Raw genomic sequence first — 72089 nt, forward strand, 5'->3', positions numbered from 1 at the left:
CTTCATTAAACATTTAAGGGACTAGAAATCCATATTTAAAACAAAGAGAAATTTGTGGTATGATTTCTTTAGTAAAATTGTGATGCTAAATTTTTAATGCCTTCTGGTCTAGAAGTGTTAAATACAATTACATCCAAGAGGTATTTGAAAATGAGTTCTTTAGAAAGGGAGGTTTCCTGAGAAATTTTCCAACTAAATTAATAATCAGGCTGAGTTTTGACTATGTGTGTTAGGGATCCAGAAATTGGGTAGGGTTTGGAAAATGTTTACCAGATAACCTATTGTCTGCATTGACTGACATTGACTGATTACTTAATTTTATTAAATTGACTGGACACTTACTAAAATACACTGAATTGGTTTCCTGAACCAATGTTATTTAAATTTAATTGAATATATGAAAGAAGATGCTGCTAACTAACAAGAATCATTGAGTGACTCATGTCAGATATCTATACCCCTACATAGGTCTACATACAACACAAGACCTCTAAGATTTTGTTATGCAATAGGGTTCTTTATTGTGTGATGTAATTTTCAGAAAGACAGTATTGGGGGCAATGGGTTTTTCAAATTTCCATAGCCTCTAGCCAACTGAGGATTTATTTATAATTTATTTATTTTTTATTCATTCATTTATTTATTTCATGACCAAAATTAGTGAGGATAAAATCAAACTGATTAAGCAAAATCTGCCTTCATTGATGGTTACAACTATTAAGTCCCTTGTAAATACTTGCGTATTTTAGAATCAAATATCTAGTATAATTCTTTATGAGAGTAAACATTCAGTGTTATTTTATTAATGATCCATACCATGTTTTTGTTGTTCTTGCTAAAGCATTGATTCACTAAGTAATATCATTCCGTATATAAGGCTTTAATGACACATAGATACCAGAGTCCATAAGAATATCATATAATACCTTATATACTAATATCATTCAGTATATAAGGCTTTAATGACACATAGATACCAGAGTCCGTAAGACATAAGTGTTGTGTCTGTATCAACTTCAAGAGACTGAAATTCATAGAAATACCTAGGGAGAGTCCTACATGGCTCATCCGTTGGTATGAAATATTTAAATCAACTAATGTTCTCTTTTAACTTGTAAAGTAGCACACGATCCTGAATGAATGATTTAGTGTTGTGTCCATTCTAAAATGCTTTTGAATATACAGTGCTTAGTGAAAAGAGCCTAGTAGAAATTTCATGGTTAGAGACAGTATGGATATTGGAGCTCGTAAGTTGAGAATGTATGAATTAATCATCAGATTTCCCAAAACACACCAAAAAAGTCATATCTCTGAATATTTCAGTACTTATTGACAGGGCACTAGATAAAAGTTTAAGTCTACAATAGAATTTTAGGGGGTTGTATCTCAGATCTGTTCGTAAATATCTGGGTTGTCATGAGAAAAATCATGAAACATCTCTGAGACTCAGTTTCCTCGTCTATAAAATAAGTCAGTAATATCATCTCCTAAGCAGTGATGATAGGTTGCTTATTATTTTTTTATCACAGTTACGTGATGAATACAAAGGACTAATAGAAGCCCTAGCTATTTTATCATAATTATGATAAATTTTTTTCATTGTTATTGAATACCTACAGTGTTTGAACTTTTATGCTAGGAATTAAGAGAGACAAAGATGAATAAGGCAGCATCATTGACCTCAAACCATTTAATTTAGTAGGGCAGACAGCTGTGCATATAAACAATTGAATAAATGAGAGACTGAGTAACAGCTGAGTATGAAATAATCTAACATCTGTATAATGGGTTCAAATAATTGTGTTACCTGTTTTTACTTCTATCCACGTAGGCAATGTTAATAATATCTGGGAGTCCAACATGGTCATGCACCTTAGGTCATGTCAACCTGTAACTACAAGTAGAATATTTGCAGATACTTCAACCTGGCTTCTGGTTCTCAATCAGGTGCCACTGAGATTTCCGTAAACCAGAACGTAGAGCAAAAGGGGCAATAATCGAACTGATACAACAGGTAAAAAATATGAAATCAGAATCTATAGTTACCTTAATCAGAGCCCATCCTTTGGGAGTAATGAAACTGACTTTCAATCAAGTTTCTGCCCATTTTCTAGCTTAACCCTAATTCCTATTTCCAGATTTCTCCTGCCCTTTGGATTTGGGCTTTGTGTTTGGTCAGCCTAAATTCTGTCTGAAAGGACTTGCCTTTCCTAATTCCTTTGCCTCTTGAGGCACCATATTCTTTCTTCAGGAAGACACTGATCCCCAGCACCATCATGCTTAACCAGTGAGACCTGCCAAGTCCACAGCACTATCCCATAAAGGACCATTTGGATATCAGATTTAAGGCTAAGGACATGGCCCAGTGAAAGCCTCTAATTCACTAAGAGTAAGAAGTTAGTTCACTTAAGCATACAAAAATTTGATGATAACTATTTTTGTGTCAAGACCAAGTATCAAATTTTGGCTATTACCTATAGGTAAATATTATTCTTCTTCACAGATCTGTCCCAATTGATACTTTTTATAAATAAAAATAGTACTTACATTATTTTTAAAAATCCCCTTAGTACCTGAAATATTTACATTTAGCTGCCATCTGTTTCTAATGTTGTCCTGAGTATTCAACAAAAATGGCTTAATTTGATGCATACAATGATATAGTAAACAGAGAAAGACAAAGGGCTTTGATCTTAACTCTCATTTATTTCTATGTGACTTCAAGCAAAATGTCTACACATCTCTGAGCATCAGTTTTCAACTAAGACATAAAGATGGTGATAACTATCCACTAGTATCTTTGTTGGTATAAATGCTAGAAAATTTGAGTTTTATCCCCTTCCCTCCTTTTGCCGTTTCTATTATTTTTTGACTAGCTGTTTCTGTCTTATCTATCTGCGGAGAGGAATACACACAGTAGGAAGTTTATACATGTGCCTAATAAATGTTTAGATTATGTGTTTCTCCCCCAACACTTATGGATCAGTGACAGCTTTCTCTACACATTGTCTTTAAAAAAAAAAAAAAAAAAAGATTGGCATAATTGGGGAGGAAAAAAAGGTCAGTCATTGGTCTAGCTCAGCTTTCAGTTCTAGGAGAGTATTTTCCTTTTACAGGGTAAACACACACACAAAAAGGAGTCTTGAAATTCATCCTTTTCAGTCATAAGTATCAGGAATTTGAGAGAAACTTTTCTATATTCCAAAAATAAAATATCAAAATCATCTTTGATACTAAGAACCAAAGTCTGTTCTACTAAGAATATCGAGCTTGTGAGAATTAAGCATATAGTATTAAGAAAGCAGGACAAGACAAGAGAGCAGTTCTTTTTTTTTTTTTTTTTTTAACCTCCTAGAATGAGGTAAGAATTAGAGAAGATGTTAAGAGGGAAAGTTAGGACAACATCAGGATCAGACAGAGCTTAGGACCTTTGAGAGATCTCTACTATACCTTTCCTTATAATTGACATCCTAGCAGGCAGTAGGACAGGGGGTGATTTGAGGAAAAGGGGTTTTGAACCTCTGAGGCAGAAAGAGCTCAAGGTCTGCTTCCTGACTGTAACCCTTTGAGGACCCAAAATTATTTGGCTCTCAGCAGCACTATGGAAGTGTTCAGAAGAAGGTCAATGGACTCCAGAGCAAAGAGCTTAGATGACCACTAAGTTTTTGTTTCAGCACAGTTAAGAGGAAATAAGAAAAAACTACCTATGGTTATTAGGGAAGAAGAAGAAATCTCTAGCTGGTCACCAGTATCTGAAGACTGCCAGAGCAGTCTATGAAAATGTGGCAAACATGGTTGAGTCTCAGATGATCAGCAGTGCAGGTAAGAACTGATGGGGGAGCCTGTTACTACGTGTAATCTGTATTACAAGGTTCCAGAGGGAGAGGAACTAAAGGCAGAGGCATAAGTTGCGTCCCTCCAGCACAAGGAAGGTCAGGACAGCTTGAATCCTGAACCCGTCCTCCACTACTCGTGTTACCTTCAGCTCTGTGTAACTGAACTCCTAGTACGTTCTCCAACTCTGTCTGCTACTACCCTCCTGAGTCTACACTAGCCCTGTAGTTTTCTTACTCTTCTTCAAACATGGGAAGGTTATTCCTACCCACATTTTGGCAGGGTTTTCTTTCTGCTGAAAACATTCTTCATTTAGATCTTCACAACTTTATTCTTTCATTCAGATCTCGAATCTTAATTCAGATTTTTCTTCAGAGCTCAAAGGTTCTAGTCTTAAAGACTTTACCCAAATTGTTCTTCCAAAAATAGCCTCCTCTTCCTTCCTTGCTGTCCCTTTATCCTGCTTTATTTTCTTTAGAGTGCTTATGACAATCTAAAGTTACATTATATATTTATGTGCATATTGTGTGTGTGTGTGTGTGTGTGTGTATCAACTAGAATGTAAGACTATGAGGGCAAGAGTGACACAGGTCTCCTTCATGTTTATATCTCTTGTATCTAGCACATAATGGGTTTCAATTGATATTACTTGAATGGCTCTATGAATGAATAGATGAATTCCTCTTGCACAAAGATATGTCCTAGAAGAAAGGAAGCAGAATGAGTAGAAATCATGATAGGCTGGTTATTTACCAAGAGAATCAAATGATGGAGTAAAGCTAAAGTGACCAGGTTGCTTTTAGCCGGTGAGATTAATAGTTCACCCACACTCTGATGTGCAAACAGACTTCTGCCTTCACTCCACAGACCAGAAGTTGGGGCTCACATGCAAGTTAAATTTTATCAAAATAAAGTTGCTTTTGGGACACCTACATGGTACAGTTGGTTGAATATCTGACTCTTGGTTTCAGCTCAGTTTATGATCTTGGGGTTGTGAGATCCAGCCCTGTGTGGGGCTCAGTGCTCAGTGTGAAGTCTGCTTGAGGTTCTCTGTCCCTCTTCCTCTGCCCCTCCCCACCACGCATGCTCTCTCTCTTTCTCAAATAAATTTAAAAAATAAAGTTGCTTTCCTTCCTGTCTGAATTGTGACTACGTATTTTAAGTATATCCACATATTTATTGTCAAAGCTGATAAGATACTAATTTGAACTAAGCTCTTCTGTTTCCATCTGTATCTTATCAAAGAATTGTAGTTTAATATAGAAATTTTTTGAAAGTATTTGTTAGTGGGGAAGAGAACAATAATCCTAGATATTTTAGCTAGATCATGATCACACACCCACACCATGTAAAGTACTCTGCTATTCAATAGAGTGTGTAAAGGCATTTGACCAGACACATTATGTTTGGAGCTATATATGATTTTGAATCCTCTAGTTTTTCTCTCCCAATTCATAACGTCTTCCTAGACAGCCAGTTTGTCAGGACTATGCATTTAACTCCATTATTACTTCCAAATTCCTGCAAATGGCAAGTAACAAAAGAATACGTTCTCTTCCGTACTGGACTTTATTTTCCAGGGCCATCAGTGGGCCAGGCTCATTAAGCAAATGAGATCACAATGATAAGGAAATTATAGCTGAAAGTATCTTCAGAAGAAGACTATAAGAGAGATCAGGAACAGATCAAGGAAAAAAGAATAAATACAAGGAGCAAAAGCTGCCTCTAGAACATTTGTCAGAACAACCATTTAAATGTCTTAAAGGTATTGAGAACACCATGCCCATTCCTATCTCCAATCCTACACTGAATATTTGACTTCAGGTTGAAATTTGAGAGCCACACATTTCACAGTGTGACTTTCCTCACTGGCAAGAATGCCTAGTATTAGCATTAGATTCTACCAGAGAAGCCAGAGCAGTTTAAGGTAACTCAGGACCATCAATGAAGACTTGAAGTTGGAAAAACAAATAAACAAAAACCAGGAACTTCCTTTGAAAAGCAAAAGACTCAATTTCCTCAGTGTCAGAGGCAATCTCTCTGTATTTTGGCAGCTAGTGAGGAGAAAGATTCCTTGCTACTGGCCCCTCGACTGTACAGTGAATGTTAACAATCAGTTAGTCAAACCACATTGAACACACGTACTGCTATCCTGATCGTAGTAGAGGCATGCTGAGGGAATAAAACTTAAACAGTTTGCAGAGAAAATCTACACCAGCTATTATACGAATTAGCCTCAAACATATTTCATGTATATAAATGTACTACCACGGTATTTGAGGAAAATCAACAGCATGGAATCAAAACAGCAGATAGACAATGAGATCAAATTAGGTTGGAGCAAACCAACAAAATTTAAGAACAAAAAACTGAACATTCTAATAAGTAAACTCGTAAAAATTCAAGAGGATGGGCCATTTAAAAACAGGGACAGGAATTTGCAAGACAAAAAAAAAGAATATATTTGTTGAAAAACAAACATAAGAATACAAATACGATTCAACAGAAGGGTTGAATAAAATATTTGATATTACTGAAGACTTCTGTTAGTAATGCGGAAGACGAAGTCCAGGAAATCTCCCAAGGTATAGCAAGAAGAGAAAATGATGGAAGCCGTGAGGGCCGGAATCCTTGTTAGAGTAGTTTTAAAAGGATACAACAGTAATTGAAGAAGAGACATAATCAAACATAAAAATAAAAGGAAAATTTTCAAAGTTAAAAAAAAAACAACGTCCCAAGTTTTCACTTAAAAGGGCCTGCTGGGTGGTTTAGCAAAATCTGTAAAAGAAAAAAAAAAAAATCAAACATATCCTAGAACTTTACAGAACTCTGCCAATAAATAAAAAATCCTAAATGCTTTCATAAAAAGGAGAGACGGAAATTAAGTTTACTCACAAAGAAACATAAATCAGCATGAATATCAAATACTTTTTATATAATACCATATATAACAAATAATGGGGGATATCCTACAATAAGTTCAAGAAAGGTGTTTTTGTTTATTTCTGTTCTAATCTGTATTGTTTGCTCCCTTCTAGTTTTGTGTTTAGTTTTTGCTTTTTAGATTTGTGTTTAGATTCTCCCCCACCATGTATTTAACTTGTAAAATTAGGTTGTTAACTGGAGAGCTTCTTTTTTAATATAGGCATTGAGAGCTATGAATTTCCCTCCTAGCACTGCTTTCATAGCATCCTGCAAATTTTGGTATGTTGTATTTACGTTTTCATTTGTCCCAAAATATTTTGTAATTTTACTTGAAATTTCTTCTTTGGCCCTTTGGTTGTTTAAGAATGTGTTGTTTAATTTTCACATATTTGTGGATCTTGTAGTTTTCCTACTATTGATTTCTGGTTTACTTTTATTATGAAAAGATACTTAATATGACCTAAATCTTTTTTAATTTATTAAGACTTGTTTTGTGGCCTGACATAGGTGATATAGCCTGGAGAATGTTCCATGTGAACTTAAGAAAAATGTATATTCAGCTGTTGATGGGTATAATGTTCTGTTTATGTCTGTTGGGTCCAATTAGTTTATAGTGCTACGTCCTTTATTTCCATATTAATCTTCTGTCTGGTTTCCTTTCCTTTATTGAAAGTGGAGGTTCACTTTCAATGGAGGTGAATGGAGTGAAGTATCCCACTATTACTGTATATCTTTTTATTTCTTTCTTGGACTCTATTGATATTTGCTTTATGTATTTAGAGGCACTTATGTTTGGGGCATCTTTGTTTATAATTGCTATATCTTGGTGAATTGAACCTCTTATCATTACAGAATGTCCTTCTCTGTGTTTTCTAACAAATTTTTTCCTTAAAGCCTATTTTATCTGTTATGAGGATAATTATTGCATGTTTTCTTTTGGTCACTATTTGCTTGGAATATCTTTTTTATCCTTTTACTTTCAAGCTATGCATGTCCTTAGATCTGAAGTGATTTTCTTATACCCAGTCTTTGGTTGAATTATGTTTTTTTTTAATTCATTCAGTCAATATATGTCTTTTGATTAAAGGGGGAAGGTATTCCATTTACATTTACTGTAATTACTGACAGGGAAGGATATACTATTTCCATTTTGAAAAGTTTTTCCTTTGTTTCTTATAGCCTTTTTGAACTTCATTTCCTCTCTTACTGCCTTCCTTTGTGTTTAGCTGATTTTTTGTGTTGATACTCTTTAATTCCCTTCTCATTTCCTTTTGTGTATATTCTTATATTCTATAGATACTTTCTTTGTGTTTACCATGAATATCACATATAGTATCTTAGAATTATAATCATCTATTTTAAACTGATAATGAATTTAACATCAATCTCATGTCAAAACTCTTTTACCTTAGCCCTTCTTTATATTATCATTGCAAATTACCTCTTTACATATTATGTATCTATGAACATTGATTTAAATGATTTTTACACTTTCATCTTTTAAATCCTGTAAAGAGTTAGAAATGGAGTTATTAGCTAAAATGACAATACTGTCAGATTGTATATTTGTCCATACTTTGTACTTTTATTAGAGAAATTTGTATTTTCACATGGCTTAAAATTACTTTTTGGTATTGGCTTTCTTTTGCCACTTTCAAGATTTGCTCTTTGTCCTTGACTTTCAACAGTTTGATTATAATGTGTCTCAGTGTAGGTTACTTTGTATTTGTTCAACTTGGAATTCACTCAACTTCTTGTATTTGTATATCCATTTGTCCCCCTCAAGTCTATGAAGTTTTTAGCCATTATTTCTTCCAATAAGCTTTCTGCCCTTTTTTCGCTCACTTCCTCCAGAACTCCCAAAATACTATCTTGGTGTACTTTCTGGAATCCCATAAGTCCCTTATGCATTGCCCCCCCCCCCCTTTTTAAAAATAATTTTATGGGTTTTTTACTTCTCAGATTCAGTGATTTCCAATGACCTGTCTTCATGTTCAGTGACTCTTCTGACTGATTAAGTCTACTCTTGAACCTCTCTAGTGAATTTTTTGTTTCAATAGTTGTATTTTTCAGCTCTGGAAATTCTGTAATTATAATACACACATATACATTTAGCTTTTATTGATATTTTCCTTTTTTCATAAACAATTTTTCTGATTTTACATAAATTGTTTTTTTTTATTCTCTTTTAGCTCTCTGAACATATTTAAAACATTTGTTTTAAGTTTTTGTCTAGTCAAAGTTTCTGTTTCTTTAGTTTTGTTTTCAGAGATTTATTTTGTTCCTTTTAATTGGCCACTTTTCCTTCTTTATTTGCAGACTGGCTATGTGTGGGGAAGGGGAGGGGGGTGGGAATCCTCACTTATCAGCCCAGCATGAAGACTTAAGGTCTTCTCAGACCTTTTCTAAGCATGCATCTCCTCTGGGCCTCTTCCAGTAATTCTATACAAATTCTGTTTTCAAGTGTGTTAATTTCTGTAAATGTCTTATTCCTTCTTCTTTTTGGGGACTTAGATGTTAGAATGTCTTTCTCTGTTCATAATTTCATGCCCCCACACATCTACATGTCTTTATTCTCCCTGAAGTTTTCATGTGTCACAGTGCCTGCCACAGGTGTTCCCTGACTTTCAGCCTGACATCCAACATATGCTGCCATTCCTCTCTGAGCTCTGAGTCAAGCAATATAGATATCATTCCTTCATATAGCCTGCAGAAAGACCACAATGTTGCACACAAAGTCCTCTTTTTCCCTTCCATCCCAAAGGAGGAAACTTGTAAATGGGCAGTTTCCCCCTGACTATGTCATGCCACTTTAAGGACAGAGTGTAGTAAGGGCAGGCAGAAACACTGTGAAATTTCCTACCATTTTGAGTGTGGCTTTTTCATGAGTGGCTGTTTGTAGGTTGCTACAGATTTTTAACTGATTTTTAGACCTCCTACAAAGCTATTTTAGTTAGGCTCTAGTTGTTTGCTTGATGTTTCCAGTGAGTGATGAGAACCCGGAGCTTCCTAGTCTGCCATCTTGTTATCATCACCCCAAGAAAGGTATTTTAACTTTATACTTTGTATATAGTATAAAAAACATTTTTTTGTGAGATTAAAATGAAGTCTCTTTTTGGCATCCAAAGACTAAATAAGTTTACCAATCATAATTTCTTCCTAAAAAAAAAAAAAAATCTGAAACATTGCAACAAAATTTTAAATTTTAATACTAATTTTAAATATTATTAATACAATTGTTCAGGGAATAGAAGTCAAAGAATAGTGGTAAATTAATAAAACAGAAAAATATGACTCATATAATTCTGTTTTAAAAATACTGATAAGTAATGAAAAACATAATAATTTAGGCTAAAAATCCAAGATAACTCTAGTGGTTGATTGCAAAGAAGACAGGCGCAACAGAAAAAAGTGATGGCTTGTCATATTCTTTTGTTGTTCAGGATGGCGAATACAATTTATTGTAGGTTTTGATAATAAAAGCTTCTATGTCTGGCAGAGATTATATGGCTGGGATTATATAACTAACTTTACAAGCATGGATTCCAAGTAAAGTCCTATAAATCACAACCAGCAGAATATTAAAACAAATGATAATATTCAGTGTTAGGGATGGTATAGTGAAACCAATGACCTTGTATATTATTAGTGGAAATGTATTGCTAAAGTCTTTCTGGAGAACAGTTTTGAAGTATATATCTAATTTTAAAATGTGTAAATTTTTGCCTAGCAATCTACTTTTGTAAAAAGTACCTGATATTTTATCTAAAAAGACATGTATAAATATTTTATTAAAGTATTTTTTTCTAAAGTGAAAAATAAAAGGAGACTTGTATGTCCATTACATGAATTGTTTTGGATTTTAGTGAATGCATATCATGAAATACTGTTTAGCAGCTTAGCAGAATAAGATCAATTCACATAGAAACTGCTCCAGAATACATTATTAACTCAAAAAAAAAAAAACAAAAAAACCCAAGTACTGAAGAGGTATAAATTATGATTGAATTATATAAGTAACAAGACAATATCACATATTTGTATATGGGTTTGTAAATGCATGGGAAAATCTAAACTATACTAATAGTTAATGATGGAAATGCAATTGGGATGGTCTTAGTTAATGATGGAAATGCAATTGGGATGGTCTTAGTGAACTGAGAGACCAACTTTTAGTATATGTGCTTCTTTTTTAATGTGCTGCCATATTTTTTAGTGTAAAATAAATAAAAGCGTGTTTAATCAAACAGCCAGTTTGGAATAATCTGACCACCTAGCCATATAGGTAATTTACTTTTGTCATTAACACGGCTAAAAGGACCTGACTACCATTTTTTAAATCTAAACATGTTTTTTTTCTTAGAGATATTGGCGCAAACACCAAGTAATTTGCTAATTGAAGATTAGCAAATAAGCAGAGATAAATTTGTCTCTGTTATAGGAGAAGAAAGAATGTGAACTAAGTGCAAGGTAGAATCAGCAAATAGAGATGGGTACACAATTAAAATTTTTAAATCAGCAAATTCAAAAAATAAGGCTAATTAAAAAATATATTATGCCAAGACCATCTACTGATACGTTAATTAGCTTTCCCAGCTACTTATTTAACTGTTTGACTTTGATAGTGTTATTTTTAATTGTTCCTATTATGTGTTTTGTTAAATAATTGCAATATAAGACATTCCATCCAATCAGATTACCTGATTATATACAGTCTTTTGGTGGATGGAAGGGACAGAGTTCTGACATTCTAGCCTTCTCTGCTTTGAACATTCCTTCCTCCATTTTTTTTTTTTTTTTTTTTTTTTTTAAAGCAGTCAGCAGTATAGTCTGACACAGGGGAAATGCCTGCCAAGGAACTTTAGAAGGAGGCAGTTTTTAATTAACAGGGGCCAGAGAAGGTGATAACCCCAAGGGGTAGTGAAGAGAAATTAACATGGAAAAGCAGTTCCACGCTTATGTGGGTCCCAAAAGGCCAGCCGTATTAGTGGTGTCTGTTCTGATTGAACTTTTGCTGTGTCTTTTTATTGATTCACTTGTCAGAATCTGACAAAAGGACCGCTGCCCGTCAGTTGTTTGCTCAGAGTGGTGGGTTATGGCTAGAAAATGCTTCCTTGTACGGCTGACTGCAGAGCGAGAGCTGTCGTTTTGGTTATCATTTTACAGACATGATTAATGTTGTTGGGTTTTACGCAAGAATTAAGCCTATGTACACACACACACACATACACACACACACACACACACACACACACACAGAGCCTGACAGCCTTATTTACCTGGGATTTTTGAGCCTTTTTTTTTTCTTAGTTCTTTCTTGGTTTTGCAGAAAACTCTTTTACTTATTAAAATATTTAGAAATGCAGTTTCAGGGATAATAATTACACTGATTGTTGCAGACACTTTCTTTCTGCCATTTACCAGCTCCTTGCCTTATGAAATATTTTTAAAGAATTATGTCTTATGAATCAATATTTCAAGTTTCTCTCCCAAGGATGAAAATGAATAGTAAATAAAGCATGTAAAGATCTTGTGAAATCAGCTCATGTAGTAAAGGGAGGAGAAGGTGGAGGGATTTTCTTTTTTTTTTTTTTAACTGCCAAAGATGGTACGTTGAGCTGCCAAGCTTAGGGTGGGCCCCAGGAGAGCTTTTGTGCTTTTGGCACAGTGAGAATGGAAACGTTCTTTAAAATATTTTAAGAACATTTTAAACACTGTGTGGGTCTTTTTGCCTCTGTGAGAACCACGCTTACTACAGAATTCTGTGTAGGTTTATCAGTTTCAAAATATGTTTTTTCTTAAAGCAAGGGCAGGCTTCCCACACTTAAAAAATATGTGATTACTTTTTCTAAACTCAAATAGTATTGTCCTTACTATTGCTACTGGAAACACAGTATTTATTAAAGTCACTTAGTAAGAAAACAGTAAGATCATCAGGATCCTGGTCTTCATACATTTCCCAGAGCTTTTTTTTTTCCTCTCTCCATTTTGTGAGGTTTGGGATCCATTTATAAAAAGTGATTCAGCCAGAGTTACAGATCACTCACATCCAAAGTTAATGAGTATCTACATCTATGCATCTAAATCAGTGGCCATTAACTAACTACATCTAGCAATTGAGCACTTCAAAGGTAGTCAGTCTAAATTGAGATGTGCTGGAAATGTGAAATACACACTGGATTTTTAATAGATGTATTATGAAAAATGGAATATAAAATATCTCAATAATAACTTTTAATATTGCTTATGTTTTTGTATAATTAGTATACTTAATATATTGGGTTAAATATACTATTAAAAATAATCCTATAACATTAGAAAATTTTTAATGTAGCTACTAGAAAATTAAAAATTACATATGCATCTCACATTATCTTTCTATTCGAAGTATTATTTAAGGTGCTAGCAAAATTTCCTATTTATTAAGAATTGGCTGCATGGCATGTGCTATGACCAGACACATGCTATGTATTATCTCCTGTAATCTAATAATCTCATTGAGATATAAATTATTGTTACCTCTCTATAGACAAGGAAGTTTAGAAAGACTATGCAACTATGTAAAAATATATTTCACTCTTCTTCAATAATTCAAAAACAGTTATTTTTACTGTCTGCATACTACTGTGTGTAAGACGGTGCTATGCTATTAATGCTATGCTATGCTATTAATTACTCTGTGATATGTATAGTGCAACTTAGGTGATTTGGAAGGATTAAAGATTGCCAAATTAATTTTTGCAAATTCTGTTTAATTAGGTGAATTAGGTTTGAGTAGATAAAGTATTGAAGTACTTCTGGAAATTCCTTATGTTCCATGGTAGGAAATAATTTAAATGCATGTATATTTGTGAGATGTGTGAAGAGGTGACTTTATATGAAAGAGATTGACAAGTAGTACTGAATTTGGCATGAACTCTGACTTCAAATGTAAGGTTTAAATTCTGTTTGTCTTTGGTATAGGAGAGAATCAGGCAGTAGTGGTAGACCTAGAGAACTCCTGCATTTTCCACAGAACTGGAAGTGTTTTGTCGAGTACAGTACACTTCTTCTCATGTCAAGTTAAATGTAAATCAGAATCAGGAAAAGAAAGAGGGAGAGAGAAAGAGAGAGATGACATGAGGGCAGGAGAGAGAGGTAAATGAAAACTCATTGTTAACTACCTGCTTATACCACCTGTGGGAACCGACAGCTCCACAGTAATAGTAGAAAAGACTGTTTACCAATGGCCACATAGGTTTCTTGGCCAAAGTAGTAAAAATAGAAGAGGTATAGGAATAGAGGGAAAATATTTTTCTCTTTTTAATTGATATTCTGCAAACTGTAAGGCATGAACAAAAAATAAAGAAGTTAACCTAAGAAACTATTTTGAGATAGCGGAACATTCTTGAATTTTAAGGCCTGGTTATTTCTGTAAGATTTCATGAGTATCTGAACAATAGAACAATAGATCTTTCATTGAGGGGGGCAAGATGTATGGAACAACTGGACTCATTTCACATCTTGTAAAAAATTTCACATGCAGGAGGATGCTTCCATTTTTCAACTTTATTCTGTTGAAAATAACTGCTGTGAAACTGTTTATTTTGTGTGCATTTGTATTTATTTTTGGTTCACATTTATATAGTTCATTCATGAAAGTATTAGTTAGCAAGTCAGAATCATCCTCTTTAAAATAAGTTGTGATATTTGCAGGATTTTAAAATTGCATAATTTTTTAAAGGTTGCATTCAATACCTTACTTTTTAAATTGGGGAATTTAAAAATACTGAGAGTATTAGTACTATTTATTTAACTTCTACTTCTAATACAGGGAAGCCATGTGACTAGTGATGTCACTTGGTTTTCACCATAACAATTTCAGAAATCATTCTCCCCCTTTTTAAAAAATATTTTAAAAAATTTATTTATTTGCCAGACAGAGATCACAAGCAGGCAGAGAGGGGTGGAAGCAGGCTCCCTGCTCAGCAGGGAGCCTGATGTGGGGCTCCATCCCAGTATCCTGGGTGGCTTTGACCCTCTGAGCCACCCAGGCACCCCATGACCCCCTTTTAAAATTGCTGAAGGATGGGTGCCTGGGTGGCTCAGTGGGTTAAGCCGCTGCCTTCGGCTCAGGTCATGATCTCAGGATCCTGGGATCGAGTCCCGCGTCGGGCTCTCTGCTCAGCAGGGAGCCTGCTTCCCTCTCTCTCTCTCTGCCTGCCTCTCCATCTACTTGTCATTTCTCTCTGTCAAATAAATAAATAAAATCTTTAAAAAAATAAAAAATAAAAAAAAAATAAAATAAAATTGCTGAAGGAATGAAGTTCAGTTATGTTAAGTAATATTCCCTAGATTTAAAGGCCTGTAAGAGGTGAGCAGGAATTTAAAGCAAAATTTAAATGAAACTTTCTTCATTCAGTGCTAATCAATAAGCATTGTAAGAACCCTAAACTGTATTAGTCTTGAAATGTGTTGTGTCCTCTCCAAATCTACAGAAGGCCTTAATATTTAACCACACTCCCAAAGAAAAAACTTCAACATTATTTTTAGTTCCTTGCTCTTTCACCTTCTAATTTACTTTTTTTCATACCCCTAGTTTTGCTTTCCCCTCTCTTACTTACTGCTCTTATTTAAATTCAAATTCTTTAGAAATTTTTATAGTCTCCAACATAGTTCCCTTTTCCAGAATCTTCACTCTATAATTGATCATCCATATTGCCACAATGATTATTTTTTAAAATATGCATTCGATTATGTCATTTACATACTTTAAAGTCTTAGGAGGATCTGCTTAGCCTCCTTAGACTTTGAGTTTAGACTAGTTAGAAAGGCAGTCACTGCCTTCATGTAGCTTTCCAGCCTAAATTCCTGCCTTTCTCTGCTGCTACCACACATTTTCCAGTCATACTGAAACTATGCGACGGCGTCTCTATGAGCAATTGGGAAATAAATGTCTGAATCCTGCCAGTAGAGTACGACTTCACCACATGTGTGTGGTCACAGCCGGAGAGGAATTCATACCAGATCCCTGAAGCCTGAAGGCTTTGTACACTCTGGTTGTTATTTGATGATTCAGATTCATGCTGCCAGACCTTTGTCAGCCCTGAGTTTTACCTGATAGATTCCAGAAAAAAGCCTTAAGGAACTTTGGCCTTTTCCATTTCCAAGTAAAATCTGAAACCACTTCCTGCTGGAAAATGTGAACCTGGTCCTGATGGTTTTTATTTCTCCATGTCATTATTTAGGTTAAGACAAAAGATGCTGTGAAAACATTTATTATTCCTGAAATTAAATCCTAGAAAAAAGTATTGACAGATGATATTTTAATTGGTTTGGCCTCTCAAGTGATTAAATAATCATGAAATCTCTTCTGTTTAAGGACGGCTTGAGGTCCTTTGTATTCTTGCCTCGAAGTGGAGCAGTTTCTAGCTGGTAACACTGTGATTGATTTTTCCATATCAAATACAATGTTACGGTCTATTGTTTCCACAGCAAACATATAGCATCTGTCTTCGAATTCAGACTGTGATCTTGTGCTAGCCAGTATTACTTTATATGACCACATCCTTCCATTACAAGAATGAGTGGATTAATATTGATTTTTTTCCCTTCTTGTCCAAGACTGAAGGTCTGTCTTCACAGAATAATTTACACAGCTGGCATATAAGGATATGCTTACTCCTCCTTACTTCATGGTAAAGATTATTGCTTCATTTGAAAATCAGGATTCTGCTATTTTTAATCCATATATAGGTTGAAAAGGGTAACATGCTTTGTAGCTTTGTAGCTCCAGCCATTTATGTTGCCATATGTTTCCAATAACCTCTTGGAGCTTTTAGAAAACTTTGACCTTTTATGCTGTTCAAAACTTTAGAAGAACCACAAGAAGCTGGCAAAAACACATATCACCATGACTTGAATACAGTATGATTTAGCTAAACAACAAGAATTCTAAAGTGTGTGTTACCTATTTTATAATTTTAAATTGTTACCCTGAGGCCAAAAATTTATGACAGAATCTCTCTGATTCATCCAATTATAATTTACAGAACTTCTGCCCACCGAAGCCCCAAATACACCAATCCCAATCTCTCCCCTGTTGCTTTAGAAGATCTCCTTGCCTAGAATGCCCTCACTTTGCTCTGTTGCTACACTAAAGTTACCCATACTTCACAACTCAAATCAAATTTAGTTACTCCCCGGAGCTCAGTGAAACTCTTTCCAGCCCTTGATGATTTTTCCTTTTATATTCTTCTAATGGTAAAGTAAGCACCATAAACATTAACTTTTAATTACGTTATCTCTTATGTTTACCTAATCTCATCCTGGATACCACCCAGGATATAGTGATCTTCTAGATCAAATGCATGTGAAAGAGTCAAACTACAGAACATGGCAGACATTTGTTATATTTGAATTTGTACTGTTCTCTTTCTTTAGTATCTTACCCCATACCGCGTGAGACTAGTGTTCATTGGTAGCTGCAAATTCTAACTGGGTGGAGTTCCTTGTGCCATCGCTAGCGAAGTGGGAAGAGGGTTGAATTAAGAATTAAAGAATCTGAACTTCAGACCTGTTTTCATGACTATCAAATTGTATTACCTTGAGCAAGTTAATTACCATTTTCTGATTCAGATTCTTTGTTTAAAATTGATGTCATTGTGCCTGCTTAGACCAGAAGGAGCTGCTTTTTCTTCTATACTCTTAGTCCAAAAATCCATGTTAGGGACTTGGCACTGAACTGTGTACCATGACCCTGCCTCCCATTTTCATGGGTGATGGAAGAACGTTCCTACTTAAGCTGAGCCAGTCAGATTCTTGCTTTGGAGAAGGGGATTTTCTTAGTTTGTATAGTAATTTTGTTGAAGTATATTTTTCTGTAACTTCTGACAAAGAGTTCTTGGTATGCTTAAATGCTTCTTTGTTCTACCTTCACACTTGATTGAAAGTTTGATATGGCTTAGAATTGTAGGATAAAAGGAATTTTCTCACAAAATTTTGAAAGCACAGCTCTACTATTTCCTAGCTTTTGTGATGCTGTTCAAAATCTGATTCATATTTCTTTGTGTGGTTTTTATTTTTGCTTTTATTTTTTTATTAATGCAATTTTCTTCCGACTCTGGGGATATTTATTATAGCTTAAAAAAAAAATAAAGTTTGTTGAGCTTCTTGGATTTAGGCAAGGTATTTATATTCATGTCGTCATCACATATGGGAAAATTTTGACTATTATTTCTTTGAGTAATTTCTCTGACCATGTCTCTCTCTCTCATCTCCTTCTGTGCTTCTACAGTGCATATGTTGGTCTTCTTGATAGTGTACTTACTACAGGTCCCTTACACTATTCATTTTTTCTTAAATCTTCTTCCTTTTTGTTCCTCACACTCAATAATTTCAGTTGTCATAATTTCAAATTCACTGATATTTTTTCTTCTGACTGCTTAAAGCTGCCTTTAAATCCCTCTAGTAAAATTTTTATGTTATTGTACTTTTAAGTTCCAGAATTTCTTTCTTTTTAAGTTTTCTCTCTATTGATATTTCAGTTTTGTTCATACATCGTTTACTTTTTCCACATCTCTCTTTAGTTCTTTGAAGATCTTTACAGTAGATATTTTAAACTCTATGTGCAGTAGGTCCTCTATCTGGTTTTTCTTGCAGATGGTTTCCATTGTTGGTGTATTCCACCCCAACCCCCACACCCCCAACTTTGGATGGGACATACTTTCTCATTTCTTTGTATACCTTTTGTTTATTTGTTCATTTTTATTTTGCTTTTCAGTCAGTAACTGATCATTTGCATCTAATAACTGGGTAGCTCTGGTAATCAGACTCTCCCCTTCCCTAGGGCTTCCTGCTTTTTGTTTCTGTTTTGATTTAGTTGTTGTGGGCTAGCTGCATTCTAAGGATTAGTCTGAGGTGTGAATTTAAGATATTCTTGGTTTTTTTTTTTCTGAAACTGTGCCTTTCCCAGAGCATGCACAATGACCTGCTAATTTCCTCTGTATATGCAATTGCTTTTGAATGTCCTAGTCATTAATATCTGATTCTAAAAGAAGGAAAAATAAAGGTGGGGGCTGGGGGGTAGGGAAAGGTGCCACCCACTTAAATCCCCTCAAAGGTGCTTTAGCCAAGAGCATGGGGTGGGGGAAAGGAGGAGTGCATCTTATACCAAGTTTTCCTGCCATGGTCTGTTGGAGGATAGGCAGTCAGTGCTGAGCTGAGACTGAAATGAACTGCAGTTTATCCCCAAGCTTCCCCTTGGAAGTTACAAGGCTTCTATAGACTCCAGAGTTCTAATATAGTTGCATTAGGTTGATCCTGCTAGTGCACTTGTTGTCTAGGTGGGGGGACATACTTCTCATGTTTCCTGCTCTACCATCTTCTCAGAATTCTCTGTATAAAATAATACATACACATTTATTTAATCGTTATTTTCAGCCACATGCCAAAACCTCTTTGTAAGGTACATGATGTTCGTGAATCTCAAACTTCTTCTTTCCCATTCTCAAATCTCAAACACCAAACCCAAGGGGACATGTGGAATTAGGAGGAAAAATCTTAGTTATCTATCTTTGTGCAAATGGAATAGATTTATTCAACTACTTTTAATGTAGGCTTTCCAGTATTCTCTATTTTCAGCTCAATCTAATGGTCAAAGTGCTAAACTTCTCAGGCAGTTTTAAGTGAAAATTGGGTCATTTACGGCCACTGTTCCTCTTCTCCTGGCACTAAAATTTAAGTTCTTCGACTGTGCTAAGAGAGTTATCACTTCAGCATTTGCTTCCCATCTTCTGAAAACTGTTCAAAATAAATTCATCTTCCAATTTTCCTCTCAATTGTTTTCCTGTCCTTGTTGACTTATAATGTAACAATGCCATTTATTATTATTATACTACTTCTTTATTAGGTTTTGTGGGGGAAGAAAAAAATGGGATTCCTTTGATATCTCTGATGCCTTTACAACAGTTGATCCCTTTGGAACATTAAACAGGAAGTGGAACTCCAGAATATGGATAATTTAATACGCATCCTAAGTGGTTCCGTTTCACATTTGTTTGAAATAATTCCTTCAGAGGGGACACAGACATGAATTGGGAAATACCGGTTCGAGAAAAAAGGTAGACATGAAACTGAAAATTTTATTTCCTGAAGTAAGTGCTTTCATAGAGTTGTGTAGGTTGCTATGGGAGCAAATGACAGTGGGGGAAACCATCTAAGATTTGGGAATGGATCTTTCCTTAGGTGGTAGGGTTTCAAGGGCAAGTGCAATTCAGCCAAGGAAGAAGTCCAGCAAGTAGACTGAAGAGAGGAAGTAGTAGATGACAAGTTGGAGATACACAGTCATTTCAGAAATGTAACAATGTTTGGTATGGATGCAGGGCAGATGGGGTTGGCATTGAAGAGGCTATAATGACAGTAGTGGTAACAGATGAGGCCAAAATGAAAAATTTTAAGCACATAAGGACAGTTACTAGCTACAGTATATAACTAGATGATGGAAAGAGCAAGGAGAAAGAAAAATGTGAACCTGGACCTAGGGAAGATCAATTAAAAGCCTCTTGCTGTCACCATCGTACAGGTTGATAATGTCATAAGTTAAGACGGTGAATGGGACACCTGGGTGGCTCAGTTGGTTAAGCAGCTGCCTTCAGCTCAGGTCGTGATCCCAGCGTCCTGGGATCGAGTCCCACATCGGGCTCCTTGCTCGGTGGGGAGCCTGCTTCTCCCTCTGCCTCTGCCTGCCATTCTGTCTGCCTGTGCTCGCTCTCTCCCCCTCTCTCTCTCTGATAAATAAATAAAATCTTTAAAAAAAAAAAAAAAAGACGGTGAAAAGGCCTAAGTGGATGAATGGGTGACAAACATTTGGGAGGAAGAATCAGTAAGATTTAGTGCCTAGGTATGTAAGAAGATAAAGAGGGGAACAGGAACAGTGGCTTCCAGATTTTGATTTTAGAGATCTGAGTGGCTGTGACACCATGCAGTCTGAAAGAGAAACACAGATTTTTTTTTTTTTAAAGATTTTATTTATTTATTTGACGGACAGAGATCACAAGTAGGCAGAGAGGCAGGCAGAGAGAGAAAAGGAGGAAGCAGACTCCCCACTGAGCAGAGAGCTGGATGCGGGGCTCGATCCCAGGACCCTGGGATCATGACCTGAGCTGAAGGCAAAGGCTTTAACCCACTGAGCCACCCAGGCGCCCCAAGAAACACAGATTTTTAAGAGAAGTGGCAGAGAGCTCTAGGAGATTAAATTTGGTTGTTGGTTTTTATGACATGAGTTATCTGGTAGAAATGTCTATTCGTCAGTTTGGATTAGAAATTTAGGAGAGAGTTTGGGCTGGAGAGAAAAGAGGTGGTGGTCATTTGTTTATATGTCAAAATCGGAGAGTAGAAGTTTCCCTGGAGAGATTATAAAAACAGAGTAATAACAGCTACCAGCTATTAAATATTTATTATGTGGCATTCATAGTTGTGTGTTCAATGCTAAAAACAACCTTACAAGAAAACTGCTTCCCATTTTATTATGGAGAACACAAGGGCCTGAAGGACTAAGCTGCTTTCTGTGGATCCCCTAATAAGCTTGTAAGGGAGCCAAGAGCCAAACCGAGGTTTTTCCTAATTCTAGACTATGTTCTCCATCCAGTTTGCTCTCTTCAAAGATAAAAGTAGTTAAGTTAAAGAGGAAATTCATTTAAGGGACAGGCAGATGAAAGGAATCCCTGAAAGTTAATGATAAGGGGGGAGCAGCTATATTGGTAGATGAAAACTAGAATCATGGAATTTAGTGGAAAAAAAAAAAATTCAAGCAGTTAACAGAGCCAAGTACTGTGGAAAGTTCAAATGTGTTTATCCACCAGGAGGCCTTTGCTGACTTTGGTGAGAGCGGAGTCTCTGGTTTTCTAGAAGGGGAAGCACATCACTGTGGACTGTTGAATAAGAGAGCAGTGAGGACATAGCAACAGTGAATTTGGGGTGTCGTGCTCTGAAAGTGAGGTGGGATGAGGGGTTCTTAAAAGTGTAAGAAATGGTAGAAGGATAACATGAAAGAGACTAGAGCATGTCTAGATGCTAATTGGAAAGAGTCACAACCAATAGTGAATTTGGAAAGAAAGGGCACAATTTATAAAGTAATGTTGCTGAGGGATTCCACCATAGCCTTGGAGTAGAATTTTATCCTTAGACATTTACAATTGAAAAAAAAAAAAAAAGGTGTTTTTCTGGCTATAAATGTGATTTTGCCTACTTTAAAAAATTTAAATACAAACATATAGAAATTAGAATCTAAAGATACTCCTCAGTTTCAAACCTAAACTCAGGATAACTGCCTTTGAAAGTCATTTATTATTTCAGGCTTTTAAAAATCAATCTATAACCATATGTATCTATTACTTAAAATGGAACTATAATGTTAATACTGGTATATAAGCACATTTTTCACCTTTAAATAGTATATCATGGTCAGACATCTCTCCATGTTAGTAATAGAAAGCAATTTCAGCCTTTTAAGGTCATCATAGTATTCCACTGTAGGATATTGTTTTAGTCCATTTAGTCTGCTATAACAAAAATACCAAAGATTACCCAGGCTTAAAGAACAGAAATGTATTTCTTACAGTTCTGGAGGCTGGAAGTCCAAGAATAAAGTGCCAGTGGTATGGTGAATGCCCACTTTGTAGTTCTCACAGTTCCCTTACACAGCAGAAAGACCCAGGGATCTCTCTGTGGCCTCTTCTGAATGTACCCACACCATTCATGAGGACTCGAACCCTCTTGACCCAATCACCTTCCAAAGGCTCCAACTCCAAATGCCATCACAATGGGGATTAGGTTTCTCAGTGCCCGAATTTTGGGTGCACACAAGCATTCAGTGTGTAGCAGATGTATTTAACTGATTGCTTATTAATGGGCATGCAGAAAAATTTTAGTATTCACTATTAAAAAACACAGTAACTATGTTATACTATGATCCTTTTCTTTTCTTGGTCTACCTTTCTAAAAATAGAACAGCGAGGCCAAAGAACAAGATCACAATTGTTAACATATTGGCAAATAGGTCTAAGCCCTGCTGTCATCATCAATACAGAGCAAGGAAGATTTCCTCCAAGGGATGGGTGGGTAGGAGTGAAAGGAGATTATAAAAAAGGCACGGTTTTATGGACTGGGCAAAGAAAACTGAGGGACCATCTTGTCTATCTTTTAACCTTCACCCCTCTGCTATACTTTCTAATTTCTCTGAAGTAAAGACAGAGCTTTGTGCCTACAGTAAAGATGGAGGAGATGCCATAGGATTTTGAGGAAAAAGGAAACTATTTGAAATAGTGACCATGAGGAGAAGAAGAGATTTGAGTGTGGATCCTGAAGGAAATCTGGTAGCAGTAGGACTCCATTGGGTAACAAAAGACCATCAAATGATGCTCATGGTCATCTACCAGATCACGTGATCTTTTTTCCAGCAGCCTGGTGTCAGTGCAGAGAATGTACATAATTTTGTTGGGTGGGCCCAGCTAAGGGGCAAGGAAGTAAGGTGGGTAGATCTGATGGACTGTGGGATCCAGGCTAGATAAAAAATAAGGTAAGACTCTTAAAAGGGAGTATATAGATTTAGAAATATCAGAGTACTAACTGCCTGGCAGTGTTTCAACTATATATCTTTACACTGTTTTCACCGGCAATATCTTCAGGATATTGTTTATATATTGTTTACATGCATGATTTATAAAATCATGCTTTCAGAGGTATCCATACCAACCTGTGGATAATCAGTTTATTGAACTACTTTTGGATCACCTAACAAGTTAGTATTTCTATTACCCCTCTGTCCATGTATGTTTCCATTTCTAGCCATTTCACCATGACAGGCAGACATGCTGATTTGTGTAGGTACCGCACCAAAGCAGTTGAAGATTGGTCAGCCTACCCACCCTCCACCCAAATGCTTGTTATAGCCATACTACTAAAGCTAATTCATTTTATTATAGAATTTAAAATAATGGAAATTTTATTCCTCTAATAAATTTATATGGCCAGATTTTTGTAAATATCTTTGAGGGGCATCAACAAGTACTGTCTTTATAAACTGCCATAACAGAACTTTCTTCTGATAAAACATAGTTCATAATATCCAGTGTTTCATGAGGTTTTTGAATTTCTACATGTAGCAAAATCATTTGAAGTTATACATTACTTTGCTTAAATGGGTACAATTCCTTTGAGTTCCAAAGTCTTTATGGCTTTTTTTTTTAAATTAAAAATAGTAAGATTTATAATACAATCCATTGTAGCATACATAAGCTTGACTCCTTGCTTGAACTTAGCATCACCTCACACTTTTATGAATTATCCAGCTAAATACATAAGTAAGAAGGTGAAATTAAGTCCTTTTTTCCCTTTTAAGATATATATTCTTGCACAATCAATTCCTCTCTTTGCCCTTGGTGTTAAAACTCAGTTGCTCTAACTCATATATCTGAGAATTTAAAGGAATTCCACTAATATTCTTGTTTTACTTATTCTTGGAAAATACCATCTAAAAGACTTAGTGTGCTTGTCACTGGCATTAATGTATAGTTAGTTCATACAGAAGGACGTGAAATGTATGTATCCTTGAAGAGATATTTTTTCAAAATGCTTTTCTTTTAATAATTATCAATCAACTATCTACATACTGTCTAGAACTCCGTAAGGCATGAGGAGTAGAAGAGGGTCGTGATCCCTTCCTTACCTGTGTTTATATTCTAGGAATAGATGTGGAATAGATTTGTTCCAAATAATTTGCCAAGTGGCTAATTGGTCTCCTCAAGGGATAGAGCTACACCAAGGGCTCAGTGTTGGTCTCTACTGCAGCAGCTTGATCAATGTTGATGAGAAGAGCCCAGGATTCTGGACATGTGCATAGCCTCCATCCCTGCCATTATGATTTTTCTATTCAAGAACTCTTATACCAACACCAGGGTAGTTGATATCCACTGCATGAATCATCCATTGTACAGAGCCACCTTTTGGTAGGTGTTCTCTGCTGAGAATTGACTTGATATGACATATTGGCACACTTAGCTTCTTTTCCCATAGATGCACCTGTATTCTTCTACCCCCATACTCCTTGTCTCTAACTTTACAACCTTATTCCTTTCAGGCCCTGACCAAGCCATTTGCCACTGCCTTTGAGTCTGTGCCTGTCTTCCCCTGAGACGGTTTCTCCCTCTACATCAAGTCACTAAGTAGGTATGTTACTCAAAATTCTGCCCATGGCAAAGATTTCCCCTCTTATTATTTCAGGGGCTGGCCTCAGTGGGACCGTAGTGTGGCAACTGTCCATTTTTCAGTTGCATATACATATGTAGCTGGCCATTGGAATGAAATTTTCTTCTCCCTCCATTAATGAGTCAAAATTTTAAGTCTTTGAGAGCTGCTACCAATCTCTCTCATTCACCTCAAATGCATTATTACTTTCCTGATTTACTACCTTGGCCATGTAGAACCTGGGGTAGTTTAATAGTGCATCTTAATTCACACTTTAAGAAATCAGTATGAATGTTCTTCCAGGTGCCTGATTTATTTATCACAATTTTGCACTCAGGGTAGATGTTGCAGACTTGTTGTGAGCTGAAGTTACAGTAGAACTTCATTTTATTGAGAAGGCCATAAGAGATTTGGTGTTTCCTGATACCAGCATTCACTTAGAGTTTGTATTTAATGTCCCCACAGGATGAGGCATTCTCCTTTTACTCAATGTACATTTCCAGTGGTAAATGGCCAGAAGCCCTGTTTGGAAGTATGAGTATAGGAACTATATATGCTTGATATTATATGTAGGTTTCTTCCTGTCAAGGACCTGGTTGCCCATTCATTTGTTGGTTTGAGAAGTGGCTTTTCCATTGTAGCCACTGACAACTCCGGGACACCCTTTCTTGATGTCTTTGGACATATAAGTCAAGAAAATATTATATTGGATGCCTGTTTGTCTTCATTCTGGAAACACAGTGGTCTCTTTGGCATTGCCATGGATCCCTTGCAGGTCAAGACCTACTTGTTGCCATTTTGGCCTTGCCAAAATTATTACTGTGATATGATAAGTATCATTACTATGGTTACAATGTCTAGATTGCCTCTGGTGGCCAAATACTACCAGTTGACCTGTGCCATTCCAGATTCCTTGTATATTTTATATGAACATTAGGGAGCTTATTTCATAGCATCATCTCTTACTGTCAACTATGACCTATAAAGGACAGCTCCCACTGAGCTTCTCAACCATCCCGATACCTATTTACTAGCGATTTTTTTTTTTTTAAATCACTCTAAGGATTGCAGTGTCCTTGCAGCCTTCCTGAAGATTATAGGCAGCTGGCAGGTCATTGGAATTAAGTAGTAAACCCAGCCTTTTATTTCAAGCTGTGCAAGCACTCTAGGCTCCTCCTGATTATTACATCAAGACATTTTAACAGCCTTACCACTTTTACTCTAGGCCATCACTGTTTTAAACATCAACAGGTCTTCTAGTAGCATGCTATCATTAGCTCCTATGATCCTTGCCATAATGCTAAATCCAAAGAATGTTTCCTCATCAATAAACTCTTCAGCCCCGTCTTATATCCCACTTTCCCTGCCCCAGCACCCTCGAGATTCTCCCCAGGTATTTTTGGCTGTTTCTGCCAGTGTACATTATATATCGAGTTCTCTCTTGCTGAATAATTCCTTTCTTTGGGTATTCAGGACAGTTCTGCCCTGCTTAATCACTGTTGAGGCATGATTGTTCTTACTGCTCTAAAAGCAAAAAGGAGAGATGGGGATGTTTCTTGAGAAAACAAGTGCCATATTACAAAGCATCTGATTGAGTTGAGAGCTTTGCAAAATCTCTAAGCAGTGGGGGACAGGTGTTGTATAAAGAAGTGGCCACTTTGACCAGCACAGAGGGTTTAGGGAAATCAGAAATTTCATGTTTTTAACTGTATTCACTCTTACGTCCCCAACTCCAGTCTCAGAATCGCAGCACCTTCCTATTTGGGCCCTATCTTTTTACCAAAAGTTATACTATCAGCACCCTTTTAAAATCCAGAACTCTCATAATCAAATCCAATTCCCAATTTGCAGCCTGCTCTTTAACTATGGTGAATAAAGGTCTCTTTAAATATTGCTATGAATGACTTTTAGTTTTTACGGTGTAATCTGAGTTCATAGTTGGCTGATCTGTATTCGTCCATTAGAACTTCTGTGTCTATTAACAAAAGTCAGTAACTCCATGTTGTCAAGAATCTGGCTCTAGAGCAACTGCATACATTAGTGCCCCCTCGTCTGCTCATACCCGATCCGATTCCACTGCGGATGCTCCAGGATCCCAGCCTATCTCATCCTACCACTTAATACTAGCAGTGACCTGGCTTGCAATTAATCCAATTCTAGAATCCAATCTGTAGGACAGCTTCCTAAAGTGAGCTTTCTCATGCTGAGTCCCAGAACTGACCTTGAGCCAAGGAGTTCAGTGCAAGTAGTTTATCTGGGAGGTAATCTTAGAATCCACCAGTAGATAGATAAAAAAGTAAGGCAAAGAAGGCAATCAGAGAATGTTATTGAGCATGATATCACCATAGCCACTTGGGGCTCAATTACACTATAGTTTGTAGGGTTCTTTGTAGAACCTGCTGCAAAGTTATCCTACCTTTGGGGGGTAGAAGATGGGCTATTTATGCATAAAGTCATGCAGTCGTTGGATGAGGGTTCTGTCAGGAATGTTAATGGTAACTCTCAGGACTGTCTGCCTACCTACATGCAGGCAAAGTCCTAGGTACTTCCCGAGAGATTTTGTTAGTTAGGTGGATGCAGTCACCGTAATGGGATAGGCATAGGAAATGGACATGTGTGCTCTAAGCAAGGGTCTTAGTGAAGCCAGGACCATGAAGAGATGAGAGAGAAGAGTCCTTCAGAACACAGACAAATGCATCATCTTTATATGGAGCAGCTGCTTCTTATATTGTTAACAAAAATTAAATAGCATAGTCTTCCTGAAGTTACAGATACATTTATAGGTTTGATATCAGGCCAACTGATATTTCTGTTTTCTCTTTGAAAAGATATTCATGTAATATTCTGAAAGTATAGGAAAAAGAATATTTAAGAGTTTAGGAGATAAGACTGTATTTTTAAAGCTGCTACATAGAAGGGAAAGAGCTAAGAAAATAATAAAAAGCAAAATGAATTGCTGGGCAATTTTATAGAACAAATTGAGAATAGTCACATCATTTTGATTTTTCTCTAGAGGCATTAATACATCAGGCCAGTATAGGCTTTGAAGATAGATATTCTGTATTGGGCCTTCCATCGGTGGGAGGGTAGATGAATGGATACAGGAAAAAGGATGTTGTTAAAACAGACAGAGGTTGAAGAAATGCACTGTATAATCTGGATGAAGCAGAAAGTGAAGAGAAAACTGCATGGTGTCTTTCAGCATGAAAGTAAAAGTTTCCAATGTAGCCATGGATATAGTATTTTGGGCACACTTAAATAAGAGAGCTCTTACTGTGTCACAAATAACAGATTAAAATTATGTTATTTTGATTCCCATGAATAGGAAATTTGGCAGGAACAAATGTGAACAATCCAAAAACAGGAAAGCTGAGACATACTGTTTAGGAATGACTAAACACCACTTAAAGATGCAGCATAGTATAGGGAAGAATATAAATCGAAACGAATCAAACACTGACACCAAATTGCTTCTCTTTAAATTTATCTGTGTATGTATAGTTTTTTTTTTCCAAAATTTACCATATTCATTAGTTATATGAGGAGGGATAGGTAGGACAAAATACAAATGTGAGATTTTTATTATGTTTATAAGGTGCCCATAGTACTTAGGCAGTACATGGGATCAAAAGCCTGAGGCACAACTAGAAGGAATGAATAGAATGTGAAAACGTATATATAGAATTACAAAAAAGTATCTTGAGGTAACTGAGCAATGCTTGAGATGAGGAGCCAAAGAAATTATCCTGACTAATCTATCATATAGTATAGAAGCAGTATGTCAGAGAGGCAGTCAGGAATCAGAGCGCTTGACAGTGACAATTCAGGGCAAGTCAATGGGTCATGCCAGGGAGGCCAGCATGTTGGTTGGAGGAGATTTCTGAGAGAGGGGTGTAGGAAGGAGCTTGGACAGTGGCCACATAGACAGTAAAATGGTAAGACATACCCAGGAAGTGAAGACTAAAGAACTGCAAGGTCAGATTACTGGATAGATGGGTGTCAAGTACACTGTTGTGGTGTCCCCCAGATACCTCAACCATGAGGCCAAGATCTTCAGCTTGGGGACCTCATACATTGTTCTTGCTGGAGAAGGGGTATGTCCAAAACACAAGGGGCCCATTACTTGCTGGTGAGAACAGGGGGTTGAATATACATGGAAGGATATTGGAATGGGATGAACCGAAAAAAGAACAGATTTTTGCAGGTGAGGTTTGATGAGTGAACATGGTCTTTCTATTGAATGTATACCAGTAAGAATTGAATTTCAAATATTCTGTATTCGGAAACAGAAGAAGAAGGGGCTTTAGTTAGGGGATTTCTGTAGAAAGCTTTATATCACATAAGAGGAAATAATAAATTCTGAGAATCATTGATAACAACTTTAAGATGAATGTTGCTTCCAAGAGAATAACCTTTGCTTGTTATTGAGGGATAAAGTGGAACTTAGAAGGGAATGCTATCACTGAAGTATCCAGGAAAGATACAGTCTGGAACTGGAGGTTAATCAAGAGATGAATGAAGAAGTAAGAATAAACAAAGTGATCAGATATTAAAAGAAGGAAAGATTCAGTAAAATGAAAACTAAAGCTAAAGTTCTAAAGTTCTGAAGACTAAAGCTAAAGCCCATAGACCCGCAAGATGTTTGTGGAGGGAATTCATGTGGTCAGTGGACTTGATCTAACTTAACCTAATCTCTAAGTGTAATTTAACATTTCTTTCAACTGTGATTATAGGCAATAAGCAATAGAATAGTAGCATCACCAATAACTCCTATAATAGAAATCATAGATATTTTCATCTTAGATGTGTTGCAAACCTCAAAATACCATTTATATTTATCATACCTCATAATTGCACTGTTTTTTGACCCACCACTAGATCTTGTACTTAGCATGTTAATAGATAATCTACATATTTGAGTACATCCCAGAGTTTTTTTTTAATAAAAAAAATAAAAACAGTATTATAGTGTTTGATTTCCTTTGTTATCCTATATATTTTGTTATTTTATGCATTTTTAAAAAGTCATTTTGAGAAGGGGTCCAGAGGTTTTCATAGGCTTCCAAAGTCATTTGCTAGGGATTCCATAATGTAATATCACAAACTTGGTGGCTTAAACAGCAGAAATTTTTGTCTCATAGTTCTGGAGGCTAGAAGTCCAACACCTTGAAGGGTTGGTTTCTTTTGTGGGCTCTATGGGAGACTGTTCGATGCTTCTCTCACAACTTCTGGGGGTTTACTGGAAATCTTCAGCATTCTTTGACTTCTGGAGGAGCCACTCTGATCTCTGCCTTCATCCTCATGTAGTGTTTTTTCTGTGTGCATGTCTTTTTCCAAATTTCCCCTTTTTATAAGGACTCTAGTCATACTGGATTAGAGCCTACTGTAATGACCTTCTGTAAAGGTGCTATCTCCCAAAAAAGGTCATATTCTGATATATGGAGTTTAGGGCTTCAACAGCTATTTTTTGTAGGGACATGATTCAGCTCCTAACACTTCCAAAGTGTCCATGGCACACAAAAAGCTAAGGACACTGCTCTAAAGCTGGGTGGGTCCAGAGGAGTCTGATAATATTTCAGGTTTAGCCGGGCTGGTGAAATAGGGACTGCGCTCTCAAGTTTACCCAGACTCCAGACTGGACAGTTTGTTTGCTAGTATTTCCTCACATAGGCAAACCACTTGTAGACTTTAAAATGGCTGACTTCCTAGTGAACCCTGGGGGAAAAGAATGATACCACCAGAGAAGAGAAAGGGTAAAGACTATAAATTCCTGGGGCCCTGTGTCAGGAGGGGAAATCCCGTCTAATCTCCCCAGGTGGTGGCAGCTGAGTAAATTACCTAGTAAGCATCTGTAACACATTACATTGCAATTATCCCCAAAGAGTTCTGAGGGCTTGTAAGCAGCTGAAGATAAAAGGCAGCCCCACTAGAGGAAGAGCTGCTTCCTTTGCAATTTTACAGCGTTTGAAGAAATACACCTCATAGGACAGCCGCCCCTTTCAGTAAGCCTTAAAGTACAAATAATCTCCTAGTTATGCAAGAGTCTTGTGTCTGAATATACTGCCTACACATGCACAAGTCATGCAAAGAAATTGCATGGGGAAAACGAATATAATGAATCTTAGGAAATAAATATGCTATGTACTTCTAGAATGAAATCCACCAAGAATTTCCACAGTAAATATTATGATTGCCTACTTAAATCTTGACAGCAAAATATATAAAGAGCAAACATTTATTAAGTGCTGATTAAGTGCCAAGAAGTGTACTGCAATTTTTTCTGTGAGAGATCATCACATTTACTCTCCACAATAATTCTGAAAGGTAGGTACCATTATTAACCCCATTTTACAGATGGGGAAGACAAGGATCAGAAAATATAAATAGCTTGGACACTCAGTGTTTTTACTGTTAATAACTGATAGAACCATATATTTAATACTTATTTTAAAATTTCCTAGTCCTTTCCAGTTTATACAAATAGATATTGTAATTATTAAAATAAACCCTTTAAAAAATATTTTATTTATTTATTTGAGAGAGAGCAAGAGCCAGGGGGAGGAGCCGAGGGAGAGGGAGAAGCAGACTCCCTTGCTGAGCAGGGAACCCAATGTTGGGCCCAGTCCCAGGACACTGGGATCGTGACCTGGTCCAAAGACAGACGTTTAACTGGCCTAGACAGAGGGCACTCCTAAAATAAACTCTTTCAGTAATAGAAATCAAAACCTTACATTTTTTTTTTCTCCAGATTCAGAAAACCTTTTTTTTAGTGGTGTTCTTTATATTATAGGCTCAACATTAACAAACCACAATTAACTCAATACAACATTGAGGGAAAAAAGAAAAAAAAAGTGATTGTAGACCTAGTTATCTTGTGCCTTTGCTACAGAGCAAAGAAGTTGTTAGATACCTAGGTTTGTATCTACATAAATAGAAAAGTTGTCGTTCTTATTTGCCTTCCATTTTTTATGAGTAAGCACTTAAGAGAAATGAAATACTATGTAATATACCAGCAATGTGCACTTGGACTATAGCTTCCAATCAGAAACGAAATGTTTCCCAAATCATGTGTACAAACCAGGCGTTTACCAAGCTTCCTTCCTTTCCTTCCAGGGACATCAGAAATTCTGTAATTACAAGGTCAAATAGAAATTTATTGTCTCATGCATTTCCCCTCAGGATTTTGTCACTCCTGGCCAGTTCTCGAGTCCACATGGCACTGGGCCACAGAGGCGTAAAGCAGGCAGTGCTGTACTCGTAAATGATTAACAGCCAGCTGTCTGGAGGATGCAAGCTCCGATTTGTAGGGGTTGCCCATTTCTGTGGTGTCAGTATTCTCCAGCGTCCAATTTCAATTTGCCAGCACAATGACAGTGAATTCAGAGCTTAGAAGATGTTTGCAGTTGAACACCATTATATTGTGTTTCTACCCCACAGATAAAATAGATACAAATAGCCTCAAGGTCATAAATAACATTGAAATGTGGCAAAGTCGTAAGGAAGTGATGAGGTTTTGAGTATTTTTACCTTTGCTGTTAATATAATTTATTCAGTCGTGAGTTTGTATAACTTATTTTTTATAAAAGCTTTTAAATTTACACAGCTTAGAATTTGGTGTACAACTCAGTGCTTTTGATATGTTTGCAGAATTGGGCAACCACGATGACTGTCTCATTTTAAAAATATTTCATCATCCCCAAAGAAACTCCATGCTTGTTAACAGTCACTCCCCTTTCCTCACTACACATTCCTTCCTCTCCTAGCCCTTGGCAACCAGTCATCTGCTATAGTTTCTATAGATCTGCCTATTTTGGACAATCAAATAAATGCAGTTATTCAATATAGGTTCCTATTATTGAACTGTAAAATATATTGTGTGTGTGCATGTGTGTACATACATGTACATTTTCAACTAATGTAGCCTTATTCTTGCTTTGTTGCACTGATTAAGAACCTTCCAGTTCAGTGTTGAATAGAAATAGTGAGAATGGTAATCCTTGCCTTGTTTCTTTCTTTCTTTTTTTTTCTGATTTATATATTTTATAGAAAGAGAGAGTGTGTGTGTGTGCATATGCACACAAGTGGGCAGAGTGTTAGAGGCAGAGAATCTCAAGCAGACTTCCTGCAGAGCATGGATCCCTATGTGGGGCTTGATCTCACGACCCTGAGATCATGACCTGAGCTTAAACCAAGAGTTGGACACTTAACTGACCGAGTCACCCAGGTGCCCCAATCCTTGCCTTGTTTCTAATTTTTGAGAGAAAACATTTGGTCTTTTACCATTAACTATGAAGTTAGTTTTAGGTTTCTGTTTTTAGTCTGTTGATATAGTACATTGCATTGACTGATTTTCAAATGTTAAACCCAACATTGCATTCTGTGATAAAAATCAGTCATGATATATTTCCTTATTTATATCCTATTGAAATATGTATGCTAAAAAGTGTGTTTAGAATTCTCACATCTGTGTCTATGAGACGTTTTATCTAAAGTTTTCTTGTTTTTATTGGACATGGGTATCAGAATTATGCTTGGTTTATAGAGTATTTTCTTCTCTTTTATTGTCTTGAGTTTATGAAGATGTGGTATTACTTCTTCAGTAAATTTTTATAGAATTCATACCTAACTCATGTGGTTCCTTTGGGAGAATAATCTCAGCCTCAGGGTTCATTTCCTTAATTAATATGGGTCTTTCAGATTTAGCTATTTCTTCTTTATTTAAATAAAGATTACTTTTTTTATTTTAGAGAGAAAGAGGGCATGAGTGGGAGGGGCAGAAGGAGAGAGAAAGAGAATCTCAAGCAGACTCCATGCTGATCTCACGACCCTGAGATCATGACTTGAGATGAAACCGAGGGCTGGACACCTAACTGACTATGTCCCCTAGGCACCCCTATCCATTTCTTCTTGAGTGAATTTTAGTAGCTTGTTTTTTTGAGCAATATATCCAATTTATGTGAGCTGTGAAATTTACTGGCATAAAGGCATTTATCATATTTCTTTATTATTATTTTAATATCTGTAGTATATTTTATCATGTTTCTTTATTATTTATGTAATATCTATAGTATATTTAGTTGACTCTTGCTTTTATCCATCTGACAATTTTTATCTTTTCACTGGTGAGCTTAGACTATTTACATTTAATGTGATCAGCAAAATGGTTGTTCTTATGTTGCTCTGTGTGTTCTGTTTGTCCTAGATCATTTTTGTTCTTCTCTTATGCTTTTCATGGCTGCTTTTGGATTGCATATTTATTTCTGATTACATTTTCTTTCCCTTATTGACTTATTAACTGTAACTTTCGTTGTGTGTGTATTTAAATTTAAATATACTTTAAACATTTTTGTTTTAAATTTTCTAGTAAACTGTATCTGAGCTATCACATATATTTAGGTAATATTATACCCCTTCAGGTACTCTGTAAGAATATTACAACAGTACATATTCTTTTCTACTCTCCCAGACTTTATTCACTTCCTTTCTACATGTTATAATCCCCAAATTATAGTTTTTTTAATTTTTGCTTGAAACAGCTATTTTTAAAAGATCTAAGAAAAATTCTTCTTTATACTGACTTACTTAACATGTGTGTTCTCTTCTTTCTGTCATGTCAGTGCAGATTTTCAACCTGGTGTTACTGTTCCTTCGGCCTGATGGACTTCCTTTAATATTTGTTGTAGGTCTGTGTATCATCAATTTTATCAGTTTTAAAAATTTTTTTAAAAGATCGTATTTATTTATTTGACACAGAGAGAGAGAGAGAGTGATCACAAATAGGCAGAGAGGCAGGCAGAGGGGGATGGGGGGAAGCAGGCTTCCTGGTGAGCAGAGAGCCCGACATGGGGCTCAACCTCAGGACTCTGAGATCATGACCCAAGCTGAAAACAGAAGCTCAATCCACTGAGCCTCCCAGGGGGTCCCTATCAGTTTTTTTTTTTTTCCTATGTCAGCAAAAGTTATTTCATTTTTGTTTTTCAAAGATATTATCACTGATTGTAGACTCTTGTGCTGCCACTTTTTCTTTCAGTACTCTCATGGATGCTGCTCTATGATCTTCTGACTTGTATTGTTTCTGCTGGGCATCAGCTGTCATTCTTATCTTTGTTTCTATGTAAGCGATGGGATCTTCAGCTGCTTTTAAGAGTTTCCCTTTATCACTGGTTTTAAGCACTTTGATGATGTTCTGCACTGGTGTGGTTTTCTTCATGCATCTTACACTTCTTTATTGTGTTTCCAGGAATCTGTTGATTTGTAGTTTTTCTCAAATTTGGGGCATTTCAGCCTTTATTCCAAGTATGTTATTCTGTCTCACTTTTCTCTCTTTGTAAGGACTCCAGTCGTACAAGTGTTAGGCTACTTCAGTTTGTCTCAGAACTCACTGATGTTATGATAATTTTCCCAAAGTTTTTTTGTTTCATTTTTGTAGTTTATATTATTGTTTTTAAATTCACTAATCTGTTTTTCTGCTGTGTCTAATCTGAAGCACATATCATATTTCCCAATGAAAGAAAAGATTACCAATGAAGGCAATAAGAGTCATTATAAGATTATAATATATATGTAATATTGTATACTATACATATATCTGAAAGTTTGATTTTTAAAGATTTTTAAATAATTTCTTATTTATGTTATGATCTTTTATGATCTCCCTTAACATGAATATGCTTTCTTGCTCTGTTTTTGAACATACAGAATATATTTGTAATTGTTTTAATGTCCTTGCCTGCTAATTCTATCACTTGTATGATTTCTGAGTCTGTTTCTATTAATTTATTTTTATCCCTTTCTTTTTTTTTTCATTTTTTTTGTTGGATAGTGGAGATTTTAATTTTACTGTATTAAGTATATTTAATGACTTCTTTAAATATTTTTGAACTGCATTCTGGGATACAGTTAAGTTACTGGAAAATGGTTTTATTCTTTCTAGAGTTGCATTTAAGCTTTTATGCTAGGGCTAATTTTCCTTAGTAGTGAGATTATAACCTTCTGGGTGTTCTCCTGATGTTTCAAGTATTACCAAGGACTTCTACTGTATCTGGTAGGAACATGAACTACTCCTGGTCTTGTGTGATCCCTGAGGCTTTTCCACCTGCTCCTTTCTGGTAAGTGTTTCCCTAACCTCAGGTAATTTCTTATATTAATGCAGTTTTTAGTCCTGAATAAAAGACTGCAGAGAAAACCTGTGCAAATGTCTGGAGCTTTTCTTGGACGTCTCTTGATTCTGATACTCTGCTCTGAAAATTCTAACCCATAGGAACTCCCCAAATTTTCAACTTTGTCTTCTTTATTCACAGACACCATAGGGGTCTGTTGGGGATGTCCTGTCCCTTTGTATGTCTGGGATCGTTTCTTCAGGCAGTAAGCTGAAACAATGATAAGGATCATCCGTTTCCCTTTTCTCAGTGATTTCTGCCCTGTGCTTCCTGGGATCCCATGTCAGAAACGCACTGGTTACATTTACTCTAGTCTTTTAAGTTGTCCATGTGGAAAGAAATCTGGCCTTTGTTACTCCACTGTAGATAGAGCTTCTGTGATATTTTGGCCAAAGTGACCCAAATTCAAACTGGTGATTGTCACTGTCACATTTATATAGTTATTCCCATCTGAAAACACATCATGGTACTTATGAATCTTCTGGAACATGCTGCACAACTTACTGCCTTTACTTGTGAACAATCCATTAATTTGATCTCCTTGGATAAAATACAGACGACACAGAGCTTCCAGATAGACTATTTACAATTTCTGACTCAGCTCCACATGTGGGAAGGACTTGAAGGGCCTGGTGGAGGAGACATTAGAGCCTGCTCTTTGTGGCCTCCTGTGAGGAGTAAATGTGGACAGGCCATGAACTATTAGGAGTCCAGGATGTCTCTGATACCAAGTGCAGCAATTTTACCTGGTGCTTGATGGGCAAGTGGGCACAGAGGTGAGGTCTGCATGTGCACAGAGTTTGCTCTGGGGTCAGTACTTATGGCAGATTTGCAAGTAAAATGAGGATAGAGTACTCTGTCTCCCCATTTGTGTACCCAGTGTTGTTGGTGTTTAAAGAACAGAAGCCTAGGTACACTAGCTCAAATTAAAATGGGGTAGATGGAGCTGGAGCATATAAAGAATTCAAGAGTTAGAAATATACTGCCTAGAGCAATCTGTACTTTCAATGCCATCCCGATCAAAATTCCACCAGGATTTTTCAAAGAGCTGGAACAAACAATCCTAAAATTTGTATGGAGCCAAAAGAGACCCCAAATTGCTAAGGAAATGCTGAAAAAGAAAAACAAAACTGGGGGCATCATGTTGCCTGATTTCAAGTTTTACTACAAAGCTGTGATCATCAAGACAGCATGGCACTGGCACAAAAACAGACACATAGGCCAGTGGAACAGAGTAGAGAGCCCAGATATGGGCCTACAACTCTATGGTCAACTAATCTTCAACAAAGCAGAAAAAAATATACAGTGGAAAAAAAGACAATGTCTTCAATAAATTGTGCTGGGAAATTTGCTGTGCATTGAAGAATGAAACTCGACCAATCTCTTATACCAGACACTAAGACAAACTTGAAATGGATAAAATACCTCAATGTGAGGCAGGAATCCATCAGAATCTTAGAGGAGAGAATAGGCAGTAACCTCTTTAACATTGGCCATGGCAACTTCTTTTGAGACATGTCTCCAAAGGCAAAGGAAACAAAAGTGAAAATGAACTTTGAGGATTTCATCAAGATCAAAATCTTCTTCACAGCAAAGAAAACAATCAGCAAAACAAAGAGGCAACCCATGGAATGGAAGAAGATATTTGCAAATGACACTACAGACAAAGGGCAGATATCCAAGATCTATAAAGAACTCCTCAAACTCATTACACACAAAACAGATAATCATGTCAAAAAATGGGCAGAAGACATGAACAGACACTTCTCCAAAGAAGACATACAAATGGCTAATAGACACATGAAAAAATGTTCATCATCATTAGCCATCAGGGAGATTCAAATCAAAACCACTTTGAGATACCACCTTACACCAGTTAGAATGGCCAAAATTAACAAGACTGTAAACAAGTGTTGGAGAGGATGTGGAGAAAGGGGAACCCTCTTCCACTGTTGGTGGGAATGCAAGTTGGTGCAGTCACTTTGGATAACAGTGTGGAGATTCCTTAAGAAAGTAAAAATAGAGCTATCCTATGAACCTGCAATTGCACTACTGTATATTTACCCCAAAGATAACAGATGTAGTGAAAAGAAAGGCCATCTGTACCCCAATGTTCACTGCAGCAATGACCACAGTCATCAAACTGTAGCCAAGATGCCCTTCAACAGACGGATGGATAAAGAAGATATGGTCCATATATACAATGGAGTATTATGCCTCCATCAGAAAGAATGAATACCCAACTTTTGTAGCAACATGGATGGGACTGGAGGAGATTATGCTGAGTGAAATAAGTCAGTCAGAGAGAATCAATTATCATATGGTTATACTTACTTGTGGAGCATAAGGAGTAACATGGAGGACTTTAGGAGAAGGAAAAGAAAAATGAATTGGGGGAAATTGGAGAGGGAGACAAACCATGAGAGACTGTGGACTCTGAGAATCAAACTGAGGGTTTGGGTGGGGAGGGAGGTGAGGGGTTGGGTGAACCTGGTGGTGGGTATTAGGGAGGGCACGTATTGCATGGAGCACTGAGTGTGGTGCATAAACAATGAATCTTGGAACACTGAAAAAAAATTTAAAAATAGATATATATGTAGACCTCACAGAAAGTGTTAAGGTCATAGGGAAAAAAGAAGGCACAAAACTCTCTATATGGCCTTATATTTTCTTCTCCCTGCTTGTCTCTATAATTCCATTCTGTGCTTCTTCCTCTGTGAATTATCTTCCTGTAATCTTGGGCATCATAGTCACTACAAAATTGTACCCTCAGTCTGGTCTGCAGGATCTTTCAGCTCAGCTGTATAGACTTAATTGGCTTAATATTTCAGGGAGAAGAATTTGATTAGCCCAAAATCAGCTAAGGTGTCTACTGATGTTACTGTGGCCAAGATGGGCAGGGGTGGGGGTGAGTCATTTAATAGGAACACAGATAGCTACATGCACCCATAAGAAAAAGAATAGAAAATGCTCTTCTAATGACATATATCATAGTCATATATTTACAGTACCACCCCTCTAGGGCAAAATATATAAGAGGAAATGAGAGCTCAAATTAGTCTTTCATGGAATTATGACTTTAAACTGACGCTGATGGCCGATCCTGGTCTTCATCATGTTAAGGCCTCTTTAGTATGACTAAGTGATTGATTGTGTCAACTCCCATTCCTCATTGTTCTTGAGTCCCATGAAGGATCTTGCTCATCTTTTTTTTTTTAAGATTTTATTTATTTTTTTGCAGACAGAGATCACAAGTAGGCAGAGAGTCAGGCAGAGAGACGGGGTGGAGCAGGCTTTCTGCTGAGCAGAGAGCCTGACGTGGGGCTCGATCCCAGGACCCTGGGGTCATGACCTGAGCTGAAGGCAGAGGCTATAACCCACTGAACCATGCAGATGCCCCTAGATCTTTTTAATTCTAAAGCAGATAGATGCTGTGAAGTCCCAAGTAGAAAGAAATACCATTTAATAAGAAATCCCCTGCCCCTTAGAGTTTTTCTCAGGGCCAGCTCCACTCTAGGGTCTGGTTCTGCAAGCTGAGGATATCACTTGCTGCAGATTAACCATACTTTATATCAGCGAAAGGTTTACTTGAATAGGAATTTCAGCCTTCAACCCCCCTAATTGAGTATGAGGACAGAAACCTGAAATTTTTAAGGAATGTCAATGCGGTATTTCTTCTCATTGCTCTTTGCTGGTGCTCTGGGCATAGTAATGTCCCTCTTTCCCCATATAACCTGGGAAGCTATTATGCATATATTTTCTTTTTGCTCCGTTAAAAGTGCCCTGATACTTCCCCCTCAAATTCCATTTCAGTTTTTTTTTTTTTTTTTACTGTTTTCTCATTTGTTTTCCAAGAAAAAATCTGCTCCTACTTCTTCTTTTTTTTTTTTTTGTAATTTAATTTTTTATTTTTTATAAACATATATTTTTATCCCCAGGGGTACAGGTCTGTGAATCACCAGGTTTACACACTTCACAGCACTCACCAAAGCACATACCCTCCCCAATGTCCATAATCCCAACCCCTTCTCCCAAACCCCCTCCCCCCAGCAACCCTCAGTTTGTTTTGTGAGATTAAGAGTCACTTATGGTTTGTCTCCCTCCCAATCCCATCTTGTTTCATTGATTCTTCTCCTACCCAATTAAGCCCCCATGTTGCATCACCACTTCCTCATATCAGGGAGATCATATGATAGTTGTCTTTCTCCGATTGACTTATTTCACTAAGCATGATATGCTCTAGTTTCATCCATGTTGTCGCAAATGGCAAGATTTCATTTCTTTTGATGGCTGCATAGTATTCCATTGTGTATCTATACCACCTCTTCTTGATCCATTCATCTGTTGATGGACATCTAGGTTCTTTCCATAGTTTGGCTACTGTGGACATTGCTGCTATAAACATTCGGGTGCACGTGCCCCTTCGGATCACTAAGTTTGTATCTTTAGGGTAAATACCCAGTAGTGCAATTGCTGGGTCATAGGGCAGTTCTATTTTCAACATTTTGAGGAACCTCCATGCTGTTTTCCAGAGTGGCTGCACCAGCTTGCATTCCCACCAACAGTGGAGGAGGGTTCCCCTTTCTCCGCATCCTCGCCAGCATCTGTCATTTCCTGACTTGTTGATTTTAGCCATTCTGACTGGTGTGAGGTGATATCTCATTGTGGTTTTGATTTGTATTTCCCTGATGCCGAGTGATATGGAGCACTTTTTCATGTGTCCGTTGGCCATCTGGATGTCTTCTTTGCAGAAATGTCTGTTCATGTCCTCTGCCCATTTCTTGATTGGATTATATGTTCTTTGGGTGTTGAGTTTGCTAAGTTCTTTATAGATTCTGGACACTAGTCCTTTATCTGATATGTCGTTTGCAAATATCTTCTCCCATTCTGTCAGTTGTCTTTTGATTTTGTTAACTGTTTCCTTTGCTGTGCAAAAGCTTTTGATCTTGATGAAATCCCAATAGTTCATTTTTGCCCTTGCTTCCCTTGCCTTTGGCGATGTTCCTAGGAAGATGTTGCTGCGGCTGAGGTCGAAGAGGTTGCTGCCTGTGTTCTCCTCAAGGATTTTGAAGGACTCCTTTCTCACATTGAGGTCCTTCATCCATTTTGAGTCTATTTTTGTGTGTGGTGTAAGAAAATGGTCCAATTTCATTTTTCTGCATGTGGCTGTCCAATTTTCCCAGCACCATTTATTGAAGAGGCTGTCTTTTTTCCATTGGACATTCTTTCCTGCTCTGTCGAAGATTAGTTGACCATAGAGTTGAGGGTCTATTTCTGGGCTCTCTATTCTGTTCCATTGATCTATGTGTCTGTTTTTGTGCCAGTACCATGCTGTCTTGATGATGACAGCTTTGTAATAGAGCTTGAAGTCCGGAATTGTGATGCCACCAACGTTGGTTTCTTTTTCAATATCCCTTTGGCTATTCGAGGTCTTTTCTGGGTCCATATAAATTTTAGAATTATTTGTTCCATTTCTTTGAAAAAGATGGATGGTACTTTGATAGGAATTGCATTAAATGTGTAGATTGCTTTAGGTAGCATAGACATTTTCACAATATTTATTCTTCCAATCCAGGAGCATGGAACATTTTTCCATTTCTTTGTGTCTTCCTCAATTTCTTTCATGAGTACTTTATAGTTTTCTGAGTATAGATTCTGTGCCTCTTTGGTTAGGTTTATTCCTAGGTATCTTATGGTTTTGGGTGCATTTGTAAATGGGATTGACTCCTTCATTTCTCTTTCTTCTGTCTTGGTGTTGGTGTAGAGAAATGCAACTGATTTCTGTGCATTGATTTTATATCCTGATACTTTACTGAATTCCTTTATAAGTTCTAGCAGTTTTGGAGTGGAGTCTTTTGGGTTTTCCACATAGAGTATCATATCATCTGCGAAGAGTGATAATTTGACTTCTTCTTTCCGATTTGGATGCCTTTAATTTCCTTTTGTTGTCTGATTGCTGAGGCTAGGACCTCTAGTACTATGTTGAATAGCAGTGGTGATAATGGACATCCCTGCCGTGTTCCTGACCTTAGCGGAAAAGCTTTCAGTTTTTCTCCATTGAGAATGATATTTGCGGTGGGTTTTTCATAGATGGCTAGGATGATATTGAGGCATGTGCCCTCTATCCCTACACTTTGAAGAGTTTTGATCAGGAAGGGATGCTGTACTTGGTCAAATACTTTTTCAGCATCTATTGAGAGTATCATATGGTTCTTGTTCTTTCTTTTATTGATGTGTTGTATCACATTGACTGATTTGCGGATGTTGAACCAACCTTGCAGCCCTGGAATAAATCCCACTTGGTCGTGGTGAATGATCCTTTTAATGTACTGTTGAATCCTATTGGCTAGTATTTTGTTGAGTATTTTCGCATCTGTGTTCATCAAGGATATTGGTCTATAGTTCTCTTTTTTGATGGGATCCTTGTCTGGTTTTGGGATCAAGGTGATGCTGGCCTCATAAAATGAGTTTTGAAGTTCCTTCCATTTCTATTTTTTGGAACAGTTTCAGGAGAATAGGAATTAGTTCTTCTTTAAATGTTTGGTAGAATTCCCCTGGGAAGCCGTCTGGCCCTGGGCTTTTGTTTGTTTGGAGATTTTTAATGACTGTTTCAATCTCCTTACTGGTTATGGGTCTGTTCAGGCTTTCTACTTCTTCCTGGTTCAGTTGTGGTAGTTTATATGTTTCTAGGAATGCATCCATTTTTTCCAGATTATCAAATTTGTTGGCATAGAGTTGCTCATAGTATGTTCTTATAATAGTTTGTATTTCGTTGGTGTTAGTTGTGATCTCTCCTCTTTCATTCATGATTTTATTTATTTGGGTCCTTTCTCTTTTCTTTTTGATAAGTCTGGCCAGGGGTTTATCAATTTTATTAATTCTTTCAAAGAACCAGCTCCTAGTTTCGTTGATTTGCTCTATTGTCTTTGTGGTTTCTATTTCATTGATTTCTGCTCTGATCTTTATGATTTCTCTTCTCCTGCTTGGCTTAGGGTTTCTTTCTTGTTCTTTCTCCAGCTCCTTTAGGTGTAGGGTTAGGTTGTGTACCTGAGACCTTTCTTGTTTCTTGAGAAAGGCTTGTACCGCTATATATTTTCCTCTCAGGACTGCCTTTGTTATGTCCCACAGATTTTGAACCGTTGTATTTTCATTATCATTTGTTTTCATGATTTTTTTCAATTCTTCTTTAATTTCCCGGTTGACCCATTCATTCTTTAGAAGGATGCTGTTTAGTCTCCATGTATTTGGGTTCTTTCCAAACTTCCTTTTGTGGTTGAGTTCTAGCTTTAGAGCATTGTGGTCTGAAAATATGCAGGGAATGATCCTAATCTTTTGATACCGATTGAGTCCTGATTTAGGACCGAGGATGTGATCTATTCTGGAGAATGTTCCATGTGCACTAGAGAAGAATGTGTATTCTGTTGCTTTGGGATGAAATGTTCTGAATATATCTGTGATGTCCATCTGGGCTAGTGTGTCATTTAAGGCCTTTATTTCCTTGCTGATCTTTTGCTTGGATGATCTGTCCATTTCAGTGAGGGGAGTGTTAAAATCCCCTACTATTATTGTAGTATTATTGTTGATGTGTTTCTTTGATTTTGTTATTAATTGGTTTATGTAGTTGGCTGCTCCCACGTTGGGGGCATAGATATTTAAAATTGTTAAATCTTCTTGTTGGACAGACCCTTTGAGTATGATATAGTGTCCTTCCTCATCTCTTATTATAGTCTTTGGCTTAAAATCTAATTGATCTGATATAAGGATTGCCACTCCTGCTTTCTTCTGATGTCCATTAGCATGGTAAATTCTTTTCCACCCCCTCACTTTAAATCTGGAGGTGTCTTCGGGCTTAAAATGAGTTTCTTGGAGGCAACATATAGATGAGTTTTGTTTTTTTATCCATTCTGATAGCCTGTGTCTTTTGACAGGGGCATTTAGCCCATTAACATTCAGGGTAACTATTGAGAGATATGAATTTAGTGCCATTGTATTGCCTGTAAGGTGACTGTTACTGTATATGGTCTCTGTTCCTTTCTGATCTACCACTTGTAGGCTCTCTCTTTGCTTAGAGGACCCCTTTCAATATTTCCTGTAGAGCTGGTTTGGTGTTTGCAAATTCTTTCAGTTTTTGTCTGTCCTGGAAGCTTTTAATCTCTCCTTCTATTTTCAATGATAGCCTAGCTGGATATAGTATTCTTGGCTGCATGTTTTTCTCGTTTAGTGCTCTGAAAATATCATGCCAGCTCTCTCTGGCCTGCCAGGTCTCTGTGGATAAGTCAGCTGCCAATCTAATATTTTTACCATTGTATGTTACAGACTTCTTTTCCCGAGCTTTTCTCTTTGTCACTGAGACTTGTAAATTTTACTATTATGTGACGGGGTGTGGGCCTATTCTTATTGATTTTGAGGGGCGTTCTCTGAACCTCCTGAATTTTGATGCTCGTTCCCTTTGCCATATTGGGGAAATTCTCCCCAATAATTCTCTCCAGTATACCTTCTGCTCCCCTCTCTCTTTCTTCTTCTTCTGGAATCCCAATTATTCTAATGTTGTTTCATCTTATGGTGTCACTTATCTCTCGAATTCTCCCCTCGTGGTCCAGAAGCTGTTTGTCCCTCTTTTGCTCAGCTTCTTTATTCTCTATCATTTGGTCTTCTATATCACTAATTCTTTCTTCTGCCTCATTTATGCTAGCAGTGAGAGCCTCCATTTTTGATTGCACCTCATTAATAGCTTTTTTTATTTCAACTTGGTTAGATTTTAGTTCTTTTATTTCTCCAGAAAGGGCTTTTATATCTCTCGAGAGGGTTTCTCTAATATCTTCCATGCCTTTTTTGAGCCTGGCTAGAACCTTGAGAATTGTCATTCTGAACTCTAGATCTGACATATTACCAATGTCTGTATTGATTAGGTCCCTAGCCTTCGGTACTGCCTCTTGTTCTTTTTTTGTGTTGAATTTTTCCGTCTTGTCATTTTGTCCAGATAAGAATATATGAAGGAGCAAGTAAAATACTAAAAGGGTGGCAACAACTCCAGGAAAATATGCTTTAACCAAATTAGAGGAGATTCCAAATCGTGTTGGGGTAGATAGGGGATAAAAAGAGGTTCAAAAAGGAAGAAAGAAAAAAAAGAAAAGAATTAAAAAAAGAAAACAAATAAGAAAAATATAAAAAAGAAAAAATATATATATTGGATAAACTAGTTAAAAACGTTAAAAAAGAAAAAGGTAAAAGTTAAAAAAAAAATTTACCAGAAGGCGAGAAAAAAAAAAAATGAGAAAGAAAAAAATCAAATTAACTGCAAGACTAAAAAAAAAATCACAGGAAAAAGGCCATGAGTTCTGTGCTTTGCTTTCTCCTCCTCTGGAATTCTGCTGCTCTCCTTGGTATTGAAACCGCACTCCTTGGTAGGTGAACTTGGTCTAGGCTGGATTTCTTATTGATCTTCTGGGGGAGGGGCCTGTTGTAGTGATTCTCAAGTGTCTTTGCCCCAGGCGGAATTGCACTGTCCTTAACAGGGGCCGGGGTGAGTAATCCGCTCGGGTTTGTTTTCAGGAGCTTTTGTTCCCTGAGCGCTTTCCGTAGAGTTCCGGAGGACGGGAATACAAATGGCGGCCTCCTGGTCTCCGGCCCGGAGGAGCCTAGAGCCCAGGGCCCCACTCCTCAGTGCGACCTCAGAGAACAGCGCCCAGTTACTCCTGTCTGTCTGACCTCCGGCCGCGCTCCGAGCTCACCGAGCCTGCGACCGGTTCAAGGTAACACCGAGCTGTGAGCTTACTGTCGGCTCTGTCTCTGTAGCCGGCTTTCCCGTTCCGATACCTGCAAGCTCTGCGACACTCAGACACCCTCAATCCTTCTGTGACCCTGCGGGACCTGAGGCCACGCTGACCCCGCGTGGGCTTCGCCCCGGTTTAGCCTCTGGAGCGATGTCCCTCAGTGGAACAGACTTTTAAAAGTCCTGATTTTGTGCGCCGTTGCTCAGCCGCTTGCCGGGAGCCGGCCCCTCCCCCCGGGGTCTATCTTCCCGTCGCTTTGGATTCACTTCTCCGCCGGTCCTACCTTTCAGAAAGTGGTTGTTTTTCTGTTTCCAGAATTGCTGTTCTTCTTCTCTTTGATCTGCCGATGGATTTTCAGGTGTTTGCAATCTTTAGATAAGCTATCTAGCTGATCTCCAGCTAGCTGAAGTAGTCTCAGCCTGCTACTTCTCCGCCATCTTGACTCCCAATCTCCCATTTCAGTTTTGAAAACAGGACCCTCTCGATCCAGCAGAAAATTCTGCCCTAATCAAGTCAGTATAAAACATGAAACAGATTCTAAATTCTTCTACCGTTAGGGATTGTTTGCCTAAACTCCTGTCAATTCTATTTTTAAAATGTATGGAATGTTCACTTAAAAGTCATTAAATCTAAGTGAATTTGCCTACACTGATGACCTACAGCCCCTGAGAAAAACACAGTGTGTGTTCGTAATTACTGTCTCTTTGTGGTTCCTCTTTTCACTTGCTTGTTCTCTAACAAAGTCCTACAAAGAGGTGAGGTGACTATCTGTGTGCTTTGCAATTCAAGCTGTTTTTAGAGTGGCAAGAATTTCCCTAGAACTGCCTCTCTCTCCTTTTCCTGACCCCTTTACCCTTGCATTCATTAAAATCAAGTTCCTGGCTCAAGTTAAGGGAAGATTTTTATTATTATCTTTGGCACAGGAACTCTCCATTGTGGCTTTGATTTGAACTTCAGCTCTTCTGAGTGCAGGGGTCACATGTGAATTTGTTATGCTTCCTGGCAAATGTTTCAGAATAAACGAATCTGATGAAATTCTTATGAAGTATTTGTTTTTTAGTGTTTCTCTAATACACAATAAATTGTAATTTATGAGCCGTAATTGAAGAAAATTCTGGAGGAAGTTGTGTATAAGATTAGGGGGATTATTAAATCAACTTTATTGTGTTTTCAAAACTTAAAAATGGTTTACAGCTATAATAAATTGGTTGAGAGTGCTATCAACCCATAAATTTTAATAATTTAATAAACATTCTGCAGTTAAGTTGGGCTCATGGCCAAATCCCAGGGCTGGTTTTGTGTCATGTATAGTAATATGTGTTTTAGTTTACCTGGCTGATAAAAGAATGAGCTGTTTCATGCATGATACGCAGTAATCGGTCATTAATTTTAATGAACTAAAACTCAGAACTCAATTTTGAAGTCAGAAGGGTGTCTGATGTTTCTCTGCTCCTCCACATCTGTTGAACTGCTCATTGTTGCTATTTAGTATCTTCAAAGTAAGAGGCACATTTAGCTTCCTCTAGCCTTTTCACCTTGAAAATTAGTTATAAAAGTAATAACTGACTCACCGGTTCGTGAGCTATTAACTGCATTGTTAAAATATTTTTAAAGTAATAAACTCAAAATACTTGCAATTATTGGCAAGTTGTTTTTTCCCTGTACTGTAATTGCTGATTAAAATAAATCGAATCTATATAAATTTCATCAAGAAAATAAAATGTGTGATCTTTTTGGTATCTCTTATGCAACTCTGCGGTCACATTCTAAATAACTCGCTGAGAAGAGCAGGGTCTATGTGGAGAGAGTGTTGGCTTCAGATGCATGCCTTAATGAAATGTGCTTCTTATTGGAGCATTATATAAAACATTATTCACATGTCTGTCTAGACATGCCTGTGCCTAGATTGGAACCAAATTAATTTGTCCATATTTAATAAAATATCATTTTGATCTTTTTCCCTGTGTTCTCAAATGAATAAACTTACCTTAAAACTGAAACGACTGCTTTAATTAGACTTTGTGTTCACTTATTCTTCATTTGCTTTTTATGATAATCACAAAAATAGTCACTAGGATACTTACGTAAAATTTAAACTATTGACTTTAGACTACACATTCTGTCTTTCATAAAAAGCAATTTCATGACCATAATCAAAATAAGTATGATGCATATTAACAATACAGGAGTCTTTGCCTCTGATTATTTAATTCTCACTTTCTCATCTTACTGATTTGATTGAAAAAAAATATCATACTTGATGGTTTCTACCACCAAAAGAATGTCATTTAGTAACTGGATGTGCGTATGTATTTATTCACCCACACAAAACAGGCACATGCTAATATATGCACTCGCCATGCCTACGTTTTCACTTAATGAAGAGCTTAATAAAAATCAGCATTCATAGCCCCTACGTAGTCAGATAAATTAGTTAATGCACAATAAGCAGCTCTTATGTATAATGCAAAAGATTAGTCTTATCATTTGCATAATGTGCTACAAACGGCCCACTGTTTCAAGCAGTAGAAGCTCCCCCATTAAATGTGAGTTGAAAGCTGAATGACGTCAATAAAGTAATTATGCTTCATTTGGCATATCTCATTCATTCTCTGGAGTTCAAGACCCTATCTGAGCTCTGTTGACAGCACTGCTGAAAGGCATTGGTAATGGTTCAAAAGCAGAATGGTGGGACTCTGGAAAGCAGCCTAGTGTGCTGAGTCTACACTATGTACTTGTTTCCCAGCAGAAATTTGTTTTACACTCTGGCCTGTGCACATATTTATGTATAAATCTGTGCAATGAGAAACTTATTAGTTTATACTGAGAGTAAAAAAAAATTCAGGCCAGTGGAGTACCTAGAGTGGTGATTTCCATATTTACCAGAATTCCTAGTAGAAAGAAAAGATTGCAGATGAAGGCATTTCTGTCTTACTCAGAGGCACATTTGTGAATACCCTGCTTCTGCCAGCGGGATATTCAGCATTCACTATCACAGTGATGGTTCTGTTCCTGGCCCCTATCTTCAAACATTATTTCCAAGTCTGTGAGAAATTAAAAGGCATGCTTTGAAAATCTAGTCTTAAATAAACATACACACGCACACACACACACACACGCACTGGTAATATGACAGTCAAGACCCAAAAAAGTTACACAGTTTACCTAAGACTCACTTCTACTAGGTTCAGAATACAGGTCTCTTGACTTTGATTCTTATGAATAGTGTTTTCCTGTTTTGTGTAAGTATTTTAAAAAAAAGTTTCTTCTCACATTTGTTTACTATTTCAAGGATGGGGAGAAAAATCATTTTGTATTCGTCATGGTCAGCTGGCAAATATTTTTGCAAAGCTTCACATTAAAACCGTAAAAATGGTGGCTATGGGATTGCCTCCGAAAGATGATGCATTTGCACGCTCAGAATCTCACTCTGACTCATTGTTCAAAAGCAGACCGTAGCTGATCTTTTTTTAGTATCCCCTGCAAGAACGACATTTGGACAAACATAGTAAAGTATGACTTTCTTCTGAAAATGGCATTTTATTGAAATCCTTGTTTTCTGATTAAATCTTCCTTACTGATTATAGAAAATAGTTTTGTTTGCCAGAAAATGTATTTGTTTTGAAGAAATGTATTCTGCATGATAGTATTCATTATAGTCCATAATGATAGTATAAAAAAACAGTCAGTTGTCTTTCTACTACATAGACAATCTCATGATTTTCTACAGGTAACCTCCCTTATTAGTGTGCTTATGTGACTCTGTATGCAATAGTTCTGTCTTGGTGTGTGTGGAACTTACTGCTAAGAGCAGGCTAAAATATTGTTGTAAGATCTATGATTTGTTGCCCTTGTTTGAAAATTAATATGAAGCCCAAAACCAAAGATATAGTTAAGACATGGAAGAACATATTTAAATTCAGACATTTATAAAATAGGAGGGATTTTGATATTTTTAGCCAAAGAAAGCAATCAGAGTAAGAAAGAATCCTAAAAATTTCTTTTACTATAATTATGATAAACTAAAGACACATTTAGGCAGAAATTATTGCATTCCAGTTTGATAAGTTTATTCATTTACGTAAATAATTATTGAGGTAAGTTTAAATTGGATCACTCATTCTTCAGCTTTAGCTAAATGATAATGCAAATAATAGGTAAATTACTACAAAATACTTACAAAAGCTAATTTGAATAGCACCAAATGGCCCTAGAATCAAATTGAAAACATAGAATGTCTTTTCCTAAATAATACCAATACCACTCAGAAAAAAAGTGAAATAGTATTAAACAGAAATATATCTCCAGATGACCAGTCTGAATACATTTTGGCGTAGCAACACAACTATAGCTGTGGCTATTTTGATAACAGATTTTGACTAATTATCTTCCAGGTCTCAGTAGTGTGTGTATGCATGTGTTTTTGGGGGTGCTCTATCCCATGAGTCTCTTCCCTACAATAAGTTCAGATGAGATGCATTGCTAAAATCTGGCAGTGAGAGAAATAGTTGTTGTAGCACCAGCAGTGCAGCCCCAATCCCGCTCACAAACTTCTTGGTCTGGGTTGTCTCTATGTAAAGAAGCAAGAGGTAGAAGTCCCACCCACAAAATGCGGAGGGAGTACAGCTGAAACAGCTCAGTTTCAGTGGTCATTCATGAAATTTAAATGGTATAAAGGAATTAGTACAGATGCCCTGAATGAAACATTTCCCAAAGTTTGATAGGGAATATTCACAACACGGACTGATTTCATTCAGCTAAGGGTGTGCTTTCATACTGTACCCGTGTTGCAGTAGAGGGTTTTTATTAGGCACTAGTAAATGGTCTTTGTGACTACTGCTATGACAGTCAGTGTTATATCTTAATTAGTAGTATTATTTCTAGTTCAACTAAAATAGCTAAAGGGTCCTCCTGGGATCTATTCTGGGATATGATTTTGTTTAATCTTATTATTAATGATAATAAATTTTTACTTTGTTGGAGTATCATCTGTATGCCAATGATTCCATTATTTAAACAAATAATTATTCCACATTATAGTTTCTTTTAGAATGTGACAATAACAAATCATAGTTATGGCTTATTCAAAGTAAATTACGTCTAAAACACTAATAAAATTAATTGCAAGATGTTTGATTGGAAACCAGAGCTGGTTAAAACAGGAGCTCTGTCTTATAGTCTTTGATAATGCGTTACTCTCTGGAATAAAGCTACCAGCATAAAATATCTCAGGGCTTGTTAGCAAACAAAGAGTAATTGAAACTTGGTTGCTAGGAGACATTATTTCTCATTGTTGACAATCCTGATTTTCTTTGATTACTGGCACTATTGTTGTTCATTACACAAACTGGATGTTTTTATATAACACTGAAGAAACATATTTTGGAACCCAATTGTTGTGTGAATACCACCATGTGCTACCAAAGAAATGTTTATTCACAGGTTCGGCAGGTTAACCATCTCTGGTAAGCATTTGTTCAGAAGGCTTAATACATATTTTTTGATTTCTTGTAAAATGTAAGTTTTACCGGGAAGTAAATTCCAAGTTTTGACAGGACAAAGACTTAGTATAATCCAAGAAATTAAGGTTTTGCTAAACACAGACATATAAACTTATCTGTGTAAATTTAACTCCTTTATTGTAATAACTTCTTTTTCATATTCCAGATTATTTCATTTGCATGAGGGAAAACAATATTTAAAATACAAGAAGTTGTTTATTTTGAATGAGGTAAGGATGTAAGCATCCTGGTTAGCAAGCAAGAGGTTTTAGAATGACATTAGCAAAACGGCACTTTGTTACATAGTTTTCTCCAGTAAAGGATATTTAAGTTTCTTTGTTTACTGGGCAGGCTTTAGCATCATTTTAGCGAAGCTTCAGAGGTAGACAGTTTTGCAAGGAGAGATGTCCAAAATTTTTACTCCAAATGGAGTTCTGGTTATTTTTATGCTATCTGACCTTAGGTGTCCTTCACCACTGCCTGGCAGTCTAATCTGCCTGCTGGTTCTTACCACTCCTTCCCGCTGCTACGTCATTGTTGGTCTCCTCACTCTTCACATTACTGCTTTACAGAATAGTTGGAAACAGACTAGAACTCTATAAAGCTTTCTCTCTTGTCACAGTTAATTGTCTTTTGTCTTTACTCCTCATTTTCTTCTCTCTTATTGCAGAATAATGACATGTTTTCAGCGTGAAACTCCCACTTCTGCTTCTTTTCTCTTCCTTTGGAAAAACCTTGGCTTTCAACTTCCCTCTCCTACTCTTCTCTTACCAGTAATTCTTTTTTTCTTTGGCTGGTTACGTATTCAAGCTAAGCTTAGAGTTCTTTTTGTTTCTTTGTTTTTTGCTTAGCAGACTTCTTTAAAAAAAAAAAAAAGTTGTTTTGTGTTTATGGTTTCATTTTCTAACACTGCGTAATTTGACTTCCTCAAATACTTCTGCTGAGATTGCTGTCATTTGTACAAGTGACTTCTCAGTCTCCAAATTAAGGGTTTTTCTTAATTCTCATTCTTTTGACGTCACATTACTGTTGGGGACCTTTCCTTCTTTTAGATCTCCCCACCCCCACACACACTTCCTTTAAAATCACTATTCTGGATGTTTTCCCAGCTCTTAATGGTTTCTCATATGTCTTTTTCTTAAGCTTCTCTTTCTGTTCTTACATCCTAAGTTATCATTCCTGTCATCAAGTTTGTCTTGGCCCACCCTCTTCTTACATTTTCTCTGTTAAATATCTCCTCCTATCCAACAACTTCCACTGTCATCTCTGTACAGACCTCTGGGTAAAATTACCCAGATAAAATCCCAACTTTCTCCAAAATTCAATCCTATGTATTCACCTGCTTCCTAATCACTATTCACATGGATGCTTCAGTGCTATTTTAAACTTGCCAAATCACTGTGGTTCCACTCACCTTTCTATGAAAATTTCCTTCTTCTCTGTTACTTCAGTTTATATTTGGGTACTGTCACTTCACAGCCATTTTTTTTTTTTTTTCATCAAATCAGTTGCTTGCTCCTTTACATTTTTGTCCTGTTTTCTTTGCCATCTTGCTTCAGCTTGCCATTGATTCTCTCCTCTGGATTGCTGAAGTCTCCTGATTTGTCTCACTTGGTCATTGGATGCACTTATCAGTTTTATATTTGAAAGAAAATCCTAATCATAGTACTTAGGTGATTAAAATGGTATTAGTTTCCCCAAAGGCAACTCAGGGGTCCCTTCTAGATTTATCTAATTTTTTTTCTTTTAAGATTTTATTTATTTATTTTACAGAGAGAGACACAGCAAGAGAGGGAACAGAAGCAGAGGGAGAGGGAGAGGGAGAAGCAGGCTTCCCACCGATGCGGGACTCCATCCTAGGACCCTGGGATCATAACCTGAGCCAAAGGCAGACTCTTCACAACTGAGCCACTGGGCGCCCCTAACATTTTTTTCTCCATTACTTGAACTATCACAGCACTTTGTACCTCTCAGTCTATTATAAATTGAATTATATGGTGCCCTTTTAAAAATCATGTCTTTTGCCTAGGTGGCTCAGTTGGTTAAGTGTCTTTTTTTTTTTTTAAGATTTTATTTATTTTATTTGACAGAGAGAGATCACAAGTAGTCAGAGAGGCAGGCAGAGAGAGAGAGAGGAGGAAGCAGGCTCCCTGCTGAGCAGAGAGCCCGATGTGGGACTCGATCCCAGGACCCTGAGATCATGACCTGAGCCGAAGGCAGCGGCTTAACCCACTGAGCCACCCAGGTGCCCTGGTTAAGTGTCTTGACTTCACTTGGAGTCATGAGTCTGGAGTCCTGGGTTTAAGTCCTGAGTTGAGCTCCCTGCTCGATGGGGAGCCTGCTTCTCCCTCTGCCTGCCCTGCCCTGCTTATGCACCACCTCCCAACCTGAAAAATAGATAAATAAAATCTTTTTAAAAAATCGTGTCTTTTTCCATTTATAATTGGATATAAATTATTTGAAAGCAAGGTTTATATTTGATTTATCTTTGTATCTTCCATAGTATCTTGGTTCCATTTAATATTAATAAGTAATTAAGCTTTCTGTTAAAATATAAGTAAAAAATATAAGTAAAGATTATTTTTCAATGTAAGAAAATATGTGATGAGTTATTATATAGTTTTAAGTTTAATATGTAGTTATTATGTAGTTTTATGCTTCTTTTTATCATCTTTTCTTCCCTTTTCTTTTGGAGATGAGGACTTGTTTGTACTCATATAGACAAGGCAAGTTTTGAAAAGTGATTCTAAATCTTTGTAAACAGAAATGTTATTGACTTATACTGACTTATGCTAATTGCATGACTGTATACTACAGAAGAAGGGAAGGGAAGAGTATAATGTTTAAGATCCTTCAATAATATCTAAATTAGTATAATATTCTTAGAAAGCATACTGTGATAAGTTAAAGATGCACACTGTAAACTTTTGAACAATGACTTACTAAATAAAACCTAAAGATATAGGTTAAGTAGTAGCTATATCTACTAGGACAAGTCTATAGAGAAAAAGAAAAGTAAGGACTCAGGTATTCTAAAACTAAACAGTAAAAGAGGTAAAAAGGATCAGAGAACTAATAGGGAAAGATTGATATCATACTATGAAAATTTTAGACCACAACACTATGAAAGGTGGTCAACCACAAAAAATTTGGAAAGACCGCAAATACATGGTAGTTAAAGAACATCTTATTTAAGAATGAATTGGTGAACCAGGAAATTAAAGAAGAAATCAAAAATAATTCATGGAAGCAGGGCATCTGGGTGGCTCCATTGGTTAAATGTCCAGTTCTTGATAATTGGCTCAGTTCATGATATCAAGGTTTTGAGGTTGAGCCCCACATTGGGCTCTGGGCTGGGTGTAGAATCTGCTAGGGATTCTCTCTCTCCCTCTCTAAAAAAACAAACAAACAAGAAACCAAAACACACACACACACACACACACACAGAGGCAAATGAAAATGAAAACACAACACTTCAAAACCTTTGAGATACAGCAAAGGCAGTCATAAGAGGGAAGTATATAGCAATACAGGCCTTCCTCAAGAAGCAAGAAAAGTCTCAAATATGCACCCCAACCTTACAGCTAAAGGAGCTGGAAAAAGAAGAAGTCTAAAACTAGCAGGAGAAGGGAAATAATAAAGATGAGAGCATAGATAAATGATAGAGAATTTTTTTTAAAAGTAGAGGAGACCAAAGAAAATAGGAGCCGGTTCTTTGAAAGAATTAAGAAAATTGATAAACCCCTCATTAGACTTACAAAATGAAAAGAGAAAGGACCTAAATAAATAAAATCATGAATGAAAAGATAGAGATCACAACCAACATGCAGAAATACAATTGTAAGAAAATATTACGATCAAGTAAATGCCAACAAATTGGGCAATCTGGAAGAAATAGATAAATTCCTAGAAACAAATAAACTGCCAAAACTGAAACAAGAAGAAATAGAAAATCTGAACAGACCCCCATCACTGCAAAGATATTGAATCAGTAATCAAAAACCTCCCAGCAAATAAGAGTTCAGTGCTGGGTGGTCTGCCAGGGGAATTCTATCAGACATTTAAGGAAGAGTTAATATCTATCCTTCTGAAACCACCCCCCCCAAAAGAACAAAAACTTCCAAACTCATTCTGTGAGGCTAGCACTACCTTGATTCCAAAACCAGACAAAAACCACACTATAAGGAGAATTACAGATCAATATCCCTGATGAACATGTGTGCAAAAATTCTGAACAAAATATTGGAAATTAAATCCAATAGCACAATAAAATAATTATTCAGCACGATCAAGTGGGATTTATTCCTTCAGTGGTAGTTCAATATCTGCCAATAATCAACATGACATACCATGTTAATAAAAGAAAGGCTAAGAACCACATGATCCTCTCAATAGATGCAGAAAAAGCATTCGACAAAATATAGCATCCTTTCTTGTTAAAAACCCTCAAGAAAGTAAGGATGGAAGGAACATGCCTCAACATCATGAAGGCCATATATGAAAGAGCTACAGCTAATATCATCCCCAACGGGAAAAACAGAGATTTTCCCCTAAGTCAGGAACACTGCAGGAATGTCCGTGTTCACCATTATTGTTCAACATAGTATCAGAAACCCTAGCCTCAGCAGTCAGACAACAAAAAGAAATAAAAGGCATCATTATCATTAAAGAAGTCAAACTTTTACTATTCACAGATGGCATGACACTGTATGTAGAAAATTCAAGAGTCTACCAAAAAATTGCTAGAACTGATGCATGCATTCAGCAAAGTCGCAGGATATAAAATCAACATTCAGAAATCTCTTGTATTTCTGTACACCAATAATGAAGTAAAAGGAGAAATCAAAGAATTAGTCCCATTTACAATTGCACCCAAACCATAAGATACTAGTAATAAACCTAACCAAAGAGGTAAAATATCTGTGTGCTGATATAATTCTTATGAAAGAAATTGAAGAAGACACAGAGAAATGGAAAAACATTCAAAGCTTATGGATTAGAAGAAAAAATATTGCTAGAATGTCTATGTGACCCAAAGCAATCTACATATTCAGTGCAATCCTGATCAAAATAACACCAGCATATTTTCACAGAGCTGGAACAAAGAACCCTAGCATTTGTATGGAACCAGAAAAGACCCCGAATAGACAAAGTAATTTCAAAAGAGAAAAGCAAAGTAAGAGGCATCACAATCCCAGACTTCAAGTTGTATTACAAAACTATAGTCATCAAGACAGTATGGTACTGGCCTGAAAACAGAAACATAGATCAATGAACAGACCAAAGAACCCAGAATTGGTCCCCCAACTCTGGTCAACCTAATCTTTGATAAAACAGGAAAGACTATCCAATGGGGGAGGGGAGCCTCTTCAACAAATGGTGTTGGCAGAACTGGGACAGCCACATGCAGAAAATGAAACTGGACCACTTTCTTATATCATACACAAAGGTAAATTCCAAATGGATGAAAGACCTAAGTGTGAGACAGGAAACCATCAAAATCCTAGAGGAGAACACAGGCAGCAACCTCTTCGAGCTTGGCTGCAGCAACTTCTTGCTAGACATGTCTCCTGAAGCAAGGAAAACGAGCAAAAATGAAATATTGGGACTTCATCAAGATAAAAAGCTTCTGCACAGTAAAGGAAACAACAAAACTAAAGGCAACCAATGGAATGGGAGAAGAGATCTGTGAATGACATATCAAATAAAGAACTAGTATCCAGAATCTATAAAGAACTCATCAAACTCAACACCCCCCAAATAAATAATCTAGTTAATAAATGGACAGAAGACATGAGCAGAAATTTCTCCAAAGAAGACATACAAATGGCTGAAAGACACATGAAAAAAGTGCTCAATATTGCTCTTCATCTTGGCGATACAAATCAAAAGTGGCATGGGATACTACCTCACACCTGTCAGAATGGCTAAAATTAACAACTCCAGAAACAACAAATGTTGGCAGTGATGTGGAGAAAGGGAAACACTTTTGCATTTTTGTGGGAATGCAAACTGGTACAGCCACTCTGGAAAGTGGTGTGGAGGTTCCTCAAAAAGTTAAAAATAGAACTGCCCTATGATCCAGTAATTGCACGAATAGGTATTTACCCAAAGGACACAAAAGTGTTAATTTGAAGGGGCACACACACACTCCAGTGTTTATAGCAGCACTCTCAACAGTCGCTGCTTTATGGAAAGATCTCGATGTCCATCGACTGATGAATGGATAAAGAAGAAGTGGTATATATGTACAATGGACTATTACTTAACCATTACAGAATGAAATCCTGCCATTTGCAACAATGTAGATGGAACTAGAGGACATTCTGCTGAGCAAAATAAATCAGAGAAAAACAAATACATGATTTCTCTCTTATGTGGAATTTAAGAAACAAAGCAGATAAACATAGGGGAAGGGAAGCAAAAATAAAATAAGATAAAAACAGAGAGGGAAGCAAATCTTAAGAGACTTAACTATAGAGAACCAACTGAGTTTTGCTGGAGGGGAGTTTGGTGAGGGGATAGACTAGATGGGTAATGGACATTAAGGAGGGCACTTGGGATGAACACTGGCTGTTATATGTAAGGAATGAATCCCTAAATTCTACTCCTGAAACCAGTACTATACTGTATGTTAACTAACGAATTTAAATTTAAAAAATTAAAATTAAAAAGTTAAAAATCAATCTGAATAAAAAACAATAAACAGCCTGAGTAGTTATCGACAAGTGAATGGATGAGTATACTGTGGTATATTCATATAATGGAATGGTATTCAGCAATAAAAAAGAATGAACTATTAATAAAGGAACAACATGGATGAATCTCATGAATGAAAGAGGCCAGACATGAAGACTATGTACCATATGATCCATTTAAATGAAATTCTAAAATAGGCAAAATGAAACTATAATGATAGAAAGCACATCAGTGATTGCCTGGGAGCTGGTGCTAGGGGTACAGGTGGGGAAGGTTTAGCTGGGAAAGGGCAAAAGGAAACTTCGGAGTGATAAAAATGTTGTTTCTGGATCATGGTGGTAATTATTTGGGCATCACAGCTCATCAAACTATGCACTGTAAATGTTTGAATTATGTTTTATGTAAATTATATGTCAAGAAACTTGAGTAAACAATGATAAGAGAAGTATCTGTGAATGGGTTTGGTCTTTGGTCATCTTTCCTTAGTGTCTGACTAGTTTTCATAAAGTTTGTAATGCGTCACTCACTGTTAAAAGAGAAAAGAGTACATCCTGCATACTGTATCCATGGACCCTGTGCAAGGCTGTCATGTACCTAGTGTGAATTTTTGAATGGCCTTGTTTTTTTTTTTAAGATTTTATTTATTTATTTGACAGACAGAGATCACAAGTAGGCAGAGAGGCAGGCAGAGAGAGAGGGAGAAGCAGGTTCCCTGCTGAGCAGAGAGCCTGATGTGGGGCTAGATCCCAGGACCCTGGGATCATGACCTGAGCCGAAGGCAGAGGCTTTAACCCACTCAGCCACCCAGGTGCCCCTGAAGGGCATTTTAATATAAAAACTCATATTGAGAACCACAGTCTAGCACAGGGCTTCAGTCTCATAGGTCTAGTGCAACTTCTGCTGAAGATTCCATTCAGTGCATATTTTGGCAGGCACAAAAGTGGTATCTACATTTAATTGTAATTTTTTAGTATTCTTGTTTACCTAATCTCTCCAAATATACTGAGTTAAGATGGAATGATAAGTGGAAATAAATATATTCAGCTTACAGAAAGTTATTAAGAAATCTGAAGCAAGGGGCGCCTGGGTGGCTCAGTGGGTTAAGCCTCTGCCTTCAGCTCAGGTCATGGTCTCAGGATCCTGGGATGGAGCCCCACATCGGGCTCTCTGCTCAGCGGGGAGCCTGCTTCCTTTCCTCTTTCTCTCTGCCTGCTTCTCTGCCTACTTGTGATCTCTGTCTGTCAAATAAATAAATAAAATCTTAAAAAAAAATCTGAAGCAATAAATCATATTTTTATAGAAACTTTAAATTAATAGCAAAATTGAGTGGAAGGTATAGAGATTCCCAAATATTCCCTACCCCCACACAAACAGTCTCCCCATTATTGACATGCCCCACCAAAGTGGTATATTGTTAAAATCAGTGAATCTACATTGACATGTCATGATTACCCAGAGTCCACAGGTTACATGAAGGTGGAGTCCAGGTGTTGTACATTCTGTGTGTCTGGACAGATTTATGATGACATGTATCCACTATTACAACCTCATACAAAAGAGTTTCACTGCCCTGAAAAATCTGTGCTGCTCTTATTCACTCCTCCTTTGCCACCCCACCCTCCAACCCCTCACTGCTCCTCATCTTTCTACTGTCACCGTGGTTTTGCCTTTTCCAGACTACCATATAGTTGGAATTGCATAGTATGTAGCCATTTCAAACTGGCTTCTTACATTTAGTAATACACATTTACTTTTCCTCCATGTCTTTTCACGGCCTGATCGCCCACTTATTCTTTTTAAGAAATATTCCTTTGTCTGGATGAACCACAGTTTGTTAATCCATTTACCTACTGATGGACATCTTGGTTGCTTTTACATTTCAGCAATTATGACCAAAGCCACTAGAAACATCAGTGCACAGGCTTTTGCACAGACTCAAGTTTTCAGCCTCTTCAGATAAATACCAAGGAGCATGTTTGCTAGATTGTACGGTAGGAATATATTTAGTTAAAAAAAAAAAAAACCCAACAACACACCAAATTGACTTCCAAAGTAGCTGTACTGGTTTGCATTCCCAGCACCAGTAAGTGAAAGTTCTATTCCACATCCTCTCCAGCATTTGGTGTTGTCAGTGTTCTACATTTGGGCTATTCTAATAGGTGTGTAGTTGTATCTCATTGGTTTAATTTTCATTTCCCTACTAACATATGACATGGAGCATTGTTGCTTGCTTGCTTCTTTCTTTCTTTCTCTCTCTCCTTCCTTCCTTCCATCCACCTGTCCATCTACCCATCCATCCCTCCTTCCTTCCTTCCTTCTTTCCTTCTTTCTCTTCCTTTCCTTCCTTTCTTTTTTTGGAGCATCTTTTCATGTGCTTATTTGCCATCTGTGTATCTTTCTAATGACAGGTTTGTTAAAGGTCTTTGACCCATTCTTTAAGTGAGTTGTTCATTTTCTTATTGTTGAGTGTTAAGGGTTATTTGTGTATTTTGAATAACCACCCTTTATCAGAAGTGTCTCCTGAACTTATTTTCTCCTAGTCTGTCATTTGTCTTTCCATTTTCTTGACAGAGTCATTCACAAGAGCTGAATTTTTCATTTTAATAAATTCTATTTTATCATTTTTTTTCTTCCATGGATTATGCCTTTGGTATAGTCACTCCTAAATCCATGGTTTTCTAGATTTTCTCCTCTGTGTTATCATGTAGGAGTTTTATAGTTTTTGTATTGTATATTTCAATCTATAATCTATTTTAAGTTCATCTTTGTGTAGTGTCTACGGTCTGTATCTAGATTAATTTTTTGCATGTGGATGTCCAGTTGCCCCATTTGTTGAAAAGATTACATTGCCCTCTTGTATTGCTTTATTTTTAAAAAGTAAATGATATTACCTTTTTTTTTTTCTTTTTTCACTCTGCTAGTCACTATTGCAAAAATTTTATTAGGTAGTGCTTTTACTCCTCACTGAGTAAATGCCTCCAGTGTGAGGTCAAGGATGACTAGTTCCCCAGTTGTCAATATTCAGGCAGATAATTGATCTTCTCATTTTATTTAACCTTAGTAGCCATTTCCTTTTTTCCAGCCCCAACACTACTTAGAGAAACTAAATGTGTCCATTGTCATCAGTACTTAGTGTAAGTGTAAAATGACATGAATCAAAGACCCTTCAGGCCGGAGTAGAGACTGATAATTTATTATTGAAGAACAGAGGCTTTTCTGATTTTTTTTTTTTTTTTTTTTAGCTCAGGCAGGTCACTATGAATTAACTAAGCACAGGGACAGCAGGTGCTCTTATTAAGTTTCGCAGTCACTCGCTGCAGAAAGGAAAGTACTTTTCAAGGAGTGTGCAGCTGTGTGCATGCCATGGGCTCTGGCATAGGATTCCCTGAGGGTGGTTGGGCAGCACCCCCTCCCAGTGCTTCAGGCAGCTCCGGCCCCTGGGGCCAGGTGAGTGCTTGCCCAGCGGAGTGTGAAGCCGACTGTTCTCTGAAATGATAGTTTCAGATAGCTACCCAAAACTTTCCTGAGGTGTCTGGGAGATCATAGTGCCCTTTAGGGCCATTTTCCATGACACAGTGGAGTCTTCCTGGTCTGTTTCTCCTCTCCTCTTTGTGTCCCATTTCTCAAAACTGAATTTAAATGTGGGCGTCATTTCTCTAGGTCAGTTTTGGTAATATATGTCAAATCTAATGGTAATAGCCTTCACAGAGAAATTGTTACAGTGCAGTTCATTCAGTGTGCAGAGTTTCTCTAGAAACCAGCCATCATTTTGGTCTATAGGAACAGAAGGAATCTCTTCTCCTTGTTCTGAAAGCTCTCTTTGATGTCCACCTTCCCAGGTTTTTATCCATTTCTTGTCCTATCTTTTGTTACATAAATAGGATGTTGTAATATTTTCTTTTTTTTTTTAAAGATATTGTTTATTTATTTGTCAGAGAGAGAGCACAAGCAGGGGGAGCGGCAAGCAGAAGGAGAAGCAGGCTCTCCACTGAGCAGGGAGCCCGATGAGGACCAGTTCCCAGGACCTGAGCCGAAGGCAGACGCTTAACTGACTGAGCCACCCAGGCTTCCCAAGATGTCATATTTTCTGAGCACTTGGGCAATCTGCAGTGACGTTTTCGTTGTGGCGTCTTTTTCCTCTCCCTCCCTCTCTCTCTCTCTCTCTCTCTCTCTCTCTGTCTCCCTTCCTTCCTCTCCTTTCTCTCTTTTTTCTTTCCCACTAGATTTCTTTCTCTCATTTATATATTTATTTAACTATTTGATTTTCGTTATCAGTCCACAGTTGGTATGCGGCACCTTGCATTACACAACATTCAACAAATATTTTAAAATACAAGTGATAATTTAAAAAAAAAAAAAAAACCACCAAGAAAACTAAAACCTTAGATTCAAAACTATTACAGTTAGGTAGGGTAGATAAGCATATGATATTGCTCTACTTGAAGCTTAGATTCACCCAAATCATATTGGATAACGAGTCCTGATGGATCTATTGCAGAACAAATGATCTACCAAGGGAATATAGTCAAGTATTGTAATAACATCGTATGGGGACGGACAGTAACGATGCTTACTGTAGTGAACACTACGGATTGTATAGGATCGTCAGATTGCTGTGCTGTACACGTGAAACTCCTATCGTATTTGATGTCAAAATATTTCCAAGAAAAAATAAATAAGTAAAAGTGAGTTTTGCATATTTCTCCCTTTGGTACCTAGTAAGTTATCTTAATCACGGAAGGCAGTGAACACTCTTCTATTTTGATACTCTGTGTTGTTGATTGTGATACTCTGTGTTGTTGATTTGATGGTACTGGGGTAGCAAATGCAGTTACTGTATTGCCTACTGATATTTCTCTTTTCAGTTAGCATAGATTTTGCCTCAGATGCTCTCCAACCACCTGATCCGTCTAAAATTGAAGGACAGGATGTTAGGTCTGGAAAGGAGCTTAGGGTCCAGCTCATCTGACAGTGTCTTTGCCACTGCCACTGGTCATAGGAAAGGAAGCTGAGTTGGATAAATCTGGCCCTTCTGTCGGCACTAGCGAGGAAGGAAGAAAACACGGCAAAGGCTGTGATGACTGATGGCCTCATATATTCAGGAGAGCAGGCTTCATTATTTGTTAATTACATTTCTAAAGCACGGTAATTGTAGCCTTCTTCCTGCCCCTGCTACATACAGGAAAAGGACTTTTTAAAATACAGAAATACTCATTTGAAATGGTATTTTCTTTAGTAGGAATTTATTTGTAAGAACATATTCACTCCCAGACTTTACAAAAAAATTCCTAAAGGCTTTAAAAAAATGCCCTGTGTATGAGTGCAGTGTAGCTTTATGGTCTATTTGCAGATAGGCTTAGCTTCCATATGATCATCCACTTATGTGAGCATATTAAACTGACCCATAAAATATGTGATGTATATGTGCGTGACATTCTGTGCAATGAATATAAAAGGTATGAGAATGCGTGTCAAAGGCCACTTAGTGGATAACTATATAATCAGTGCGAATAACATTTAGTAAAGCACTGTTTGCTTTATTACTAGACTAACATAGCCTGTGGGAAGAGTGGAATGTCAAAAAAGAAATATGAGCTTGTGAAATTTGTGTGCTTGTCTTCAGGATAGCCATATGTCTGTAATGGGCATGCAAGTGAAATTCAGTTTACAATATATAGAGAGAAGTAATATCTCAAGAGATTTCGAATTACCAGTAGACAAACATAAGACTGATGCCACCCCCTTCTTATAATGGAGTACTTAAATGTAAGAGCAACTTAAATGTCTGACAGTTTATTTTGTGACATATACGCTGGAGTAGAGATGTGGCAGAATTGGCTATAAATCATTCTAAATCATGCCAAAGGCAAGGGCTTTTATTTACTACGGTGCTCTAGCAGATGTCTCTGTTGCCCCATGTCACATTACATCCCCTCTTGAGCCTCTGATTTCAGCCAAAGCTACCATGTACTCTCCAGTGCTCTAACAGAGTCACCATCCGCCCTTGTGATTTCTGACCTAGGACCTACCTTGTGGTGACCTGAGTGTGCAAGCACATCCCTGAGTGTGCAAGCTCTTCCCTGAGGAGTAAAGGAGTTAATGCCTCACAACAACCCTCAACAGAGAGGTCAGATGAAGATAAATTCTAGAGCCTCCTGAACTTGAGGCCAACAGTTTGGGAAGCATTTGGTTCACTTCCAGGGAAGAACTGCTGGATCCGAGTCCTCCGTGCCCACTATGGCAAGCTTAGCTGTGCATGCTGGTGGTGGCCTTTCTTCCCTTCTGTACCTCCCACCCCTCCACCTCCTTACTCCTGCTTCCAGGATAGACGGTCTCAGGCTCCGCGTTCTGGGGAGCCAAAACCAAGACAACTTTTCATTAACGTAGTTTTCTTAACATGTAGAGCCAAGAATTTGTGAGATGTAAGTGCATTTGTGTATAGCATGAGGATGTTGTTTAGGAGACTGTTGGTATAGTCCTTGCTGTTTCTCTGACTTTTGGTACCACCTTCCCTGGGCTACATTTTCACAGCTCTGGAGACCTGCGGGCACAGGTGCAGCTCGTGAAAAATGTTTAATTTACTCATATCTGTTGCATACTATCTGACTTATTCTCCTCTTGAGGTGTGAAGCATACCTAAATGAGAGGGTGAACGTCGAAACCACTGGTGGAGTTTATATTTGTTGCTTTGCTTGTCATCTAATCAAAATATATTTGCTGCACATGACAAGACCTAAATTATATGAAAGGACCATGAATGAAAGATAACAATCCCTGTCCTGTCACTTCCCAGCTCTTGTCTCTCTCCCATTAGCAATCTTAACCACTTCTATTTATAGTGCTTCAGGTTACTCTGGGAGAACTTCATCTTAACTTTAAGTACTCTGTGTCTCCACCCATCCTATTTTGAAACTTACATGTTTTGGTGATCCTGTTTGTATCTTGATGTATAATCTATTATGACTCTTTGATGTACAAATTTGGGTATTATTTACTTACTCTCCACACTGTCATATGAGTATATTACCTTCCCTTTTACCTCCTGTCTCTACTTGAGATCTCTTGTCTTCTTCATTATCAAAGTTGATAACATTCACATTCTCATCTGCTGCCATAATTATGTCATATATGTTTTGGTGGTATATTCTTAAAACTCAAAAAAAGCCAAATAGTATTTACATTATTACACTGATATAGATTTTGTACGTAGAATGGCCAAATAGTGTGGTAGGACTATATTTCCTTCTCCGTGAGTCCAAAATCATGGCATTACTTCCATGGCATTACCAATTCACCAGATCTCAAGTCAGTCTAAACATCCCTCTATGAGCAGTCAATTCTGACAGAAAACTACTGGTAAAAATGACTAACTAGATAAAAATAGCTTACAGTCAAATTGGCGCTTCCAGGAAATGGAAAGAACAGTATGGAGAGCTTCGTGCTTTTCAGCAAAGCTTGTATTTTCCATTAGAATCTAAGCCCAAACTAATTTTTAAGACTGCTCTAACTGAAGATCTGTCACCTGGAACCTTTACCAGTGACTGTGGCAGGAGAAGAGAGTGCATACTGGCATCATACCAACTCTTCCATACTTTGACTTAGAGGTGGTACCCATCTCTTCTGCCCACCGTTCACTGGCTGAGTCTAGCCACGTGAGTCCACATAACTGCTTGAGATCTAGGGATATTGGGTGAGCAGCAACTATCCCTGCCACACTAGTCATTCTTAAATTATTCACTGATCATTTAAATTTAGATGTTTCAAGTAAACAGCAAGCAAAGTATTACAGGATAGATACAGGAATTTGAGCACACATGGATTCTGGATCTATGTGTGCCATGGCACAAACTACTACTCTGCTTACTGACTTTCCCTCCAGAGCCAGACACTAAAATGTAGATGAAACTAATTTCCAAACTTAGGTCTCTTATGTTTGCCTGACTAAAATTTTCCAAAAGTTCTATTAGAGTGATTATAATTCTATCAATTGGTTGGTATCTTGTTACATTTCCTTGAATTTTCTTATTGAAAATTCTATAGGTCTTGCTAATTTTTAAAATTCTTCCTTCCTTGGGAATATTTTATTGTTGTGGGACTTTAGTGTTATTATTAGTCTTTCTTTTTTGTATAAAATTTTTGTTTAGTTTTGTTTTTCATTCTGCAAGTATATACCAGGGGTTGTGATAAGTAGTAAAGCAAAGCAAAGATTTTGGGTGACCAGATAGTGCTCTATGTTGTTCCGTGTATTATTTTTGTCATGTAGCCTCATAACTTCAGTTGGGTGACTTTGAAAATTTTCTTATGTTTGATTTTCAGTTTTCTTTTACGTAAAATGAATTTATATAGCTTTCCCATGGTAGTATTTGTTTGTTTTAAACAGGTACCCATGGGGCGCCTGGGTGGTTCAGTGGGTTAGGCCGCTGCCTTCGGCTCAGGTCATGATCTCAGAGTCCTGGGATCGAGTCCCGCATCGGGTTCTCTGCTCAGCAGAGAGCCTGCTTCCCTCTCTCTCTCTGCCTGCCTCTCCATCTACTTGTGATTTCTCTCTGTCAAATAAATAAATAAATAATCTTTAAAAAAAAATAAACAGGTACCCATAACCTATGTACAATATGTAACACAAAGCTGAATGTATAATAGGCGCTAAAGTAATGTCAGTTCTCTGTTACCATATTGCTAACCAGAGACTGGTGTGGTAGATTAGAAAGAGTCCTCAAGAACTGGGCTGGAATCCGTGTTTCCTCATTTAATGAATGGATACAAATAGAAAATCATTATATTTCTTGATGTCATTTATTACTCTGAAATTGGAACAGTAGTGGCTATCTGACTATGCCTTCAGAGAAGAGTCTTTGGAGCACAGGCATGGGGAATGTGGCCCTGGAGTCAGACTTCATATCCAGATGTGCCATCCAACTTGTCCATGACCTTGGATTTTTAGGTTCTGGACAAAAGTGGGAATGATTCTATCTGGGGGCAAGGTTCAACTTTCCTTCCTTTAAATGAGCAACAAAGTAGACATTTTGGAACACCAAGACTTTATTTGCTGTCCTCCAACACCACCACCAAATACACTGCAACATTCAGGTATTTCTCCTCTAGATTCAGCTCTATGCTTATGAGAAGTCATTTCAATTTTATGTGTGCTGCCATCCTCTTAGGGGCTTGGGGACAAACAGAATGTTGTTTGTAGCAGGTCACTTGGTTTCAAGGAAGAGAGTGTGCTGGCCTTTTGAAACCTCTGCTGGGACCGAATTAAATGACAGTGATAACAACAGATCACTCAGTTTTCCTCATTTGAGGCAAGTTTAATGGATAAGTCACTCCAAATTTTAGTAAAATCTTAAACCACAAACGATCACTTCTTCTGAATAGAGATTTTTTCCCTCTACAGAAAATTTGCAAGCTTTAGAGATTCCATTCATCATCATGAAATGAAAATTCACACTTCTAAGAAAATTGCAGATCTTAGTGTGACTTTCTTTAGAACAGAAAACCAGTCACAATGAATTAATTTCATTTGTTTCCCATGAGAAATGGAGAAATGGAGTTGTACAGTAAGGATAAAGCCTTTATGATCGTTAGTTTCCTAAACCCTTTGGCAAGTTTCTTAATCTCTTACACCTCTTTTTTTTTTTTCATACTTGTAAAATGAAGGCATTGATAGTACGTTATGAAAAGTACAGATGGTAATGAGAGGAAAACCTCTCTGTGGTGCCTGACACAACAGTACCTAATCACTAAATGTTAACTTATTTTAGAAGTGGTTATGGTAGAAAGACATACCTCTAATATCACCATTTGGTTCATAGTAAATTTCTATGGTAGAATTTATGGTAGTAAATGTTTCATAAGCTCAGGAAAATAATCTAACATATACAATTTTGAGATTATGTGACCTATTGAATTAAATAGCTATCTACTTATCTTATAATCGCATATTAATGTGAATCAAACAGTTGAATGTTATATTTGTTACCATGAAAACTCACAGGTGTGTACAATACAAATGTGACAAGTAATGATTATTTAAAGGTCATTACACAGTTTGTGATTTTGTTAAATGATGAAAATACTTTTGGATTCATATGTTGACACAGATTATTCTTAATGAAAGATAGTGTCATTCCCACTATTTCAAAATTGAATTCAGATCTTATTCTTAATCTACTTATTTAATTCTTTGGGTAAAAAAAAAATTATAATTTTTGGTTTTTGGATATTTCCATAATGTTTTGGATGAAATATTACAAGTTCTTAAGAATTTCCAGGAAGTTTCAAAAGTTGTTTTTGGAGTAGTAAAATTACTGAGTAGACTTAAGCTGAATATTTCTGATACAGTTGTCATCTTTTGGTATTATTACTATTGGTGTGTATAAAAGTACACATTTATAGCAGGTTTTGTAATTCTTATACTTAAGTGATATTTTTATAGTTTATGTACAGTTAACACATTTTGAAAAAGAAAGTTTCAGACTCCTATTATCAGGAATTTAATACATTAGTTTTTATCCCCAGCCCAGATTTCATTAAAAGAATAAATGAGCTTACACAGTTATTTATATCTCACATGAATTATTGTTCCTGAATTTCTTAAATCTTTGAATATTCTTCTGCATGTTACAGATAAGTGTAACATGTCCAAGTTCTTAGTCCTGTTGGTAAGATTCTAGATCTTAGTTTATCTTCTTCAGTGATACACTAGAAGTAAACTATTAAACAGGTCGTAACACCAATAAAACATGTAGTTTATTTTTTCGAAGTAAAGATTAAATGAGAGAAGAGTAATACTAAAATTTAATAAATTTTATCCATCCTACTTTTTACTAGCAGAAGGAAAGTTGGTGTTGTCATGTGATTTCATAAGAGACAAACCATTGAAGTTTACTTATTTATGAATTATTTGGGTCAAATATGTTTTATTCATAGATGTTACTAATTACACAAATTGTGCTTACAAGAAGATACCAAAAATATCTAAGGATTTATTCTTAACTGAGAATAAAATGGATCAAATATATATAAAATATTAACAGCAAATTATTTAAAACCAAGCACGTCTACCTTAGGTATCTTGTTTATTTTTAATAAGAAACCATCACAGTTTGACAAAACATCATGTTTGAAATGTCTGACCTTTGAGAGAGATATTCAGAGTGGGGGTGCTAGGGAATGGGAGCAGATTTCACTATTCTCCGTCATCCTGTCCATGTGCGAACTCTCTTTCAGGATTACAAATCGCTAAAGACAGATAGAGTCATCTGTACACTGTTTGAGGAAGACATTTCCTCTCTTCTGTTTCCTATTTACAATTCCACTGGGTTCATAAAATGGTCAGATGCTACAGAGCCATGAACAAACTACAGTGCTTTTAATAGAGCCATTCATCTGCTCCTTTTGAAGGTTAGTGCTCTCTCTCGAGGGAGGGTTCTCAGATAATAGGAGGAAAATGAATGCCAGTTGAGCACCTGTAATCAAATTACTCTTAATTCCCTCAACTCTTGTCAGATATTGAGCTCCTCATATTGTTTCATAGGTGGGCATTTTAGAGACCCCCACGGTGTAATACAGTTAGTTTCCTTTCCCGCTTCCCTTTCTTTTTCCTGTGCTCGAGCCACCATCCATCATGACTGGGTAAATCCTGTCAGACAGAAAGTCCCAGCCGTTCAAACAGTCAGCCACTGAGCCAGCCTGGTCTACTCATGCACCTGTCACTTCCCGGCATTCAGCTTGTGAGGAAGGGGGCCAAGAGAACATTTATGGAATGGATGCAGGCAACGTGCCCAGCGTGTCAACAGGCACAGTGTGGTTTCAGCCTCAGTCCTGGTAGGATGCTATATTGCTCCTGAAAAGATTCACAGTCTGCCTCACCCCCACCCCATCCCAAAGAAGGACTGATCTATGTAAAATGCTTGCTGTTTCAAACCGAGAGCAAACCATAATTTAGTCCAGACTCTCCCAGACCCAACGTGTCACGTGTAACAAAACAAGCACCGCACAAAGCACTGGGCTTCTGAGTCTTTCAGCTGCGCCATAACTCATCCCTGCTGTAAAGGCTGCAGAGGGAATTTGTAGAATGGGGTGAAGTGTTCCATTTCATTTGTATTGTATCACTTGGGATCTGAGATGAATTCGGGATGCAGCCGCAGACATGCCTAGAATTTCATTGATTTTATTATGTTGGTTGGAACTTACATATGCTTTATGGGTTTTTTTTTTTTTTTTTAATCTCAACTTTTAATGAATGTAACTCACACATAACACGTGGAGAATAATGGTGGTTCACAGTGACTGAAGAATATATAACACTGAGAGTATTTTTCTTTTTTATATCAAAGAACTTTTACCCTAAAATACCTTGAGTTGGGGGTATACACAAAGATGCAAATCTAAGACGTGTGCCATTCTAATGAAAATGTCGGTTAAAAGATTTTCTAAAACCATCTGCAATCAGATAAGTCATTTATCAGTTATGGCAAGATCAGTGTTAGTCTTGAAAACGTGTTCCTCACTGGTGTGTTAAAAGAATACATTAAAACATTCCCCTTCAGAGAGATGTCTGTTAAGTCAGATGTAAATTGGTATGTTTCTTGTTTTTTGTCCACTTGGAGCAAAAGAGTTGCTTTTTCTTTCCTTTCTCTTCTCTTCTCTCCTCTTCTTCTTTTCTCCTTTCCTTCCTTCTCTCCTCCCTCCCCGTGTTTCTTCAGTAAGGGCCAGGCACCGAGTTAGGCTCTGAATTAAAATACTGAATAACACATACGCCACCTCTGTCCTTCTTGAATTTATGGTCTCATAGTTTCTAAGTATTTACCTATAGTGAAGGTGATTATACATGGAGAGAACATTACTTGGAGAAATTCTTTAACCAAGACATTAATATGGACTCTAAAAATTTGTGGAATACGACTAAACCAGACTTTCCAAGAGAAGGATATATGTATTTAACTATTCTTCCTTTCATAAAGACCCAAACACATGCATTCTGATACATATATGCAGTTTATTCTCCCTGTGGACCTGGGTGGAACACATCAGGCAATAAAGTCTTGGCTGTTTGGAACTTGTGTGTCTACACCTCATCCCGTCCTGTTTTGTTAGGATGATCATTCTTGCTCCAGGGTCTCATTTGACCTGCTTCATTCTTTCATTTGTTTAAACCAAGGCCTTGTTACTTGATTGCAAAGAAAGTCATAAATTCTTCCAATACTTTTTAAAAATGCTGGGTGATTATTGACAGGCTAATACCAGCTGTTCTATTTCACTTTTCTATTGTTTTTCAGTATTTGATGATTCAAGAACATTTGAAAGCATACCTATTTCTCGCACTCTTCATAAATGTGAAGGTATGTCTGTCATCTCTCCAGTGGTCATTTCTGTCTTATTTCTTGCGGACAAACCTTGGAGTTTGTTCACCATTTTATGAGTGTCTGTGTACCTCTGGAAAAGAAGCTGGGGTTGGCAGGGGGAGAATCTTGATTGGTCCAAGTCAATTAATGGCCTCATTTCCATGAAAATTAATTGATCAAGGTATGGTCATGTGACATAATTCTGGCCAATGAGATGTTAGGGTAATTCTGAAAAGATTTTCCAAATTTGTTAAAGAAACAAATGAAAAACAATCTGAGGGGTTTGAAGTGGCAGGGGGGTGGGAGGTTGGGGTACCAGGTGGTGGGTATTATAGAGGGCACAGATTGCATGGAGCACTGGGTGTGGTGAAAAAATAATGAATACTGTTTTTCTGAAAATAAGTAAATTGAAAAAATTAAAAAAAAAAAAAAAAGAAACAAATGAGAGGGATATTTCCTTTTCTTTCTCTTGACATTGTTCCCTGCATGTGATTCCCAGAACTGAGATAGCCATCTGAGGATCTTAAAGAGAACAAACTTAAGACAAGTCCAAACTCTGCAAAGTCAGATACGGCATAGGAGAATCTGTGTCTTTAGAGATACATTTGCTTACCCAGCCCTGGAATTACC

Source organism: Mustela lutreola, chromosome 5, assembly GCF_030435805.1.
Source record: "Mustela lutreola isolate mMusLut2 chromosome 5, mMusLut2.pri, whole genome shotgun sequence".
NCBI lineage: Eukaryota > Metazoa > Chordata > Mammalia > Carnivora > Mustelidae > Mustela > Mustela lutreola.